Here is a 72,089-nt window from a genome sequence, read left to right on the forward strand (position 1 = left end):
ATAATACACATCACAAAGCTGCTCGTGACCTTTAGTCGCTGAACGAAACGCTGATTCTTAAAATTACAAGTCAGGTCATTACAAATTCGAACGCGCAAGTCTCATAAGCAAACTTCAAACACCCTGTCACAAAATCATATCAGGGATAAGCCTTTTTTTCTTTAAACACTTCACATATTGATAACTCACTAACAAGAACATGGTGTATTTGTGAGATGTATTTTTTTGTTTTTGTTTTGTTTTGTTTCTTTTCCTTTTCTTTTTCTTATACTCTCCACATTTTTGCCTTTTCCGCTAGTGATTCTTTTCTTACACAGGTGTACCCTTCTTCTTTTTTCGTAGTTCACTCAAACGCTATCAAATTTTAATTTTAAAACCTTTTTAGTGCTTAATCTTGTGACTTAAGTGCTTTCTTAGGTAAAAATTCAACGAAGAATTAATTATGAACAAAAGGAGTATCAACTTGTAATGTGGGTGTTAAAAAAAAAAATTTCATGCTAAAAAGGATTGACTATAGACAATATTGACAAGTAGGCAAACAAGGCTCAATGGGCTAATTAAAGAAACGCTCAATCATCTTTTATACTCAACAAGACTCAATTATTTTACTTCGATCCACACACATTATAAGTTCTAGGCTAGCACGGGATGCCACATAATAAAACTTCAAATCTCTCATTACACCATGCACATAACTCATTAATGATGGTTTTATTTCAACTCTCAAGTTAAAAAAAGTAGCTACACAACCAATAAATATTAAGCATCAAGCACTAAAATGAACACACGAGTCAAGAAACTAAGAGTATGCATCACAAAATAGGTTATTCAATTTTTTTAAGGCATTAACTTTTTAAAACTCACAGGGAAGGTAATCCACATACCAAAGCCTAACTATGATGGTATCAAACAAGTCAAAAGGCATTTAGGAGTCAACATAGTCTTTTTCTCGACTCTATCCTAAACTACTCTATAAAAAAAATAAAAATACCCGATTCAAGTTATATCTCTTGAAAAAGAACTGATGCCTAAAGAAAAATTAAGGTGGATTATTATCTACTAATTAAACTAAGTACTAACTACTTAAAGCAAAACTAACATATTTTTGACGTTTTTCTTCGGACTTTAATCCCTCAAAAAAACTGTCCAAAATATCTTTTGTCAAGAAAGATCTAATTTGGGGTCATGGAGGAGGAAAAGCTAAAGTTTCGGTGCTCCCTATGAATCCTTTAGTGCTGTAATGTCTATCAGTTCCTTAGGAGCTGGTATAATATCACCAATCCCTTTACAATTAAGCACATCTCAAGACAACATGTACTTGGTTGATAAATTACCAAAGAAGAACCTCTTAGCCTTGTTCTAAAACCTGGTGTGATACATCTCATCTAGCATAAACCTGGTGTGATACATCTCATCTAGCATGAGTTGCCTAATATTGAGAGGTTTCCCTGTCACCACAAAATAGATCCAGCACACACATGCTCGCGTACATATTGAGTTATGCTCGGCTATCATAATGCAGGCTTGGACAAAGTTTTACCAAACTCGGGTTGTCCTATGAAAGTCAACTCTGTACATCTCCAGATGAGTCTCTGATGTAGTCAAATGAGTCTATTCTATAGTAGAGTTTATCCCACATAGTGCATGATATATGGCTATGTATGTGGGACTGTAGAACAACTTGGTGAAAATGCTTGGATCACGGTTTGGAATCCCAAGGTATCTGTATAAGAGCTCTCGTGATAAAGTATACTCTCTTTCCCCGTACATCTGCATGCCCATGATTGAGATCCAAACTTGCGTACAATTCCCAAACCATGCTCAGACTGGCATGTCCAGGTGATTCTAACAAATGGTCTAGCTTTAATGCCTTCAGTTGTGCTAGCACCTCAGGATAGTTCTTCTATAATGCTGTCTCATGATGCCCAGTTCCAAAATATACCGCTCATATGGCACAAAACAGTTGTACCAACCTTCAGCTTTAACACTACAAAATCGATCTTCCGGACGAGACCTCTTTGTTGGTCTCGCAAAAATCTATACCACTTGCTTGCCCTTGGCTTGCTTACTCGATATAGCCTCGTTTTGAGTTTGTTTCTTAGTAGGGCGGGCAGAAGCAGAAGGCTTTGCAATAGCCTTGGTTTTGATTTGATTTTCATGCACCATTATACCTAAACCTCCAAAATATATACAACACACTAGATGGATCTCATAAAGACAAACAAAACCAAAAGTGTGGGCCAGAATGACCCCACACTTAAAACTTAAGCATGTACGCAGTTTATTACTAGCAATCTAATGAACACCATTTTCGAGGTAATAGAAACTACTGCCAAGGCTCTGTTACTCAATACTTCCCCTTTTTCAACATAAGATATAATTCCCAAGTAGCACAAAACATTGTAATACTTGAAATATGCACTTGAATTTGACACAAGTCATAACAAAGTGATCATAACATGCTCGGGACCTTCATCGACATTAACCTATCTAATCAAACACTATGACTCAATAAAATCCCAACACAATGCAAAAAGAAACACTACAATACAATCACAGGCAAATGGACAATCATGCACACCCCTCACGCACGACATCTACTTGCGCACAATATTCGCTTGTCCACAATAGTCGTTCACGCATGACACTAGTTCAATATTGCACAAGATAGTCTGGCGTACTACCAAACCTTCCCTATCACCTCACTCGCTCCTAATCATCCCCTAATAATGCTCGGCTACTCATACTTCACTAGTGAGTGAATTCATCTCACAATCAATTCATCGAACATATAGTATGCATAAACTTTGTTTAAGTTTTTCAAGGTTCATATGAAATCAAGCTTCAAGCAAAAAGACTAAAGGGTGTAAGGGATGGGGTTATGGCAGTGACAGAAGATAGAAGAGAGATAATAAGGCAAGAAGAAGAGAAAGAAAAGAGGACTTACCTTGTCACCGAATGGGAAGGCAGTGGTGGACGGTGGTGTTGTAGTAAAACAGGGGAGATGAGCGGGGACTTGGGTTAAAGGGCCCATGTGTGTAACGATCCGACCAGTCGTTTTGAGCATTTTCATTCCGGTTGGTTATTTAAAGTCTTGAGTAGCGATATATTATCACTAGCGTGTATGATCGGTTTTAGTTTTTGAGTGGTTCAGATAGATTTGGAAGAATGATTCTCGACTATGAGATTTTAAGTTGGAAGAGTTACCCAAGTTTGACTTTTATTTATTTGATCTCGGATCGGAGTTTTTATGGTTCCGTTAGGTCCGGAGGGTTATTTTGGATTGGAGCGTATGCCCAGATATGCATTTAAATATTTCTAGAAGGTTTTGGCTCTAATTGGCAAAGGTTGGCAATTTGAAGGTGTGGAAAGTTCATAGGTGTGATCGGGAGTTTACTTTGAAGTTATCAGATTCAAATTACTGTTCCGGAAGTTGAAATAGGTTCATTTTTTCATTTGGAACTTGTGTGCAAAATTTGAGGTGATTATGTGTTGTTTAGACGTGTTTGACGTAAGTTTGAAATTTTAAAATTTGAAATAGTTCATTAAGCTTGAATTGATGTGCAATTCGTAGTTTTGATATTGGTATACGTTATTGAGACCTTGAAGAGGTCCATACTATATTTTGGGACTTGTTGGTATGTTCGGACGGGGTTCCGAGGGGCTCGGGTGAGTTTCAGGGTGGTTTCAGACCATTTCTCTCATATTTGCATTGCTGGTTTTCTGGTGCTCCAGTTGAGCTTCGCGATCGCGGAAGCTGAGTCGCGACCCCGTAGAGTATTTGGTCAGTGGTGTATGTAGTTCATCATCTTCAAGAAGGATACACTGTGTTCGCAGAGAAGGAAATTGGATTGGAAGAGATTGCTCCTCGCATTCGCGTGGAGCCAGTCACATTCCTGAAGGGGAGCTGGGGGCTGGTGTTGTTGCTTTCGCGTTCGCATGGTCTAAACCGGGATTGCGGAGGCTTGGCTTAGTTTTTCATCGTGATCGCGAGCCTGGGGCCGCGAACTCATAGTGTATTTCTGGGCAATGTTCATTTAGTGCTTCGCGATCGCGAAGTGGGTCGTGCGACCGCGAAGGGTACACCTGAAGTAGAGATATATGATATTATTTTCGGACTTTGGGCTCACTTTTATCACATTTTGAGTTTGGGAGCTCGGATTCAAGCGAGTTTGAGGGGGATTTTCAGCACATATATTGGGGTAAGCATTTTTTACTTGGATTTGATTTATTTTTTTTTACGATTCCATCTTTGATTTTGTATTTGAGTGATGAATCTAAAAGAGAAATTGAGGGTTTTGTCTAAACTTTTCTAAAGCGAATATTTGGGTTTTGAGCATCGACTCGGAATCGGATTTGAATGAAACTAGTGTAGTTGGACTTGTATTCGAATGGGTTGTCATAATTTGTGAGTTTTGTCGTGTTTCGGGGTGCGGGCCTAGATTGACGTTTTGGGTTGACTTTGAGTATTTGATTAAATATTCGACTTTTATTATTTGAGTTTGTTTCCTATGTATTATTTGATGTTCTTGAGTTGCTTTTGTCTAGTTTCGAGCCGTTCAGAGGTCGATTCGTGCGGGATGGCACTTTTTGATTATCGTTTTGGCTTGCTTGAGGCAAGTATCTCACCTAAACTTAGTTGAGGCACTAGTTGCCTGAGATATTTATGATAGCTATGTGCTATGGGTCGCACACATGTGTGGAGATAAGCCCATGTGCGTGCGCCGAGGTATTATTCATGCTCAGGATAGTGCTTAGGCTGTGATACATCTTCAATTAATTGCTAAGCTACATGTTATGACGTTTCTCTTATTTGTACCATTATTGTGAGCTATTTGAGTCATGTCGGAGGTTACATAGAGGTTAATCTCTTGGTTGAACCTAATAATTTCTATGTTGTAAAGTATTTACCTGGTTTGTGCTATGATAGCACATTTTGCACATGCATACACCTTAGCATGTCACTTATACCAGTCCAGGAGTATATAATTTGATGTTCTTTGATCGTGTACATGTATTCTTGCATATCTGCTTCATGTGTGATATGGATGGGACTGGATAGCTTGTAACCACGTCGGGCGGATTGTGATATTGGTACGTGAGTTGTCCGTGCGGATCCAGATATTGATATTATTGGCACATGAGTTATGTGTGTAGCATGTGAGTTATCTGTGCATTTAATATTATTAGAACGTGAGTTGTCTGTGCAGCACGTGAATTATCAATGCCGATCCAAATATTGATATTATTGGGATGTGAGTTATCCATGCAGCACGTGAGTTGTCCGTGCGGTTGATATTATTAGCACATGAGTTGTCCGTGCAGCACATGAGTTATCCGTGCAGGGTGTGGATATGGATCCATCCCCCTAGGGTCACCCTCTCATGTTCCTTCTTCATGGTGTACACGCGGCTTGTGAGAAACAGAGGGGTTTCTGGTTGATGTGGGCTTTGGGAAGGCTAATCAGATGTTTGGTTTGGTTATTGAGATTCTGATATGGGCCTTAGAGCTGTATTGTGATTTCTATTTGGATCGGGTTGCGCCACAATCGATTTATAATTAGTTTTTGCATTTCATCTTTACTTGTAATTTCCTTGGATGTTTACCTGATTTATTTGCATAGCTTCCTTATATGCTGAATTGTCAACTGAGCAGAGTACATTAAGAAAATTGTGTGCACTAAGGTAGTTTTCTCTGTGATTTCAAGATTTGACCATATTACTGTTATGTACTTGTTGAAATTATGAACTCTACAGGTGATTAGCGAGTATTATTTATAATTCTTGCTTCTATTACCTTATCGAGGTTAGTTATGATACTTGCTGAGTACATGGGGTCGGATATACTCATACTACACTTCTGCACCTTGCGTGCAGATCTTGGAGCTGAGATGTTGTGGATGATGGGAGCTGGCATTGAAGATGTACATGCCTTTCAGATATAGATACCACATGTCCTTGGTGGTTCTAGATTCGAATTCTATTTATGTATTTTCCAAATAGATGTTGTATTTATTTCATACCAGCTTTGTGAATCTAAGTCTTAGTGACTCATGACTTGTACTACCAATCCTTGGGTTATTGTATGGAATTAAGTTATTTCACTTACTGATTCTTATTATTCTTATTTGAGTTGTGTGGATTGTTATTTGGCTTATCTAGCGGATTGGGTTAGGTTCCATCATGATTAGGTAAATTTTGGATCGTGACAAGTTAGTATCAGAGCCTAGGTTCATAGGTTATAGGAGTCATGAGCAGGTGTCTAGTAGAGTCTTGCGGATCGATATGATGACATCCATACGTTTCTCTGAGAGGCTACAGGGCATCTAGGAAACTTCCCATCTTATTCGGCTTTATCGTACAGCATCGATTCAGCTTGATGCGTATATCCTGATTTTCTTCCATCCACTCGTGTTTTATGTTGAACATCCAGTATCAGATGTGCATCGACGAATTATGATATTATGAATGAGGTGTGAGATGTGTTCTCTGTGTTGTGGAGATAGGCCAGTCTAGGGGACTTTAGGCCGGGTTCAGACCACAGGTTGGGCTCGGTGGTTTCGTTTGTGTGAGTATATGCTTCTGGACTTATATGTCCCGTAGTGTCTCTAGGAGTGGGACTGATGGCTCAGAGAGTGGTCAGATAGTTATGTGATGAGTATTGTGTGACTACGGTATATGCTTAGATGACTTGAATGTGATGAGAAGAAATTTTCCTGGGATGTGAAAGGACTATAGATGCTTGATTTTTGTCTTAATGTGTTATACTGTCTTGTGTTATGAGTGCGTTAGGGGATCCTTTAGTTGTACATTTGTAGAATAAAGTAAATTTTTATGTCTTGTTGACAAGTTTAGACTCGGTAAGATTTAGCGATTGTATAGTAGTTGTGACCATGATAGGGTGTAGTGAGATGCGAGTTTGAGGCTAGCAGGTGGGTTATCTCCTATGGGATTCTCTTAGGTTGTGTTATCCCTTTGCATTTATGTGAAGAGTTCTTTCTATTAGTGGGATGTGTATGTGCCGCAATTTTATCCCTTTGCATTTATGTGAAGAGTTCTTTCTATCAGTGGGATGTGTATGTGCCGCAATTTGAGTTCGGGTCATTTGAGGAAGTTTGCACGACAGTCACAGGGATAGATATGCGCTTAGCAGAAGATTTGAGATATTCTATGGCTAGTGCTATGTGAGCGTATGAAGGGTTTAGTTGAATTAAAGTGTAAGATTATGAAAGTTGTGGAGTAAGGGTATTGTGGGTTATTAGATGTTATGTTCTATGGCTTCAAGCCAAGTGGGGGAGTCTGCTATCGACGATCAGATTACATGGTTATGTGTTATATTGGTTTCGAGTTAAGGCATATTTGAGGATCAGCTCTGACTTGAACAAGTGGGCTTTGAGGATGACTTGAGCAAGGGAATTGATGGATGCGTGATGTGCTATGCCTTTTGGGAGTACTAGAAATCTTAGAATAATTCGGGTTTGTTCCTTGGTTGCGGACGGTGAAGGTATGTTAAGAGGTTGACGGTTGATTATATATGCTTATGGATAGGTTATTGTGGACTATTCAGAGGTTATCTACCTATTTCGGAAGGATCAAAATTGATTTGGAGGTCACTAGTAGGCCTAATAATAATGTGTATTCTACATTGGGTCAGATTTGCTTACCCAGCTCGGCTATCATTGAGGGGTGTGTCTCGGGTAGAGTTGATCTTATTTTATGTTCTGATATGTTCCAAGCGCTACTCTCCTACGCTACAATGGGTTGTGAGACTGTTGACTATTTACACACATGATGCAGTTATGTTTGGGATTTATGGCAAAAATTTGATCGAGATGGCTCTTGGGGTGTTGAATGGTTGATTGCGCCTTGGTTATGGTCTTCTTGTTTGTGGTATATGGCAAAATCCATCTCTCCATAGTTATGGTCATGCACTTCGCATGTTTGTTGTTCATATGTATATGGTTGTTGATTGTGAGCATTATAGCTCGAGGTATTCCATGTGGACCGGTGTGTTTGGATTGGGTCACGCATCGCAACAGAGTTACGTTAGAAAAAGATTCTTTGTGCTTATTTCGTGTGTTTTGTTTCTCCTTTGTGTGGTGGGTTCGTAGCATTGTGCCTTTCTATGGTATTTGTTGAGATTGTGGGATAGTTCTCTCATTTGATTCTCTTTACACTATTGAGTTCATTCGAGTTGTTACTTGTTTGGTACATGAATTGCACGGTATTTGGCTCGAAGTTGTGCTGGTGTGGCACGTCTGTCAAGCAGCTTGTATGGGGTGAGATGAGGTTATTGGACCTGGAATGAGTGGTATCGGGTTTGATTAAGATATGTTTTTAGGAATAAGGTCACTAGTTAGCTTAGATTTTTGCTTGAGAGCTCCACGACTTGTTGATCTGATGAGCGGATATGAGTATCTGCGTGTTTCTTTCATCATTGGCAGTGTACGAAGGTCCAGAACAAGGTTTTAGTTGATTTGAGGTATGTCGCCGGTATCAGGTTTGTTATTGAGCAGTTATGTCATGCCCCAAACTTAGGGAGGTATGGCCGGCACCCGTTTCCATATTTGGCCCGAGCGTACCACTTTGTAACTGTGAACTCTACAGGGTAACCCTCAACTTAGGCCGATAAGGCCATACCTTACAAATCAAGGCCAACGAGGCCACCATGAATGTTTACAACCAACAATACCAAACTAACATGTTCACACGGCTGGCAAGGCCACAATACTGATATATACACAGGGTTGTCAAGGCCACAATATTGATATATACAGAGGGTTGGCAAGGCCACAATATTGATATACAAAATATACAGGACTCGTCTACAACCTCTAGAGATAACTGAACTGTATCATGGTCGAGACAGGGCCTCGACCTACCCATCAAACCTGTATATATAAAATGAATTCCAAGGTCTAGACCTGGTAACTCCGGGGAAGTGGAGCTTACCAACCAAGCTGATGTTTGGCTCTGTCTACTGGGAAGGTCTATCCAGCTGTCTATCAGGACCTGCAGCCATGAAATGCAACGTCCCCAGAAATAATGTACTGAGTATGTAAATAAAGTACCGAGTATGTAAGGCAACATAATAACTGAAAGATGAAACTGAACTGATAATATAATAACTGTAAGTAACTGGGAGTCAAAGATAATCTGAAGATATGCTTACCTGCTGATACTGACTCAACTCTCTCAATATAGTAAGTAAAATAGCTGTCCGGCCTTATAAGGCTCAGTATATGTAACTGCTTTGCTGTAGTATGCTCGGTCATAGGCGCTCGGCCATACTAGGCTCTATATCTCGGCCATTCTCGGCTCGCTTATAGGTGCTCGGCCACAGTAGGCTCGGTATATAACTTACCATCTGATCAGAGGTTGCCCAATAGGAGCCTGCCCACCAATTATAGCTCGATGGTGGTGAAAATACTGTAATACTGTATACATATTTAGACCCTCTACTCTCTTGACTGGAAGAAGACAATACTTAACTGAATATAAAGTCCCGATAAGGGTGAATATGATAACTTATGGGCTAGGGTAATGTACATAAATTCAGGAATATGAACTCCTCTTTATGTCTCGTTATCAAACAGATGTAGTTACGAGATCATGCCAAAATGAAGGAAAGGTTTAGCCTTAACATACGTTAACTCCGTTTAGTCCTTCAAACCTTCCTAGCAATTCTTCAAACAATCAACTAAATCTACCATAACATAAGGAGATTGAAAATCAGTGCTGAGTAAAGGCTAAGTCCGCAACTTAAACTAGTAGCTCGTTTATGTAAATTTGGGCAGCATCTCCTCTGTAACAAGGGCCTCCTCCAATTCCATATACCAACAACAACAACCATAGTAATACAATAAGAAAAACATCAACAATAGGGTACACAATATTTCATTAACAAGTCATCAATATATCACGACGAGCGGCAAGCTCAGATTGAATCCCTTTACCAACCTTCAACCCCATTATCATTCATTCTTGAAATTAGTAATATATACAATATAATAGCCAATAACTTTTAAAGTATTTCCAACCTTGTACTCAATTTTAATGTTAACCGAAATAGCCCAACACAAGATAATATCAGTGTCGGCAACTTCTAAGTGCTTTATAGCCATTTCCTTTTCTAGTTACCAACTTCCTCAACAAGATTGACATGTAAACCAACATAATCATACTAACAATATCATAGCCAACTTAATTTCCATAATTTCCAGCCACTTAAAGTTTATAAGAGAAACTTTCATATAATCAATCAATCAAGAGAAACAACATCTCAAGCTAATCCAAGTATTATCTTATAGTTTATCATCCTAACAACTTAACCAACATACAAGCAAGCTTAAGAACAATTAGTAGGCTGTTATACTCACCTTATACAGTAGCAACAACTTGAAATTTCAGCCAAACACAACCATCCTCAATGACACCACAACACTATAGGTGTTGTATTCTCTTCATGAATCAACTTTTGGTGTTCAAGTTGGTGTGTAAAGACATGCAATACACCTTGAAAATCTAATATATATGAAGGAGGGACTGATTATTACCTTAATCAACAAGAACAACACAAAACCTGAGGTTACTTGTGACGAGCGCAAAATACCACTTTAATTATGCTCGCTAGTCAAAGATAGTATATTATAATATCGTATCCACAAGATTAGAGTTAAACAGTATTTTCATAGAGTCTAGCTTGATCGCTATCCAGGAGAATCAATAATCGAGGTTTATGTGATTAATAACTAAAATTAACTAAGAATCTAAAGCTATTGACTAATGACAATCGCAACAAAAGTAAGTAAGGAAGTTATCAGTGGGAGAAAATTGGGGATGATAGGATAGGTGCAAGATAATTGTCTGGGATCTAACTCTGGATAATTCACTTCTAATGTTTAAATGAGTCTCTCAAATTCACTCAATTATTAGTTCAAAGGTTTAGTAGAAACTCCTCTATCGATTAAGTCTCAAGCTCACAAGATGAACCAATTTAAGCACGTGAAGATATGCAAGAATGCATAGTGGATTGGTCTTTAAGAGAACCTCTCTCGATTATCCTCCTAACTAGGTTTAATAAACAATTCAACTAGCCTCTTTTGATTGCTAAGAAGAATTAATGAACTCAACCGACAATATAATGCAAAGATATCACAAGTTATGCCTCTCTCGATTACATGAACATGTGAATATATATGCAACAATTAAATCATCCAAAACGATTCAATACATAAAACTAGAGTTATAATCCATAAACAAAGATCAATACACCAAATCCATCAAACCCTAAAGGGAACTACTCCATAGATATGGAGAATTCATCACAAATATGTTTAAAGTAAAGGAAAACATAAAACGATCCAAACTCGGGTCTTGAGTGAGGATTGAATGATGAAATCCTTGTGCTTTTGCTTCTCCAACTCCTTCTTAGCCTCCCTAGGTCTCCAATGTGTCAAAAGTCCTAACAATGACATTTTCCATGTATTTATACTAAGTAGGGCCGGGCCCAGACGAAATCACCTTCTCCTAGCCGAAATAGGAAAATTACTCTGTAAGAATTGCACAGGCGCTCCGCATGGGGCGACTCGCCATGCGGGGCGTTAGTGGGGAAATCCAGAGAGTTAAAATTTGTCAGGCACCAAAAAAATACACACGCGCGGCGCCCCACGTGCCGCGGCTGTGGGGTTTCTCAAAGTATGGATCTTCCTCGCTTTTTGATATCCAAATATGGTCTTCGATCTACGAACGCGATCCCGGCTTAATCCCTTGGGCTTTTACTCAGACTTCAAAGCTCGAAATAGCTTGAATTCATTCCATACATTTACATAGCTTGGAATCACTCCTACAAGGCATTAAACACACGATAAATACAAAACACTAGCGATTAAAGTTTAAACACAATAAAAGTACAATAAATTAGAGTGCAATAAGCGACTAAAACACGAGATTATAACCTACCATCAACACCCCACACTTAAACCATTACTCGTCCTCAAGAATGCAAACTACGCTTCACATAGACATGACCTTTTTAAACAACTCTCATAATTCATCATACCAAGAATATTTAAAATAGATTAAACACTCTAATGTGACATCCTCACCTCAAGATTTGACACATAAGTGTCACACCCCAAAATCGAGGAGCGCAATCAGCGGTCAACCATGTGAACCTGGCCGAGCAAGCCTATTTAGATTTCCTTCTACCCAAACTCATTCATGAATAGTGAGAATATATATGTTTTCGTTAATCTGAAGTGGAAATAGTAATTCAAGAACAACACACGAGTTTGACTTACCCAACACCATTATACAACTCACACTATGTCTACAGAGCCTCTATTGATAAAGATGAGTACAATGATAATGCCGGCAACAAGGCCCCGGCTATACCTCAAACATAATACACAAAGAACAAAAGATGCATGACCCCGGGATAAAGTGGGGCTCACCAAGTCAGCTGGGAAGAAGGTGTACTGCTATCACTGATCAATATCTCCTGCTGTTGAACCACCTGCATCCATTAAAAGATGCAGCGCCCCCGAAAAAAGAGACATTAGTACCGTCGAATAGTACTAGTATGAAAACTAAACACCAATTTAAGAATTCAGTAATACAAGATGAATCTAGTGAACCAGTGCAACAATAGAATAATATAGATAACCGTTTAAACCAGAGAAAGCTTATTAAGTGCTATCAATAACATTTATTGGATTTAAGATGAGATCCTCTGTAACCATCTTCACACAAAGAGGCCCCGCCGCCTCACCCGATGTATGCAGGTGGAGGTGTATGTACAATACCACAACTCTAATCAAGTGGTCCTGCCACCTCACCTCAATGTATGCGGGTGGATGTATAACCACTGTACCAAGAACCTACATAAAGCAGCTATGCCGCCTCACCCCAATGTATGTGGGTAGAAATGCATCAACGATACCAATACCAACACAAAGCGGCTATGCCGTCTCACCCCAATGTATGCGGGTGGTGGTTCCACAACAATACCAAAAATATACACAAAGCGGTCGTACCGCCTCACCCCAATGTATGCGGGTGGAGGTGCAGTCCCACAATACCATAATCCCTACACAAAGCGGTCATGCCGCCTCACCCCAATATATGCGGGTGGAGGTGTATCACAATCCCAATCTCTACACAACTTGGCATACAAAGCGGTCATGCCACCTCACCCCAATATATACGGGTGGAGGTGTATCACAATCACAATCTCTACACAACTTGGTATAATAACTTTCACATAAATCACGACTAGAAATTATAACATGTGGATACATAATCCATAGTTTGGGACACATCCTCAATTTATAATGCAATATGATAAGAGAATTTGAAACACAAATTGAACATATATCTTCATCACAAAACTTATCGGAATACTCCATTTATAATCAACATCTCGGAACTTACAAGGATATTGGGAATTCCAATTCTTAAAGAAGAGTTTAGCCAACATACCTCAATTGAGCTTCCTTAAACTCTAAAACATTCCGGAATTTTTAGCAACTTCAATCTATTTTAGAAATATAACAAATTAAATCAAAATTAGGAAGATGATAATGGTTCTAGCTCATTTGAGCATTTTATCAAACACTAGGTGTGCACAAGGTTTCAAGGTCCTTTTATGGAGGATTCTATCATCCCACAACCCAATCTTTACCATGCTGAGTTCAACAATCTTCCTACACCCCTTGATATCATATGCATGTAAAATAATCAACTCTCATGCCCAAAGATTATCTTGCTAATTATCTATTTTCAGATGATTTCGAAATTAGGGTTTATGGTGTAGAATCTTACCTCTAGGATGGAGACCTAGTAAGCTTGCCTTCTTAATCTTCCAAAACTTAAGCAAGAATTGAAGAACAATTATTGAAGAACACCTTCTCACTCTAGGGAACTCTCTCTCACTCTAAAATGTCAGATTATATCTCAAAAATGGCCCAAAACCTGTATTTAACAAAATAGGGTCGGGTTTTAAAAACTCAAAAATAAAGCTCAGGAACAGGTTATGCGGACCGCATATCGATCGCATAATTGGTGTCCAAAATGACCAAATATCTGCCTGAGTATACGGTCACTATGTGGTCCGCATAACTGTTCTGCGGTCGCATAGTACACCGCATAAAATTTACGCGGTTGCATAGTCGACCGCATAATTGCTTCCAACTGACCCAATTAACTGCCTCACTCTACGGCCATTATGCGGTCCGCAAAGTGATTCTGCGGTCGCATAGTGGACCGCAGAAATGCACTTTTCCGCCAAACAATTTTCCTTTACTTTCCGGTGCATTGTTCAACCCTAAAAGTCCGTGCCGCAGCGAGCAAGCTCGCCGCGAAGAATTTCTATAATACTCAACACGTAAAACCAATTCGGCACCACGAAACATTATTTTGTTTTGTGCAAAATTATATAGGGCCTTACAATAAGCACCATGCATTATTTATAACCTGCTCACTTACTCTAATACTGAGGTCAACGACATTACTTTTCTCTCATGAATTAAGTGCCCTCACACCATAATAGAGAGTAGTTCCACACACATGAAAAATTAGGAATTCAAGATAGAAAGAATTTGCTCACTCTCAGAAATAACATTCATATGCCACAAAAGATGCGCCATAGGCTTGCTCGTAGTGTACTACTCTACTAATTGAGCTTATTCAGTGAAGGATCAAGTAGGACTTTCACTGGTTGTAATGTAGGCTGCGGGATGGGTAGGATATATTTAGATATAAGAGTGACTATACCTTTCTAAGCACTTTAATACATACATTTCATTGTTCAAAACCCCACACTTATGTCAAACCATAAGTCCACCTTCACATAAATATACATTAACTCCCTACTTCTTTAAGCACAATTACATCAAGAGTTACCACTATCAAAGAATATTTTGCACAACAATACACTTATTTGTTTTTCTTTCTTTTTCAATTCAAGTGGCTCTTACTTTTTCAAAACAGTGCACCTTTCTCCTTTTTTCAATAGTTTCACTCAAAAGCCAAACCAACCACCCCACACTTCAACTTTTACAAAGTTCATAACAAATTCAAGTGCTCACGAGAGGTACAAGGTTCAAATAGATGGTCAATTCAAACAAATGGGTAAGGCTTGTAATGTGGTTGCCAAAGAAACATGATTACATGCTCAAAGGGGTTAACTAAGATACATAACAATTAGATAGGTAAAAGCATATAACTGGCTCAACAAAGAAATGCCTAACTCACTTCCAAGACTGAATAAAACTACTATTTCGCTTTGCAAATACACGGGGCAAGTTCTAGACATCAAATGTAAGGCACAAAATAACATAAAACCTCACACAAACATGGCACATAATTCACTCAGGATCGGACTCATCAAGACACTCTAGTCAAAGTAGTTAAGCAAAGTTAAGATCATATACTTTAAGGTACTTACACAAGAGTCAAAAAATAAGCCTAAGTGTCACACTAAAGCACTTACTATTCTCAAGGTATAATAGGGTTAAAAGATATTTCCTTCAATTCAAACCATAGTACAAGGTTTTCCACTACTCTACAAAACAAAAACTAACTACACCCGGTTCAAACAAAACCTTTGGAAAAGAACAACGGCACAAAGAATAACCAAGGGGGACTTGTGACACTACCTAACTAAAGAAAATCTTTTTGTGTTTTCTTTCAAATTTAATCCCTCAAGAAACCTGTCGAATGATATCCATCGTTGGAAAAAATTAATTATTTTTCAATTTTTATGGTTTTATCAATTATTTTCTATCTCTAACTACTACACTAACAAAAGGAAAACTAAAATACATGCATACAACATATCCCCCACACCACACTTTAAGTTGTGGCATGTCCCCATGACACACAATTAAAAAGCATAAGGTAAAGGAAACTTTTATGAACATCTAGTCGGGGTCTGAGTCGAAGTCGGGATCCATTCCTTGCCTTCGAACTAATGTGCACATCCATGCAGGCAACTTATTCTCCGCCTTCTTGGGGTGCACCCCACACTTATCTTTCTCACTCACTGCAGCCTTCTCTTTTGAGCCCTTCACTTTCCACTCAACACTTGCAGTTGGCTTCTCCTTTTTTGCCCCCCTTTCTATATTCATCTCGAAAGTTACAGTCTCCTCACCCACTCTAAGCATGAGCTTTCTCTCGTGTATGTCTAATATTTCTCTACCTGTTGCTAAGAATAGTCTTCCTAAGATAAGGGGGACCTCTTTGTTCTCCTCCATATTCACTACTATAAAATCTGCAGGAAATAAGAACTTATCTACCCGAACTAAGATATCTTCCACTATCCCCTCAGGTACCAGAGTTGTTTGGTCTGCCAAATACAAAGATATTGGCACTGACCTTATCTCTCTAATCTCCTTCTCCAATTTTCTGTAAATAGATAGCGACATTAAGTTAATTGAGGCACCAAAATCACATAAAGATTTATCAAAATTAATAGAGCCTAAAGAGCAAGGTATCGTAAAACTTCCTGGATCTCCACACTTTTGTGGGAGTTTGTTTTGCAATATCGCACTGCAATGCTCTGTAAGCTTGACCACTGATATCTCTTCTACCTTCCTCTTCTTTGTAAGGATCTCCTTCAAGAAGTTGGCATAAGATGGCATTTGGGAGAGCACTTATGTGAATGGCAAATTTACATTAACCTGTTTCAGCATATTCAGAAATCTCTCAAATTGCTTGTCCAGCTTTTATCTATATAGATTTTGAGGAAAAGGTAGAGCAAGCATATGCTCTCTCTCATTAGATTCATCCCTTCTCGAAGTTTCCTCCTTCTTCTTTTTGTCAGCTCCCTTCTTTCCTTTCTTCTTCTTATCAATATCATTCTTCAGCTACTCCCTACTTTCTTTTTCAAGTATCATATCTTTTTGGATCGGGGTGGGATCTTTCAACACTTGCTCACTTCTAAGAGTTACAACATTCACTATTTCCTTGGGATTTCTCTCAGTATCAGCTGGCAGAGTGCCTGGGACCATCTCAGATAATATTGTTGCAATCTGTCCCACTTGTCTCTCCAAGTTCCGAAAACTAGTGCCCAATTCTTTCATATATTCCCCGTGCGCGTCCAACCTCTCATCTGTCTTGGCAATGAAGGCCTTCATTAGATCTTCTAGATCAGGCTGATTTGACTGTTGAGGCTGAAACTGCTGCTTCTGCTGATTCTGGAAGACTGGAGCTCCTTGTCCCTGATGTCTAGACTTATTTTGTTGCCACGTATTTGTAGTACCTCCAGGTGAACTCAATAAAAAACCTCGGTGTCTCTGACCTATTGTATTATAATTTCCCACAACATTCACTTCTTCAGTTGAGGCTTGACATTCATGAGTAGGATGTCCTCTTCCATATATATCACAAGCTGCATAAGGCTCACTTTGTATCGAGGCCAAGGTCAGCTTCCTTATATCTTTGGCCATAGCATCAAGTTGTACCTGCACCGATGTCGTAGCTTCAACTTGGTGAACACCGGTTGATCTTCTTCTTTCAGCACTCTCAGAGGGCCACTAATTTGCATCTTCAGATAACTCGTCAAGAATTATGACTATCTCCTCTGGAGTCTTCTTCATCAATGGACCACCGGCTGCATTGCTCAATGTTTTACGTGAGGCCAGTGTCAATCCATCCCAAAAGTTCAATTCCGCTATGTTGATACTTTCGAACAATCTTCTTAAACCTCTCCCATGCTTCAAAAACAATTTCAATATCTTTCTAGCAGAAGTTATGGATTTCTCTTCTAAACTTGCCCGTTTTAGCTGATGAGAAATATTTATCAAGAAATTTTCTGGTCATATCCTCCCAAGTTCTAATTGATCCCGTGGGTAAGCTTTGAAGCCACTACTTTGCATCATCTTTAAGAGAAAAGGGGAATGCCCTTAAATACACCGCATCTTGTGACACACTATTGTATTGAAAGGTGTTCATAATCTCCTCGAAGTCCATTAGATGTGTGTTTGGATCTTCGTTTGGCTTCCTTCTGAAGACACAACAATTCTGAAGGGTCTGAAGCAACCCTTGCTTTAACTCGAAATTGTTTTCTACAATTGGAGGTGGTCTAACACTTGATAAACCTTGATTGTAGATCAGTCTAGCATAATCGCCAAGTGGTCTCCCAGGAAAGAGAGCTATACATCCGAACTGGTCTACACCCAAGGGTTGATTTTGATCAATTCTACGGCCCCTCTCTTCTTCGTAGATAATATGTGCATCTCTAATAGCTACTTCCTTAGCATCCCTTGCAACTTGTTCTCTTTGTTGGGTTGCCTCTCTTGCAGCGAATCCATATTATCATCATCGATTCCAGCCATATCTTTGGTTGAGGATTGTTCAACCTTTTTTGATGTTTCGGTGCAACTTATTTCCTTCCTCAGCTGTCGTAGTTGTTTTTCAATTTCTGGCTCCTATGGTAGCACTTCCTTTGCAGAAATTCTAGTCATGCACCACTCTAAGCCTGTAACCTGCGCGCAGTCAAAGAACACCAATCGTAAAAAGGAAAAAATAAAATAAAATAAAAAGAAAAATTCCTTAATTAGCACTATAAACTATTTCAAACACTATTGATTGCCAATCCCCGGCAATGACGCCATAATTTGACGAGCACAAAACACCACTTTAATTATGCTCGCTAGTCAAAGATAGTATAGTATAATATCATATCCACAGGGATTGGAGTTAAATAGTATTTTCGTAGTTTCTAGCTTGATCGCTATCCAGGAGAATCAATAATCGAGGTTTATGTGATTAATAACTAAAATTAACTAAGAATCTAAATCTATTGACTAATGATAATCGCAACAAAAGTAAGCAAGGAAGCTATCAGTGGGAGAAAATAGGGGATGATTGGATAGGTGCAAGATAATTATCTCGAATCTAACTTTAGATAATTCACTTCTAATGTTTAAGTGAGTCTCTCGAATTCACTCAATTATTAGTTCAAACGTTTAGTAGAAACTCCTCTCTCGATTAAGTCACAATCTCACAAGATGAACCAATTTAAGCACGTGAAGATATGCAAGAATGCGTAGTGGATTGGTCTTTAAGAGGACCTCTCTCGATTATCCTCTTAACTAGGTTTAATCAACAATTCAACTAGCCTCTTTAGATTACTAAGAAGAATTAATGAACTCAACCAACAATATAATGCAAAAGATATCACAAGTTTTGCCTCTCTCGATTACATGAACATGAGAATATAGATACAAAAATTAAATCATTCAAAAAGATTTAATACATAAAACTAGAGTTATAATCCACAAACAAAGATCAATACACCAAATCCATCAAACCCTAAAGGGACCTACTCCATAGATATGGAGCAATTCATCACAAATATGTTTAAAGTAAAGGGAAACATAAAACGATCCACACTCGGGTCTTGAGTGAGGATTGAATGATGAAATCCCTGTGCTTTTGCTTCTTCAAATCTTCCTTAGCCTCCGTAGGTCTCCAATGTGTCAAAAGTCCCAAAAACAACATTTTTCCTTGTATTTATACTAAGTAGGGTCGGGCTCAAACGAAATCACCTTCTCCTTGCCGAAATAGGAAAATTACTTTGTAAAGATTGCACAGGCGCGCCGCATGGGGCGACACGCCATGCGGGGAATTAGTGGGGAAATCCTGAAAGTTGAAATCTGTCAGGCAACAAAAAAATATATATGCACGGCGCCCTACACGCCTCCCATGCGCCGCGGCTGTGGGGTTGTCTCAGAGTACGACTTTTCCTTGCTTTTTCATATTCAGATGTGGTTTTCGACCCCCGAACGTGATTCCGGCTTAATCGCTTGGGATTTTACTCATACTTCAAAGCTCCAAATGGCTCGAATTTATTCCATACATCTACATAGCTCGGAATCACTCGTACAAGTTTTTAAACATACGATACGTACAAAACACTAGCGATTAAATCTCAAACACAATAAAAGTGTAATAAATTAGAGTGCAATAAGAGACAAAAACAAAAGATTATAGCCTACCATCAAATTCACTTTGAAGAACCCTCCAAAACAGTCACAAGATGAAGAACTACGATGTAGCAAGCACCACAGGATTTCTAGCGTTACATTCACATTTTTATCTTAGGTTTTCACCCTAGAATCTTGGAGGAACCTTTGGAGAGAATTTAGGAGGGTTTAGGAACTGTTTTGGACCATAAAAATGATTGAAAATTATTTAGAATTGAATTAAATACAACTTGGAGTTTTATACCGACTTTGTGGGTCCCATGGGAGCTGCTTGCGCAGTCTCGCGAAAATGCGAATATCTCTCTGCTCAAATGTCGTATCGAGAAGCGATTAAATGAGTTATAATCTAGACTCGTAGATCTTCAATGAGGTAGGTATATTACCCTATAATTCAGAGTAAATTGGGACAAAAGCTCATCTACAATTTACCTAAGTTTGAACAAATTTATGAATGTAACTTGTGATGACCTTTGCCAACTTTTGTTCCACAACTCGCTTCAAAACATAACACACGACTATGATACAGCTAAAATAACTCATAACATTACCTCCTTAGCATGTTAAGCATCCTAGTGTCACCCCAAAAGCGCATTTTATAATATTCCTAACTTATCGACTTCCGACGAGACTTATTTTCTTCAATTTGTTTAGCTTCTAAGCCTTCCAACCCTCTTGGTAATTTTTAATCCATGATCTTAAGTATTTATAACTTCCAAGGTAACATTATTAACTTACTTTATGAACTTTCAGAGACAATCTCATTTCTAGTCTTACATTAACTGGCTTACGACATACTCTCACGTACGAAAACATGGGGTGTAACATCATTCCCCCTTTGGAACATTCGTCGTCGAATGTTGACTGATGTGCTTATCGAATACTGTCTTTTCCATCTAAGTAACTGTTCTATGAATAAATCCAATGCCAGGGCATTCCCCCCCTTTAGGCCTGTTTCTCATACCACGACTTGTTGTCAGAATTCTTCCAATCTCGTAACTGTTGCTACCTCCTATCATGCATCCTGTATGACTTTGTCCTTGTATGTGCGCCTATGCGACTCTTCTCTCTTTTTTCCTCTAATTATTAGCCAATATCTAGGCCTCACTTTGGTAATATATACAAAACTTTGACAAGTTGTTCCTCTGGGTATCTATAGGTGTACTGAAGTTCTTCGCTCTGTACTTGTCGAACTTACGACTATTGCTATATCTTGTTTCATAGCCTCAATTATCTATGCTTATGGCTTTACTACATCTAGGTAGCTTATACTATATCATAACACTCACTTAGGTTTATTATTACCAAGGTCTGCTACCTAAATCCAGGTTACTCTCTTGCTGCTTATCCTATATGTATAAGTCTAAGTCCCTTAATGCTTTCTCATTACTGTTTATCTTAAGAATGATAGCCTAATCTTATCTCATACTTTGGAACTTTCATCCATCTATTGTTGATTCACCTTAATGTTGATCTATAATCTACCACTGATAACTTGAAACCTCTTATGTAATATATTGTTACTAGGGCTCACGTCTCATCGGGGAACATCTGGAGTTATTTTCCTGATCCACTTAGGGACAATATTATACTTCAGTAACCGTATTTCATAGCATCCCAACGTTATTCACCTTATGGAGGTATTCTAATCCCGTGCAATTCATGAAATCTATTTTCTTTAAATTATTACTAAATCAAAGGCCTAAACGTCATTCTATTATCATTTATCACAATTACACTCTCATTCTACTACCAGGGCAACATTCCATCTTTTCTAAATTCTCCTAGTCTTAGACTCCTCTGATTTCATTCAGGATATATTGAGCTTTCTATAACTTACATAAATCAGCAGCTCTCTTATTTGATGGGCTTAGTCCCGATTACCTACCTATTCTTGTCACCTTCTACTCACCTTTCTCTTGTTTACCTAAAACCTTGCCACTCTACCATACTTTAGCTTGCGACCTACAAATATCTATTTATACTACTTGTAACCTTCCTTTAATTTTCTAGCACCATAGATTTCCTTATGTTATTCTGGAACCTGAAGCGAGACATCATGTCGTCTCTAACTCTTCTTTACTCTCTTAACTAGACCTCTCGGTACTTGCAAATCATAGGATGGAAGATATAATACTGATGACACCACTATCATTTCTGGATACTAAATCACGACGCTTCTAGCCCTCTATCTAAAGTCTGGATTATTCACAACCTTCTGCACTTTAGTATCTCTCACCTTCTTTACCTTTACCTTACTTACCTTTAAATCTTACATTGTATCTTCTATCTCTTTCTTAACCTCCCTTCCACCTAAGTAGGATTCACATCCACAACTTGAAGCTCTAATATAATACGTGTACCTCTGTTATCAATGGTTAATCTGCAATGTTCTGAGTCACGATTTGTATAATCATATAGGTCTAATAATTGGACTCCTAATTTACTTATCTATTGTAACTCTCAAACTTCCTCTTCTCTCTCAGCCTTTGTGTAGGGTTAAGCTATCTTCCTATCTGTAGCTCGGGGTATTAGTTATTACTTTAGCCTTTCATTGACGCTATGGAACATCCATGATATAACCTTCTAAAATTTCAAGCCTTTATCTGTGACGTGGACTCAATTATTTCTTTTAACTTATACTAGAGCCTCCTATAGCAATATGAATGTCAACATACATTCTACATGGATAACACTCTGAAATCTTAAGTGCGTTCATAATGTAACTAACTCTGGATCATTGATCGAATAATTCCTTTCGTGCCTTCTTAGCTTTCTTTAAAAGTAAGCAATTACTTTTCCTGGTCGTTCTGCCACTTGTTGTATGAATACTTGGCTTATCTTAGTGCCTACATATATTGGAATTTCGTGCAACTCATATGATCTCAAATGTTACTTTTGATTTTACTTCTCGTTCATTAGTCACGATAAGTAACACTTTCTTGTGGAGTGCATACAATGTTGTTACAAGACCATTTCTTCTTCAAATTACTATGCTTAGGTTAAAGCCTCTTTCTTTATTTCCTCAGCTAGTCTTTCATTGTAGTACTTAGGGGAGGCCTTCTGACTCTTATAAAGCTGCGAGCTTATTACCTCGTATACCCTATAGAATTTTTGATGTTCTTACTTGCCTATAATTATCCATAGTTACTTACCTTTGCGCCCTAATACTCGTAAGGCTGCTTCTAAACTGAAATATTGATTGTCTCCCTAGTGGCACTCTCTTTTATTTCTGTAACACTTATATGGTACCTTTAACTACTCATACGCCTATCTGAATATTTCTCAAGGATTACGATGTTATATCTGCGAGACTGAATTCCCTATATTGGGGTTCACTACCTTTACCTTGCATGATCTACTAATTGTTTTGTATCCTCTCGTCTAGCCATAACTAGGCTCTTCCTTAATCAGCTACTAACTACTCATTGGTCTATTCTCATATCTATATTCCGCGTAATCACTCTTTGGTTATGTCCTTTGTCTTAACTTACCCCTCGCACTGGCTTCTTAGGTATGAATTGTCCATATACACTTATTTATCAATAACATCTTGGCCAGGAACCCTTACTGCCTCTTCCTGGCATCGTGGTTGCATAATGTTCTGTAGTAGTAACATATATGTAGGATATAAACAAATGAAATCTCATTCTTTTCGCCTTTTTTACCGCATTCTTCCTTTACTACTCTATAATTACCTGAAAAAGTTAACTTTGACTTAATACCATATCACACCATCTTTCCCCCATTTAGGGGAGTACTAACATTTAATGCTATGAAGATTTACCAATAAATATTTTACCTCTTGATCTTCGACGTCTTTTCACGCCTTCATTGACTCTTACTTGCCTTGTAGTAACCTTTCTATACCAGGGATAACTGAATTTCTTACGCATGAGGGTGGCACCTAGTGTAACTGGTACACTTAGTCCCTTAAGCTTAACTCTGCTCACAGTGCTTGCTTTAGGGAAGCATCTTCCTAAATGACCTTTAAAGGTTATTCTTCTGTTGTCCATTCTATTATTGCCGGAACACGATCTCTAAAATTTCCACGTTGTCGACTATTATCAAATCCTCCAGTCCCTAATTCACCTTTGGTTTTATCTTATTTACTAGCCCATACTAATTTCTATTACTCCGGAGGTCTAACTTAGCCTTCTAGTAATCATGTTGAAGTCACCAACTCATTTCATGAAATACGGATATGAGCTTATGGCATATACTCTTTTATAGTCTCAAAGCCTGTCTCCTCTTGTCTTTTCCTTCACTTGGCTATAGACTCTTTCATCCTATCATATTTTGATTTACTGTTATCACCTATTTGTAACATCTTACTCATAATGCTTCATTTACTCTCTTGTTATTCTCCTGCTAATATTTTGTCTATCACTTTATTCTGAAAACTTCAACAAAACATTCTTTCACTTTTAGCTCCCCTTGCCCCATCTCACTGGTTCTTCGGGTCACCCAATATTCTTTATTTACTAGGGGCGAGAGTCATACTAAGGTAAATATTTATTCCTTTTAGGATCACACTGCATATCTTCTGAAATTCCTGAACATTGTAGTATTCATATCTTATTGTACTATTCAAGAGTGCACCACCTGGGTGTCTCCCAAGGAGAATTATTACCATGCTTGCAATATCCTTCGAAAATGTCATCTAATTCTAACAATCCATCCATCATTTTGGTTTACGCTAACCCCAGCTGGATCCTGATATCCCATCCTTCTCGTAAACTATATCTGTTAGCTCCCATTGGGCATAACTGAGATGGGTGTGGCCAATTGTAAATACCTCTGTTATTGTTGAAGGTAACTCAGAATGATTATATTTCTCTGCCTGAATTACTGATAATCTTTACTAATTTGGTACCTCGTACCCTCCTTAACCTTGCTTTTGTTACATATTAAAACTTATTCTTTTACCTTCTGATACTCCCATGACCTGCTATTCACGGGGTGTGTTTGATATTCCTATATTAGGGTCTTAAGATGGAAATTTGTACATCGGGTATGCACGATCTGATCGGGCCTCAAATAGGGCCACATCGTCAAGAACTCTCTCTCTATTAGTGCCCTTACCTAATTTTGTATTTGCCATCTGGCTAGCTATAATATTGCTAATTGGAAACATCTCTGTATCATTAGCTAACATAAGTCCTGACTCACACTCTTATGACTCATGTCTATAGCACAATTTGGATTTGAAAGAAGGGTAACATACTCCTAAATGCCTTGTAGCTTCCTGTTTATATAATGTGGTGCGCAACACTGTATCATGGTCGGGACAGGCCCTCGACCTATCCATGAAACCTGTATATATAAAATGGACTTCAAGATCTAGACCTAGTAACTTCGGGGAAGTAGAGCTTACCAGCCAAGCTGATGTTTGGCTCTGTCTACTAGGAAGATCTATCCAGCTGTCTATCAAGACCTACAGGCATAAAATGCAGCGTCCCCAGCAAAAGGGACGTCGGTAGAAAATAATGTACCGAGTATGTAAGGAAACATAATAACTGAAAGCTGAAACTGAACTGATAATATAATAACTGAAAGTAACTGGGAGTCAAGGATAATCTGAAGATATGCTTACGTGCTGATACTGACTCAACTCTCTCAATATAGTAAGTAAAATAGCTGTTCGGCCTTATAAGGCTCGGTATGTGTAACTGCTCTGCCGTAGTAGGCTCGCTCATAGGCGCTCGACCATACTAGGCTATGTATCTTGGCCATTCTGGGCTTGATCATAGGTGCTCGCCCATAGTAGGCTCGGTATATAACTTACCATCTGATCAGAGGTTACCCAATAGGGGCCTGCCCACCCATTATAGCTCGATGGTGGTGAAAATACTATATTACTGTATACATATATAGATCCTCTGCTCTCTTGACTGGAAGAAGACAATATTTAACTAAATATAAAGTCCCGATAAGGGTGAATATGATAACTTATGAGACTAGCATAATGTACATAAATTCAAGAATATGAACTTCTCTTTATGTCTCGTTATCAAACAGATGTAGTTACGGGATCATGCCAAAATGAAGGGAAGGTTTAGCCTTAACATACCTTAACTTCCTTGAGTCCTTAATACCTTCCTAGCAATTCTTCAAACAACTCAACTCAATCTACCATAGCATAAGGAGATTGAAAATCACTGCTGAGTAAAGGCTAAGTCCTCAACTTAAACTAATAGCTCGTTTATGTAAATTTGGGTTGCATCTCCCCTGTAACAAGGGCCTCTCCTGTACCATATACCAACAACAACAATCAGAGCAATACAATAAGAACAACATCAACAATAAAGTACAAAATATTTCATTAACAAGTCATCAACATATCACGACGAGCGGCAAACTCGGATTGAATCCCTTTACCACCCTTCAACCCCATTATCATTCATTCTTGAAATTAGTAATATATCCAGTATAATAAGTCAATATCATTTAAAGGATTTCCAATCATTTGCTCAATTTTAATGTTACCCGAAATAACCCAACACAAGATAATATCAGTGTCGGCAACTTCCAAGTGATTTATAGACATTTCCTTTTCTAGTTACCAATTTCCTCAACAATATTGACATGTAAACCAACATAATCATACTAACAATATCATATCCAACTTATTTCTATAATTTCTAGCCACTTAAAGTCCATAAGAGCAACTTTCAAATCAATCCATCAAGAGCAACAACATCTCATGCTAATCCAAGTATTATCTTGTAGTTTATCATGCTAAATACTTATCCAACATACAAGAAATCTTAAGAACAATTAGTAGGCTGTTATACTCACCTTATAAAGTAGCAACAACTTGAAAGCCCGCAATTATCCTCAATGACACCACAATACTATAGGTGTTATATTCTCTTCTTGAATCAACTTTTGGTGTTCAAGTTGGTGTGTAACGACATGTAGTTCGCCTTGAAAATCTAATATATATGAAGGAGGGATGACTTATTACCTTAATCAACAATAACAATATGAAACCTGAGGTTACTTCACTTTGAAGAGCCCTCCAAAACAACCACAAGATCAAGAAATACGATCTAGCAAGCACCACGGGATTTCTAGCGTTGGATTCATGTTTTTATCTTAGGTTTTCTCCCTATAATCTTGGAGGAACCCCTGGAGAGAATTTAGGAACTGAAACCGATTTACAATTGACTTAAATACAACCTGGAGTTTTACATCGACTTTGTGGGTCATATGGGAGCTGCTTGCGCAGTCTCGCGAAAATGCGAATATCTCTCTACTCAAATGTTGTATCGATAAACGGTTAAATGAGTTATAATTTGGACTCATAGATATTCAATGTGGTAGGTATATCACCCTATAATTCAAAGTATATTGGGAGAAAATCTCAGCTACATTTGACCTAAGTTTGAACACATTTATCAATGTAACTTGTGATGACCTTTGCCAACTTTTGTTACAAAACTTGCTTGACTTCAAAACATAACACGCGACTATGATACAACTAAAATAACTCATAACATGACCTATTTATCATGTTAATCACCCTAGTCTCACCCCAAAAGTTCATTTTATAATATTTCCAGCTTATCGACTTCCGACGAAACTTATTTTCTTCAATTTGTTTAGCTTCTAAGTCTTCCAAACCTCTTGGTAATTTTTATCCATGATCTTAAGTATTTTTAAACTCCAAGGTAACATTATTAACTTACTTGATGTACTTTCAGAGACGATCTCATTTATGGGATTACATTAATTGGCTTACGACGTACTCTCATGTATGAAAATATGGGGTGTAATAAGTTATTGTGGTCGGGAAGTTATTGCTATGAGTATATGAGTTATGTGTTATATCATGTGATTATGTCTTGGGTTATGGTTATGACTTAGTACAGCTTGGTCAGACCTACATAGTGCATATATGCGAGAATCGGGTTTTATAATGAGTTATTAAAGATTGGGTTCTAAGTTTTATGGGCTAAGGTTGAAGTAACAATCTTCAGTTGGGTTGTGTTGTCGGGCTTATGCGTATTGGGGTGACATGGGATCACCTGTGGGTAGGTTCATTGTGGGTTTGTACAATTATTTAATATATGTGGAATGACTCTTGGCATATTCGAGCACGAACGTATGTTTAAGTTGGGGAGAATGTAATGACCCAATCGGTCGTTTTGAACATTTACACTCCATTCGGTGGTTGAAGTCTTGAGTAGCTTCATATGATATATTATGACTTGCGTGTATGATCGTTTTGGTTTTCGAGTGGTTCAGATTGATTTGGAAGAATGATTCTCAACTAAGACTTTAAGTTGGAAGAGTTGACCAAGTTTGACTTTTGTGTATTTGACCTCGAATCAGAGTTGTTAAGGTTTTGTTAGGTCCGGATGGTAATTTTGAACTTGGGCGTATGCCCGGATTTGCATTTAGACATTTCTAGAAGGTTTTGGCTCTAATTGGTGAAGGTTGGCAATTTGAAGGTTTGAAAAGTTCATAGGTTTGACCGAGAGTGGACTTCAATGTTATCGAGTTCGGATTATTGTTCCGGCAGTTGGAATAGGTTAGTTTGTCAATTGGAACTTGTGTGAAAATTTTGAGGCGAAAAATTTAGACGTGTTCGGCGTACGTTTTGAATCTGGAAATTTGAAATAGTACTTCATTAAGCTTGAATTGATGCGCGATTAGTAGTTTTGATGTTGTTATGCATGATTTGAGACCCCTTGAGTAGGTCTGTGTTATATTTTGGGACTTTTTGGTATGTTCGGATGGGGTTCTGAGGGGCTCGGGTAAGTTTCAGTGTGGTTTCAGACCATTTCTCTCATGTTTGCATTGCTGGTTTCTGGTGCTCATTTGAGCTTCATGATCGCGTAGAGTATTTGGTCAGTGGTGTTTGTAGTTCATTGCATTTGCAAATGATACACTGCATTCACGGAGAAGGAAATTGGACTGGAGGAGAAGATCCTCGCGTTCGCGTGGAGCCAGCCGCGTTCACGAAGGGGAGCTGAGAGTTGGCGTTGTTGCTTTCACGTTCGCGTGTTCTCTACCGCGATCTCGGAGGCTTGACTGGGTTGTTCATCGCGATCGTGAGCCTGGGGCCATGAACGCATAGTATATTTCTGGGCAGTATTCATTTAGTGCTTTGCGATCGTGAAGTGGGTCCCTCTATCATGAAGGATACACCTGAAGGAGAGATATATGATATTATTTTCGGACGTTGGGCTCATTTTATCATATTTTGAGTTTGGGAGCTCGGATTTGGGCAATTTTGGAGGGGATTTTCACCTCCTGGATTGGGGTAAGTATTTTTGACTTGGATTTTATTATTTTTTTCATGATTCCATCTTTGATTTTGGTATTTGAGTGATGAATCTAAAAGAGAAATTGAGGAGTTTTGTCTAAACTTTTCTAAAGTGAATATTTGGGTTTCGAACATCGATTCAGAGTTGGATTTGAGTGAAACTAGTATGGTTGGACTTGTATTCGAATGGGTTGTCAGAATTTATGAGTTTTGTCGGGTTTCGAGGTGCGGGCCCAGGTTGACCTTTTGGGTTGACTTTGAGTATTTGATTAATGATTCAACCTTTATTGTTTGAGTTTGTTTCCTATGGCATTATTTGATGTTCTTGAGTTGCTTTTGGCTAGTTTTGAGTTGTTCGAAGGTTGATTCGTGCGGGATGAGGCTTTTTGAGTATTGATTTGGCTTGCTTGAGATAAGTATCTCACCTAAACTTGGTTGAGGCACTAACTGCACCAGCTACCACACCGCCCGACCGACCGGCTAGAGGCGGAGGGTAGATGGATAGTGTTGACGACCAGTTTTGACCCTCCCTTTTAAAATTAATTTATTTATAATTAACAATTTGCAATGAATGTTTTGAAAAAAATTTCAATCAATAATACCTATTTTTACAAAATTAATTTAGTATTAGTAATTTTGAAATTGATAATTCAATGTTATAATTATAATTATAAATAAACCATGCTTACTATTTTTAGATCATTATAATAAGTTTTATATACGTCACATAGGCTTTATAATCGATTTAGTGAATTACTCCTTAATTTCTAATTGATTAGATTGCTATGTTAATTATTTGAAATTAGTGTTACAATTTAGAAAAACTAAGTATTTTATAAATGATTAATTATAATAATTAGTAGTATATTTTATAATTATAATCTTACTGCATTTTATTGAAAATAATTAAGTTTTTTAAATTTAATTTCAAAAGGGGTTAAAAGGCTAAAGGCTATAATTGCAGATCTTAATTAAATATGGATTGACTATCTTTTAAATTAATTTTGGACCAATGCAAGAGCCCAGTCCGAAAATACCCAACCCAAACAACCCCTTCAATCCCTGTTGGCAATCCTTGCCTTTCCTTTTCAACCAATCACGACCTGCCATGTCACCCGTCTCCTACACTCACAAAACAAACACAAATCATATAGGCCTTCCATTTCTTAGATCAACGATCCACATTTTATAACTTTATTTCTCTTTTGAATCTTAAACACCTAGAGATTTAATCTTAACCGTTGGATCATAAGGATCCAACAATCACCAAAATTCCCCACAAAAAGGATTTAGTCCATAAAAATCAGGACCGTTGATCTTTTAGATCAACAGACCAAATCCGATCTCTCAACCTTAACTCATAGACGACCAGCCCCCATCTCCCAAAACCCTAATCACTTCCTACAATCCCTGCCCCCCTTTCCCTTTCCCCTCTTTACTCTCTCAACCTGCCATGGACGAATCAGTCACAGACCTTGCACAAATCAACAAAGAATCATCCTCTTTGCCTTCTTTATCCGCAAATCTCGCCGAAACATCCCCATTTCATCACATGAATTTGAAATCTCGAGTTCGTTGAACGTAGACACAAATATGAAACTTCCAGTCCTCAAATCCTTCGATGCTTCAACAAAGATCCCTCTTGCATGAGCATTTCATGATGATTATTCGAAGCCAGAGGTCAAATGCAATGACCTCTAGACCTAGGGGTATGCATAATTTGGTAAATACCGAATTACTATACCGAAATCGAAAATTTTGGTATTTGGTATTCGACATTTTGGTATTTGGTTTAAGTTTTTAAATTTTTTTGTTATTATGTATGGTATTTGGTAATTAAAAAAATAGTACTGAAATACCGTACCGTAACATACCGAAATATATAATACGTTACACAATACACATATTATTAACTATAACATACTAAGTTGCATAATAATACTTTTCTTTGGGGCTAGTAGTAATGACTATGTACTTCTTTAGGAAAATTGAGGAACAATGTAGGCTACAGATTTTGACTCTTATTCTTTGGGATACCAAGCAGCTTAGCGTAATACTTTTATGATTTTGGGGTATTTATTCTCGTATATTAAATCGTATTTATTGGATTAGTCCTTGTTTTATTCTTTAAGTTCAAGAATTAGCTCTAAGCAAGTAATAAGACATTTTCAATGAATAAATTTATTCCTTTATGTACTTTTTTTCTCTCGATGGGTTGATATTTGCTGGTTTTGAACAAATTTTTTATAAACAGTGCTTAGAACATTTTTTTTAATATATTTGTGAGAACTTTAATTAAGAATATTACAGTCTATGACTCTATACACTAGTTAATATTTAAGCCAAAAAAACTGAAGTTACCGTACCGAATAAACCGAAACCGAAAGGAGATAATCTGAACTATACCGAATTTAATTAGGTATGGTATTGGTATAGCATTTTAGAAAATCGAATACCGAAAATATCGAACCGAAATGTCTAAATACTGTACCGCACTGACCAATGAACACCCCTATCTGGACGTCCGGTCTTTGTCCGATGGTTTCTCACCTGTAACGATTGTCATCAACTCACGTAAAACCCTCACTAGTTTTTCCCCTCTGCTTATTCTGATTTCACTCGATTGTGCTGGTATCACCACTCCTCCTTCACTCTCCACTATCGATTAGAATCTGTGAAACCCTAGGGATTCAACAGCTACTATAAATTGGGACTTTTAATATTTTCACCTAACACATACAATAAGATATACACACCAACTACACCTAACATCTGAGAAATTAATACAGTATAATGCTTTGGAATTTTCTATTGCAATTCAAGTTTCTTTACTCAATCTATGCTTCTCCTTTTCTTTGTGGTTCTGAGTTTGTTACTGATTAAGAGCGTGAGCTTTGGTTTCCTAAATGGCTAAATTAAACATTCGTTTGGTTTGCTGCCCCAAAGGAGGCCAGTAAAACCTTGACTTTATTCTTCCTTTACTAGTCTAAATTCCTGAACATGATCTGCTTTATTACTTTTTGTTAAATGATGTTATTAACAATATGTTCATGTTTTTAACTATTTTATGTGTTATTAATGGATGTTAAGTAGATTCTGCGATCATGAACTTCTTTAAATTATTGAAATTAGAATTATAAGTTGATATTGATATGCATCTGATGATTCATGTCTACCATTAACTTTGAAAGTGACTAAAAAACTTCTTAATGTTCCTAATACCTAGTTTCAGGCCCCTTTAATGTTCTATTAGCACTATTCTGATTGTTGTGCTAATCTTCTTTGAATGTTACTTTTATAGTTCACTCAATAGCCCAGACTTAAACAAAGAATGAATCTATTTAGTGTTGAGAACCAGATATTTACCATAGTTTAGATATATTAGCTCATGACTTTTAAACCTATTTTTATCTCTTTAACATGCCTCTGTGATTCTGTTAACTACCTGATTAAATTTATGACTGTTTATATAAGCATGTCCTAAGCTAGTTAGATCTTTGTACTACTTTTGTGTATCTTCTGAGATTGTTCTACACTTAGTTTAAGCCATGAAGTATGGATAAGATGTATTTAAGTTATATTAACATATTTGTTTAGCTAAAGTACTGGTTCTAAGTTCCATTATATCGGAAACCCCATCCCAGACATGCTTAACAAATTTTCCCAACATGATGATACCTCTACCCCTTTCAGAAACTCATACAGTGACGCTGCCAGCCTGATCCTATGATGATAACACTTTCATTTTGAAATAATATGATCCCTGTTAAGTCTCCCCATGTGTGTCTGTGTGATTCTGCATTCATTTTGATTCCTCAATCTTCTGTTTGCCTTCCATAACCATGTAGTCCTTAGAGTTTCACTAAACTTACATGAATGAACATGACTCAGTTTTTGAACTTTGAATAAATCTTCTGTGCTACAATTTGAGTATAATAGCATGTTTGATCTCTATTAAGGTTAGTATGAAGCTGAGTGTTTCTGTAAGGAAGTAATCATGCCATTGATTTTAAAGTAAGCATGATCGATAGCTTAGGATTCAGTTAATACTCTTAGAAGTCCTAATTGAAGTTGTGAATCTGTGACTTTACTAATGTCTTTTAGAAGTTCTAATTGCAGTTTGTTGATTTGCAATCCTGTTAATACTTCTAGAAGTTCTAATTAAGGTTGTGAATCTTTGACCCTGTTAATACTTTTAGAAACTCTAATTGTAGTTTGGTATCTCTGATAGTTACTGTAGAAATTCTAACTATGGTTACTGTTTTGAATCTCTGTTAAACTCTTTGAATGTTCTAATTGAAGCCATCAACCTTTGCCTCTTAATTGAGGTTACCGATCTGTATCTCTAATTGAAGTTGCTGACCTGTATTTATATTAGAACTCTTTAGAAAGCATCAGTTGTAGTGTTTAACCTATAATGCTGCTAATACTCTTTAGAAGCTCTAACTGTAGTTGTTAATCTGCCCTCTCCTAATGCTCCTCAGAAGTTTAATTGAAACTGTTAGTCCATATCTTTGTTAACACTCTTAGAAGTTTCAATTAGGACTGTTAACCTATGTGTGTGCTAGAAGACAAGACCTAAGTTAAAATCAATCTTTGATTAGTATAATTGAAGGCTGTTAAGGCAGATGTATCTGTGCTCATAAATTGTTGTAGTCTTGGACCATATACTCTCTCTATCCTTAAAATATATGATCTCAGGTATTTGGTTCTTTAACAGTAATCTGATATTATCCCTACCTCTATGTATGCTTGATGTCGATTTCTTTTGAGCCTACTTAATATGTCATTCATAGTGAATCATACACTTAGTTTGTGAAATTTGGTTATAACACTATGAATAGGTTGCCTTGTAGTCCTATAGTATTCTGCATTAACTATCATGGGAAATGTATATATACTTCTGTGGTATGGTATCATTGTGATGCTGGGATTTACATTGAAGGTGCCTCATTGACACTTAAACTTGTATGGAAGAATGAGTGTGAGTGATTAGGGGTATTTGGGAGTAGAGACCCTTGGGAACATTGAAGTGTCAGGGATCCAAAGAGCGCATTGACCTTGAATGGAATTCTACCCATAGCCCTTAATCTATTGACATTCATTACTCCCTTTAGGTTTAGTGTTTAATGATAACAAAAGGTTTTCAATGTGAACACTTTACCATATGTGACCCCACATTAGTATAATTTCCATAATTCATATCACTATTGGTTGTTATATTTTTGCTTTAGTCATTTACCAATTTATTCCATGTATGACTATATACATAGAGTAGCATATCTAATGACTTTCTCTTTTTTTTTAACATGTATAATCATTGGGCCTTTTTTTTAACATGTATAATCATTGGGCCTGCCGAGTTCTCAAAAGAGCTCAGGCCCAAATCTTGTACCTGCGCATTTGGAAGTCTGAAGCCCACTATTGACCGTTCCTATTGTTTGCTGGGCCTACCTCTTTTAGGCCTAAACTAGAGTCATTCCTTACTCCTTACTACTTTATTATATTCTGTTATTCATATTTCTCACATGCATATGATATTACACTTATCATATCTGATTAAATGTTTTACTTTACCCTTTGAATCATGTAAGCAACTTAGGCATGTGTAACGACCAGGCCAGTCGTTTTGAGGATTTAAGTCCCGTTCGGTGGTGTAAGGTCCCGAGCATCTTTGTATTATGAGTATTGACTTACGTGCATGGTCGAATTCAGTTACCGGATGATTCAGATTCAAATCGGAAGAAGGATTCATGATTTGGAAGCTTAAGCAGTAAGAGTTGACCGAAATTTGACTTTTGTGTAAACGGAACTGGAATGGCTTTTGGATAATTTCAACAGCTTCGTAGGGTGATTTTGGACTTAGGCGTGCGTCCGGATTTGGATTTGGAGGTCCATAGGGTAATTTGGAGCATTTCAGCGAAAGTTGAAAAAGGTAAAGTTTAGAAGGTTGAGAGGTTTGACCAAGAGTTGACTTTGGCGATATTGTGATTGGGATGCGATTCTGAGAGATGGAAAATCTCTGTTATGTTATTTGACACTTGACTGCAAAATTTTACGTCATTCCGGGTTGATTTGATATGGTTCGGACGCTTGGTTGTGATTCTAGAAGTTCTTGAAGTTTATTGTGATTTTCATGTGTTTTGTCATCCGATTCGTAGTTTTAGAGGTTATTTCGGTATTTTAATCACGCGAGCGAGTTTTTGTTATGTTGTTAGACTTGTGTGGGTGTTTGGTTTGGAGCCTCGGGGACTCGGGTGAGTTTCAGATTAGCTTCAGAGTGTTTTGTTAGGAATTTTGAGTGTTGTTCTGGTTTCATCGCATTTGCAATGTTTTGGTCGCAAATCAGACTACCGCATTTGCGAAGCAGCCTCGCATTTGTGAACCTGGGATGCTGGGGAAGAGTTCGCTTTTGCAAAGAATTCCCTTGTATTTGCGATGTGTGTCTGTCCGCTTTTGCGAAGACAGTGTTCGCTTTTGCGGCAACTGTTATTTCAAATTTGCGAATGTTTGATCACAAATGCGATCTTCATCTAGTCTGTCAAGAGTCGCATCTGCGATGTTTCATTCGCATTTGCGAACCCCCTATCGCAAATGCAACATCTGCAGCCTGCTAAATGCTGGGCATTTCGAGTTTTAGCTTCATTTTGTCATATTTTGAACCCTAGGTCCGAGAGTGGGCGATTTGGAGAGAGGAATTTCATCTACAACCATTGGGTAAGCACCTCTAATCAATTTTCAATTATATTTTGTGATTATACCATAGATTTAACATCACATTAATGAGTATCTAAAGGAAAATTTGGGGAAAATTGTAAAAACTTTCAAAAATAAAAAAGGATGATTTGAAGGACCAAATGGTATCAGAATTTGATAATTTTAGTACGGTTGAACTCGTATTGAAATGGGTGTTCCTTTTGTGTAAAATTTGTCGGGTTCCGAGGTACGGGCTCGGGGGTCGACTTTTGGGTTGATTTTTGGATGTTGATAAAGATTGAGGCTTTATGATCCGGAATAGTTTCTTATGAGTTTTATTTGTGCGTTGAAGTTATTTTGGCTAGATTTGAGCCGTCCGGAGGTCATTCCACCTGAGAAGTTCATTTTAGAGTATCGCTCTGTCTGCTTTGAGGTAAGTATCTTACCTAACCTTGTGTGGGGGAATTACCCCTTAGGTTTTGGGTCTTCTATGCTAATTATAGTCAGTGTACGTGAAGTGACGAGCACGTGCTCGGACTAATTTGTGGAAAATTGGCCTTTTTAGGGTTCTTAGGTCCTTGTATTCACTGATTATGCAGTTGTTATGTTATGAATGCTTCTCTTAATTACTAGTTTCACCTCTACCTGCTTTATTTAGAATTAATTGTTTCATGATTCACTTTTGTTGCTTATTTGATTCATCCATGCCTTAACTGAAATTGTTCTCTCTTCTATTGCCATGTTATCCTTTCCTAACTGCTTATCTTTGTTTGAAGTTATAATTATCTCTTCTATAATTGTTCACCCTTAATTGAGGTTATGATTATCTTTCTACTGCTTATCCTTATTGAACTTGTTGTATCTATTTCCTAATTTCCCAACCTTAAAAGAAGTTAGATATCCTATAATTTAGTTGACCTGTCCTTATTTGGAATTATTTGACTTGTGTTAGCTCCCTCGTTGTCGAACTGTATATTGTGGACCGTTGTTACATAGTAATTCCTTTCTTGTAGAGCTATTCTTATTATGACTAGCATTCTATATTATGGCTACTCCTTGTGAATTAGTTCCTCCGTTTCTTTGAGTTCTGGAATTTCTGAGTTGACTTATTTGTCGCACCCTTGTATTGTTGTCATTGTTGCTGTAGTTCTTGTTATGGTGATGCATGAGGTTTCTGCCTTGCAGTTGTTGTTGTTGTTGTTATGTACGGGGTTTCTGCCGTGCGGTCGTTGTTATGGGGTTGCACGAGGTTTCTGCCGTGCTATTGTTACTATTGATATTTGCACATATGGCGTGACAAGGTGATATATATATATATATATATATATATATATATATATATATATATATATATATATATATATGTATGTATGTATATATATGTATTGCGCATGTGGCAAGACAAGGTGGGAACATTGTTATGCACATGTGGCGAGACAAGGCGGGTACGTACTATATTATTGCACACATGGCGAGACAAGGTGGGCTATGTCAGGGATTGATTTGTGATGACTTGTGATGGCCTGGGGGAACTCTTGTTGTTGATATTTGTGTAATGGTACACTTACTTGTGTGAGCTTTATCTTGTGAAAAGTTGTGAGAAAACATCCTATGTGTTGTCCATTTCTTTTCCTATACTTACTAGCTGGCATGAACTATGTTAGGACACTTGCATAAGTATACACTTAGTTAAGTACTCTTATCGGTTAAGAGGTTTCTTGATATTGTTGAGTATAGATGCACACCCTTGTTTACTTTCCTTCTATGTGAGAATGACTTTATTTGGCACATGAGTCGTCAGTGCGGTTATAAAGTGTAATGAAGGCACAAGATGCCAAGTGTTAGGGTTCAGGTATTGGCACCCGTGAGTTGTGAGTAGTCTAAGGTTCGGTACCTCATGGAGTCTATTGACTAAAATATAGTGTGAAAGTGGTCGTTTTGTCGAGTTGTTACTTGTCCTTTCTTTATTTGTGAGTATCGGATTTAGGCTGTGTTCCCGTTCATACTTCTATGTCATTATTATGGTGTTCCGCTGATAGTTGTTGTTTTCCTTCCTTATTGAAATTTCCGTATTATTTGCCACTTCGCGTAGTCTTTATGTAGAATTATACTCTGTTGTTCCTATACTTATACTTGTTCAGGTTATTTAGTCCAGTACGTGTCTTGACTGTTTCTCGTCACTACTCCACTGAGATTAGTCTTAATACTTGCTGGGTACCGCTGTGGTGTACTCATACTACATTTCTGCATATTTTTGTGCAGATCCAGGTATTTCAAAGCCAGTTGATCATTAGCTAGCTGTGCGGACTGTTGCTGTGGAGACTCAAGGTAAACCTGTTGCTGCGTTCGCAGGCTTCGGAGTCACCTTCTGAATTGTATTCACACTGTTTACTTTATTTCAAACAGTTGTATTTAGAAAATTGTGGCAAACTCTGTAGAGCTTATGACTTGTACTACCGGTTTTGGAAATTATACATTTTATAGAGATTTTTATTTCAAAAATTGTTAGATGTTATTTAATTATTGTTGTTATTCAGTAAATGTTAGGCTTACCTAGTCCCTAAGATTAGGTGCCATCACGATACCCAACAAAGGAAAAATTAGGTCGTGACAAGTTGGTATCAGAGCTCTAGGTTCATAGGTGCTACGAGTAATAAGCGAGTTTAGTAGAGTCTTGTGGATCGGTACAGAGATGTCTGTACTTATCTTCGAGAGACTACTGAACTATTAGGACAATTTCACTTCCTTCATTCCTATCGTGCAAGTTTATTCATCTCGAAGTTTGAAGCTTTTATCATTCCATTCTCTCACAGATGGTGAAGACACGAGCTGCAGTTACTGATGACGCTGCCCACAGAGCAGGTGTCACTAGGGGCAGAGGCAGAGACCAAAGAGGAGCACGTGCCGCAGCTAGAGCATCTACCCGAGCAATAGCTGAGGAGCTGCCAGTAGCTCCGGTTGGGGGACAGGTACCGGAAGCGCCTTCTGTTACCCCCAAACTTCAGGAGACCTTAGCACAGTTCCTGAACATATTTTGTACATTGGCTTAGGAGGGGTTGATTCTGGTTGTACCAGCTACTTCACAGACCGAGGGAGGAACCCAGACTCCCGTCGCCCACACTTCAGAGCAGTGAGTTCATGTTGATCAGGTTCTAGGTGTCATGACGACACAACCTCTGGTTCCAGTTCAGCCCGTGGTTAGGGCAGCAGCATCTGAGGAAGAACAACTTAAACTTGAGAGGTACAAGAAGTACCACCCTCCTATCTTCAGTGGATTGGCGACATATAATGTGTAGGGTTTTTTGGAGGAGTGTCACCGCATTCTCCGTACTATGGGTATTGTGGAGACGAGCGGGGTTGCTTTTAATACGTCCCAGCTCAGGGGAGCGGCTTATCAGTGGTGGAAGGCATATGAGTTGTGTAGCCCGGCCAAGACAGCTTCACTTACATGGGTTCAGTTTTCAGAGATGTTCCTGAGAGAGTTTGTACCTCAGTCCCTTCGGGATGCATGGCGTGCGGATTTCGAGTAGCTACACCAGGGCACTATGTCAGTATCAAAGTATGCCATTAGGTTCAGTGATATGGCCAGACATGCACCTGCTTTGGTCGCTACAGTTAGAGAGCGTGTCCGTAGATTCATTGAAGGGCTCAGGTATGATATTCGGTTCAGCATGGCTCGGGAGTTAGAGTCGGATGTTTCATTTCAGCAGGTGGTAGGGATCGCTCGCCGAGTACAGGGCATGAGGGATCAGGAGAGAGAGGACAGGCGGGGTCATGAGAGAGAGGCCAGGGAGGCGAGGAGGCCTCGTAGGTCGGAGAGATCTACTGGTCCTTATTTTTGAGGTAGGGTACGACATGGTTGAGGTTTTATGGGTCAGCTAGTTCAGTTTGCACTTTTGGTTTCGCACGGTGTTTCAGGTTCTCACGGGTCTCAGGGTACCTTTACTGCACAGTTTCCACAGCCACATCCGCAGAGAGGTTTCTTTGAGTGTGGAGATACCAGCCACATGGTGAGAGATTGTCCCAGACTCCAGACAGATGCCTCACAGCGGGGTATTCAAGCGAGTAGAGGGTGCCCAAGAGGGGGAGGCCAGACCCATTGATATGTTCACATAGTAGGTGGGAGATCGCTGCACCACATGATGTCATATATGTATGCTTTTGATTTGTTATAGAGGGGCACCATTCGTATTTTGATTCGGTTCTACTTATCAGGGCGAGTTCCCCTATTATTGTCCCACCTCTAGGTGAGTTTATGACTTAGTATTTTGTTTTTGTGTCTGCCCGTGTTGGGAGATTCTATGAGTGGTACCTATGTCTATCATTTGTTTTTATCCATTATTGAGAGTTACTAGACTAGAAGTGAATTCCTGTTGTCCATTATGGTAGGTTTGATGTGATTCCTGAATAATTTGGTTATGATTCGTGATTTAAAAATCTACCGGGGTGAGAGTTCAGTAAGTGTTGTGATTTAATTGGCAGAATTAAGTTAGTGGAAGATTTCAATTGGTATGACGTGTATTCTGCTTGTGATTCCATACGATTTGATATGTTTGAGCCGGGCTGTGTGCCGCGGTAGAAGTTATATCAGGGTGAGATCCTTGTGTGATTGTTCATATACCTTGATTCTTTCTTTTTAAATTGATTCTTAGCATGGTTCTGATAGAGAGTTGTGCCTATCGGGCTTGTTTGATATTTCTCTTATGTGTTTCTCTTTCACATTTATTCCTTTTCGTCTTGTGCTAATTTTAGCTTAGTTTACGGGGTGTGTGCCCGGTGGCGTTAGATGTGACTTGTTGATCCGGGTGTATAGTTATGAGGTCTTCGTGTTTCTTGCATCATTGTCAGCATTGTGGAGGTTTGAAAAGGGTTTCTAACGGATATGAGGCTAATTGTGATCAAGAATGTTATTATGGTCCCATGTATGGTGTGTCATGTTGGGTGGTCGTACCTTGTGGGGTAGGCATGAGTTGTTGCAGCTGGTTGAGACTGATACCGGGTGTGGATTTAGAATCGGGTCTTTTGGAGACGAACGAAAGGTGAGAATTTTGACTCTAAAGCTTATTGGTGTTGGTAGAAGGAATAGATTACAGTTGAGATTCTGTTGTCAGGCTTATGTGGATTGGGGTGACGTGGGGTCACTCGCGGGTGTATGTCAGAGGTGTGCATTCAGTGATTTGATGACTTCGAGGCGATTCTTGGCACGCTCGAAGAAGAACGTTTGTTTAAGAGGGGGAGGATGTAATGACCCGACCGGTCATTTTGAGGATTTAAGCCTCGTTCGGCAGCATAAGGTATTGATCAGCTTCGTATTATGACTATTGACTTGCGTGTGCGGTCGAATTCAGTTACCGGATGATTCAGAGTCAAATCGAAAGAAGGATTCAAGTTTTAGAAGCTTAAGTAATAAGAGTTGACCAGAATTTGACTTTTGTGTAAACGGTTCCGGAATGGGTTTTGGATTTGGAGGTCCGTAGGGTAATTTGGAGCATTTCGGCGAAAGTTGGAAAATGCGAAGTTTTGAAGGTTGAGAGGTTTGATCAAGAGTTGACTTTGGCGATATCATGGTCGGATGCGATTCCGAGAGTTGGACCAACTCTGTTATGTTATTTGGAACTTGGCTGCAAAATTTGACGTCATTCCGGGTTGATTTGATATGGTTCGGACGCTTGGTTGTGATTCTAGAAGTTCTTGAAGTTCATTGTGATTTTCATATGTTTTGGCATCCGATTTGTAGTTCTAGAGATTATTTTGGTGTTTTGATCGCGCGAATGAGTTCGTGTTATGTTTTTAGACTTGTGTGCGTGTTTGGTTTGGAGCCTCGGGGGCTCGGGTGAGTTTAAGATTAGCTTCCGAGTGTTTTGTTAGGAATTTTGAGTGTTGTTCTGGTTTTATCGCATTTGCGATGTTTTGGTCGCAAATGCGACTACCGCATTTGCGATGTTTTGGATGCAAATGCGACTACCGCATTTGTGAAGCAGCCTCACATTTGCGAACCTAGGCTGCTGGGGAAGAGTTCGGTTTTGCAAAGAATTCCCTCGCATTTGCGATGTGTGTCTGTCCACTTTTGCGAAGACAGTGTTCGCTTTTGCGGCAACTGTTGTTTCGCATTTGTGAATGTTTGATCGCAAATGCGATCTTCGTCTGATCTATCAGGAGTCGCATCTGTGATGTTTCGTTTGCATTTGCGGAGGTCGCATTTGCGAACCCCCTGTCGCAAATGCGACATTTGCAGCCTGCTAAATTCTGGGCATTCCGAGTTTTAGCTTCATTTTGTCATATTTTGAACCCTAGGTCCGAGAGTGGGCGATTTTGAGAGAGGAATTTCATCTACAATCATTGGGTAAGCACCTCTAATCAATTTTCAATTATGTTTTGTGATTATACCTTAGATTTAACATCACATTCATAAGAATCTAAAGGAAAATTTGGGGAAAATTGTAAAAACTTTCAAAAATGAAAAATGATGATTTGAAGGAACAAATGGTATCGGAATTTGATAATTTTAGTACGGTTGAGCTTGTATCGGAATGGGTGTTCGGATTTTGTAAAATTTGTCGGGTTCCAATGTGCGGGCCCGGGGGTCGACTTTTGGATTGATTTTTGGATGTTGATAAAGATTGAGGCTTTATGATCCGGAATAGTTTCTTATGAGTTTTATTTGTGCTTTGAAGTTATTTTGGCTAGATTTAAGCCGTCTGGAGGTCATTCCACACGAGAAGTTCATTTTAGAGTATCAGTCTGTCTGCTTTGAGGTAAGTATCTTGCCTAACCTTATGTGGGGGAACTACCCCTTAGGATTTGGGTCTTCAATGCTAATTATAGTTCGTGTACGTGAGGTGATTAGCACGTGCTCGGACTAATTTGTGGAAAATTGGCCTTTTAGGGTTCTTAGGTCCTTGTATTCACTGATTATGCAGTTGTTATGTTATGAATACTTCTCTTAATTACAAGTTTCACCTCTACCTGCTTTAATTAGAATTAATTGTTTCATGATCCACTCTTGTTGCTTATTTGATTCATCCGTGCCTTAACTGAAATTGTTATCTCTTCTATTACCATGTTATCCTTTCCTAACTACTTATCTTTATTTGAAGTTATAATTATCTCTTCTGTAATTGTTCACCCTTAATTGAGGCTATGATTATCTTTCTGCTGCTTATCCTTATTGAACTTGTTGTATCTCTTTCCTAATTGCCAAACCTTAAAAGAAGTTAGATATCCTATAATTTAGTTGACTTGTCCTTATTTGGAATTAATCGACTTGTGTTAGCTCCCTCGTTGTTGAACTGTATATTGTGGACCGTTGTTATATAGTATTTCCTTTCTTGTAGAGCTGTTCTTATTATGACTAGCATTCTCTATTGTGGCTACTCCTTATGAATTAGTTCCTCCGTTTCTTTGAGTTCTGGAATTTATGAGTTGACTTATTTGTCGTACCCTAGTATTGTTGTCATTGTTGTTGTTGTACTTGTTGCAGTGATGCACGAGGTTTCTGCCGTGCAGTTGTTGTTTTTGTGATGCACGAGGTTTCTGCCATCCGGTCATTGTTATGGGGTTGCACGAGGTTTCTGCCGTGCTATTGTTATTATTGATATTTGCACATGCGGCGTGACAATGCTGAATATATATATATATGGGTTGCGCATGTGGCGAGACAAGGTGGGAACATTGTTATGCATGTGTGGTAAGACAAGGCGGGCACTTACTATATTATTGCACACGTGGCGAGACAAGGTGGACTGTGTCAAGGATTGATTTGTGATGACTTGTGATGGCCTGGGGGCACTCTTGTTGTTGATATTTATGCAGTGGTATACTTACCTGTGTGAGCTTTATCTTGTGAAAAGTTGTGCGAAAACATCCTACGTGTTGTCCACTTCTTTTCCTATACTTACTAGCTGGCATGAACTATGTTAGGACACTTGCGCAATTATACACGTAGTTAAGTACTCTTAGGAGCCGTGAGTGGTAAGTAGTCTGAGGTTCGGTACCTCGTGGAGTCTATTGACTAAAGCCTGGTGTGAAAGCAGTCGTTTTGTTGAGTTGTTACTTGTCCTTTCTTTATCTGTGATTATCGGATTTAGGGTGTGTTCCCGTTCATTCTTTTATGTAATTATTATGGTGTTCCGCTTATAGTTGTTGTTTTCCTTCCTTACTGAAATTTCCGTATTATTTGCCACTTCGCGTAGTCTTTATGTAGAGCTATACTCTGTTGTTGCTGTACTTATACTTGTTCAGGTTATTTAGTCCACTAGGTGTCTTGACAGTTCCTTGTCACTACTCCATTGAGGTTAGTCTTGATACTTGCTGGGTACTATGATGTACTTATACTACACTTATGCACATTTTTGTGTAGATCCAGGTATTTCGAAGCCAGTTGATCATTAGATAGTTGTGCGGACTGTTGCTGTGGAGACTCAAGGCAAACCTGCTACTGCATTTGCAGGCTTCGGAGTCACCTTCTGATTTGTATTCACATTGTTTACTTTATTTCAAATAGTTGTATTTAGAAAATTTTGGCAAATTATGTAAAGCTTATGACGTGTACTACTGGTTTTGGGAATTGTAGATTTTATAGAGATTCATATTTCAAAAATTGTTAGATGTTATTTAATTATTGTTGTTATTCAGTAAATGTTAGGCTTACCTAGTCCCTAAGACTAGGTGCCATCACGATACCCGACAGAGGGGAAATTGGGCCATGATAGCAAGCCCCAAAAGACATAGGATTAAAAGCAACATTAGGCTTAATAGTAATTAGTTTTGATTCGTTAATTATACACTTCTCATGATATTAATCTCTTATACTTTACTAACATTTCATGAAGACTTTGAAGCCAAAATAGCTTAGCAAAGGACGACAATATCTCTTTTCAAAAACCAAAAAAAGAGAATCTGAAATCGGTCTTCTAAAAGAAAATCGAGTCTTTCTAAACAACGTGTTTCCGCCGAGCAAAAGGTTTTCTTAACGATTTTCGTCAAGTCTAAGAATTGAGATTTTGAAAGCCAAAGTACATCTTAGGCTCATTTTCTTACAACCTCCCTATTTTATTATAGTTACATGAATAGCTACATTCTTTAAATACAAAGTATTTTATAACTTAGCCCCTTTTTGAATGTTTCATAAACATAAACATCATGCACATATTTTAAATTATTTCAAATATATATACAAATATTATATTCAAATACTCTTTTATGAACTCATATCCTTCCAAACATACCCATTCTCTTTGTAAATATCATGTTCTAAATTAGATATATATAGTAAGTCGTACCCCTTTGATACTAGTTAAGCAGAATATAAATAACTAATCCTTTAAACCTAGTCTAGGTCCTATCGAGCTACCTCAGGTAGATTTTAAGGGGTGCCTAACACCTTCCCCTTAGAAGAACAAGAACCCTTACCCACAATCTCACCGGTTAACAGACTAATAAAGAAGTGACCTTAGTAATTAAATAGGTACCCTAGTACACCTTTAAATATTAGGTGGCGACTCTCTTTTATCATCAATAGGGATACTACAAGTTGAATCTTGTTTTGACTCATGCAAAATAGGGTGCAACACAAGCAACAGGGTATTATTCATGCTCGTGGTAATGTTTAGTCTGTGCTATGCCTTGAATTGATTTCTAAACTTCATGCTATGATGTTTCTCTTATTTGTACCCTATTGTGAGCTATTTGAGCCATGTCGGAGGTTACATTGAGGGTAATCTATTAAACCCGATAATTGCTATATTTGTGTAGTATTTGCCTGATTTGAGCTTTGACAGCACACTATGCACATGCGTAAGCATTAGTATGTCACTTATACCAGTCCAAGAGTATGAAATGTGGATCAGGTTGCGTGTCGCAAAGAATTTATATTTGGTTACTTGATTTATTTGCATATCTTCATTATATGCTGGATTGTTGATTGAGCAAAGTATGCTAAGAAAATGGTGTGCACCAAGGTAGTTTTATCTGTAATTTCATGATTTGATCATATTACTGTTCTGTACTTGTTAAAATTATGAATTGTACAGGTGATTAGCGAGTATCGTTTTTAATTCTTGCTTCTATTATCTCGCCGAGGTTATTTATGATACTTGCTGAGTACATGGGGTTGGTTGTACTCATACTGTACTTTTGTATCTTGCTTGCAGATCATGGAGCTGGGATGATGGGGATGATGAGAGCTGACATTGAAGATGTACCTGGCTTCCGGATATAGCTACCACTTCTCCTTGGTAGTTCTAGATTCGAATTCTATTTATATACTTTCCAAATAGATGTTGAATTAATTTCATACCAACTTTGTATATCTAAGTCTTAGTGGCTCATGACTTGTACTACTAATTCTTGGGTTATTGTATGGAATTTAGTTATTTCACTTGTTGATTCTTATTATTCTTATTTGAGTTGTATGGACTGTTATTTGGCTTACCTAGCGGGTTGGTTAGGTCATCAGGACTAGGTAAACTTTGGGTCGTGACAGGTTAGTATCAGAGCCCTAGGTTCATAGGTTCTATGAGTCATGAGCAAGTGTCTAGTAGAGCCTTGAAGATTGGTATGATGACGTTCATACTTATCTTCGAGAGGCTTTAGGGCATCTAGGAAACTTCCCATCTTATTCTTCTTTATTGTGTGGCAATGATTCAGCTTAAAGCGAATATCATGATTTTCTTCAATCCACTCATGTCTTATGTTGAGCATCTGGTATCACCTATGCATCGACGACTTGTGATGTCATGGATGAGGTGGGAGATGTGTTCTATGTGTTGTGGAGGTAGGCCGGATTCAGACCACAGCTTGGGCTCAGTGTTTTCAATTGTGGGAGTATGTGCTTTTAGACTTATATGTCCGGTAGTGTCCCTAGGAGTGGGATTGATGGCTCAATGAGTGGTCGGATAGCTATGTGATGAGTATTGTGTGACTGCGGAATGTGCTTAGATGGTTTGGATGTGATGAGAAGAGTTTTTCCTGGGATGTGAAATGACTATTGATGCTTGGTTTCTGTCTTGATGTGCTATATAGTCTTGGATTATGAGTGCGTTAGGGGATCTTTCAGTTGTATGTGGAATAAAGTATATTCTTATATCTATTTGACGAGTTTAGACTCTGGAAGATTTAGCGATTGCATAGTTGTTGTGACCATGATAGGGCATAGTGAGATACTAGTTTGAGGCTAGCAGGTGGGTTATCTCCTGTAAGATATTCTTAGGTTGTATGATCCCTATGATGTTTAGGTCATGCCATCTTTTAGTATACTCCATTTAGATCTTGACATTCTCATATGCGTGCAACTTGAAATTGTCTAGCTCATTCATTTATAACATCCTTTTTCATGCGTTGCTTCAATATTCATATTTAACTTTTTGACTGCTCAGTGGGCTTTGTGCCTAGGTCAACAGATAAGTGAAACGTTATCCTCTAGATAAACATGTACAATGAAGTATCAATTGGAAATTTGTAAGAAATGTTTTATGTCCACAGAGCGTCATCTAGTTTCGCAGCCCAATCTATTTTGTTCGTGCTCATAGTTTTCTCCAAAATTTGTTTCACTTCTTTGTTCGACACTTGAACTTGTCCACTCATCTGCGGGTGTTATGCAATTGCATGGCGGGCCCTATATTTTGATAAAAGGTTATACAACAACATGTTAGAAAAGTGGATCCCTTTGCCATTGATTAAAGCTCGTGGAGTTCTGAACCTTGAAAATATGTTCCTTCTCACAAATTTGGCCACCACCTTTTCATTATTAGCACGCAAGGCAACCTCTTCTTCTCACTTTGATAATTATTCGCCGCTAGCAGAATATATTCATTCCCTCGAGACAATGGAAATGGTTCCATGGAATTGATACCTTTAATATAAAAAATCTTAACTTCCAGAATATTTGACAGTGGCATCTCATGCCTCTTTGTAATTGTCCATGTCCTTTGACACTAATCACACTTCTTCACGAATGCCCCTATGCATTTCATTTTTTCCTTAAGGGAAAAAAAGTACCCCCATCATAGTGAACCTCTCTTTGTGATCGGGATGAGTCTAGCAAGCCTTCCTAGCCGCCTAGAGTGCAGCCTGCCTGCTGAAGACCGTAACGTAAGTAACTCAGTGCTTCATACTGGGGAAATGAAAGCAGAATTCGTTCTGATCTTCCCACATATTCAATCTTTTTTTAGCGGTTTCCCCAGAGATCTTTATCATTAATGCAACCTTCATTTTGCTCATTCATGGAGTTGTATTTAGTACCTCTAAGAAATATGATTATCCACCGTTAGTCAGTAATGTGGGTTGGCTTGGATTACTTAGTTTTGCGCGCCTAGGAGGGCAGCGCGCTTTGGGATGTGGAGGAGCTATTATCGTCCAGCTCCCTAACCTAAAGCGGCACCGGGTTTGGACTGTAGGGAACCATAGCATGGGGGGATGTCTAATCCTTTTGCCGCCGCAAGGCTGGCTAATTGTACGCAAATAAAGTTGGCCAATAAAACTTTGAATGCAACTCTTTAGTATCCATTCTATCTCCTCCATGATGGCCACCATAGGGTGAGGCATGGCAGCCAAACATAATTTATTCCACCTCTTTTTTCCAAAATGCATCTCCTTATCAGTTGATCGGCATACTTTCTATAAAAGAAGAGTTCATCCCAAAAGTAGAAGTTCATATTAAGTAGGAATCGCTTCTTTTCCTTAGAAGGCATCTTAGGATGGAGTACTCCGCTCACTATAAAGTTCACATAATTTGCATACTATGGAGATGGATCATGTGTGATGGAAATTTTTTTCTCATCTGGGAATATTTCATTAACTTTCTACCCTTCTTTCATGTGCTCATGGTTCTCCAACCTCGACAGGTTATTTGCCACTTGAATTTCTGTGCCATTTTGATCTTGTTCTTCAGGTCAAATTCTTGCAACAATAATACCCATCTTATTAATCTAGATTTAGATTCTTTCTTTGAAAATAAATACCTATTTTTTGCATGATCAATATGGACTATAATGTTAATTCCTAATAAATAGGCTCGAATTTTATCAAACTCCTAAACAATTGCCAATAACTCCTTTTCTGTGGTCGTGTAGTTCATTTGTGCATCGTGAAAGGTATTACTTGCTTCATAATATATGGAGTGAATTACTTTATCCTTTTTTTGGTCCACCACTGCTCTAACAAGACTATTTGCATCATACATTAGCTCAAACGATAAGGATCAATCTGATGCTATGATTATTGGTGCAACCACCAATCGCTTTTCAGCACTTTGAATGCTTTGGGACAAGCCTCGTCAAAATTGAACGCCAAATCTCTTTCCAGCAACTTGCACAATAGAGTAGAAATTTTGGAAAAATCTTTAATAAAATATATATAAAAACATGTATGTTCTAGAAATATATGAACACCTTTCATAGAGGTGGGAGGTGGAAGTCTCTCAACTACCTCCACCTTCATCTTGTCTACTTCTATCCCTTATTTTGAAACTCGATGACCCAAAACAATGTCCTCATGCACTATAAAATGATATTTTTCTTAATTTGATTTCTTCACACCATACTAGTACCATAGTTAATTTCCTCAGGCAGTCATCATTGACCCAAATACCAAAAAGTCATCCATGAATACATTTATAAATATTTTCACTATATCATTAAAAATAACCATCATTCACCTCTAAAATGTGATTGGTGCATTGCATAATCCGGACGATATCATTTTGAATGCAAAAGTACCATACATGGCTGTAATGATCAGACCAGTCATTTTGTGTATTCTAGCCCCGTTCCCTCATTTATTACTTATTTCATGTTCATTTTTGATTATGTGACTTGCCGGGGTAGTTGATTTGGTTCCGGGGATATTTCGGAATGAATTGGGACACTTAGTCCCAACATTTGAAGCCTAAGTCGAAAGAGTTGACCGGATATTGACTTATGTGTAAACAACTCCTGAATAGAGTTTTAATGGTTTCAATAGCTCCGTATGGTGATTTTGGACTTAAGAGTGTGTCGGGATATCGATTTGGAGGTCCGTAGGTAGTTTTGGCTTGAATTGGCAAAAGTTAGAAAATTTGAGGTTGGAGAGTTGAGAAGTTTGATCGAGATTTGACTTTGTCGATACCAGATTCGGATTTTGGTTCCAAAAGTTGGAATAGGTCCGTTGTGTCATTTATGACTTATGTGCAAAATTTGAGGTCAATCGAAGTTGGTTTCATAGGTTTCGACATTGATTGTAGAAGTTGGTAATCCGTTAGTTTCAATTGGCTTGAATTGGGGCGCAATTCGTGTTTTTGATATTATTTGATGTGACTTGAAGCCTCGACTAAGTTCGTATGATGTTTTAGGATGGGTTCGTTTGTTTGGATGAGGTCTCGAGGGCCTCGAGTGTGATTCAGATTGAAATCGAATTGAATTTTGGACTTCTGTAATTGCTGGTGTGATCAGTTCTGGTGCCACCGAACCTGCGTGAATTGGACCATAGGTGCGGAGCCACATAAGTGGCCAAGGGGTCGCAGAAGTGGCTTTGAGTTAGTTTGGGGAGGTGTGCAGGTGCGAGGGGGTTTCCGCACCTGCGGGCTCGCACATTCGGGATGGTGGTCGCAGATGCGATTAGGCAAAGGGCAGGAGCTTTCTACAGAAGCAGAGTGTTGGGCGCAGGTGCGCCTCTGCAGGAGCGGGGTCTGGTCCACGAAAGCAAAAGTGGGGGGCCTCTAGGTAAACCGCAGAAGCGGGATTGTGGCCGCACCCAGGGGACCACAAAAGCGGTTAAGTGAACCACAGGTCGAGATGCCTGGAAGAATACATATAAACTAGGGTTAGAGTACTTTCTTCATCTTTTGACTATGGGAGCTCGGATTGAGGTGATATTTGGAGAGGTTTTCACCTAGATTGAAGAGGTAAGTGATTTTTGATAAACTCTGTCCATGTATTTTGAATACCCATTGATTATTTCACCTATGTATCATGAATCTAAGTTAGAATTTGGGAATTTTTGAACCATTTATTGGAGAGTAAAATTTAAGAGTTTGAGGGTAGATTTGTGGTCGGAATTAGATGATTTTGGTATGGTTGGACTCGTTATTGAATGGATGTTCGGATTTTATAAACTTTGTTAAGTTTCGAGGCATGGGCCCGTGGTTGACCTTTTGGGTTGACTTTTTGATTTTGGTTAAATAACTTAGCTTTATCATATGAGATCGATTCCTATAGCTTGTATTGATTATATTAAGTTGTTTGTGGCTAGATTCGAGTCATTCGAAGGCCGATTCGCGAGGCAAGGGTTTGTTGGAGCATTGAGTTGCGCACTTTGAGGTAAGTAATACTTCTAAACTTGGTACTGAGGGTATGAATCCCTGGATTACATGTTATATGGTTGGTGTTGAGGTGACGCCCATGCTAGGTGACGAGCGTGTGGGCGTGCACCGTGGTGTTTATGAATCGGTTGATTCTGTGGTAATGTGTAGTTACCTAATCTTTTTCTATCCATGTAACTCCTACGTGTTAGAGTAATTGAGCTATGATTCATGTTAGAGATCCTATTTAGGTTATGTGCTTATTATGTTGGGACCCACTGAGGTCATTACTACAGTTGAGTTAATTACTTAAGTTGCCATTTTGTACTCAGTCATATTCATTTATTTGCATATCATATCTCAGTCTCTGTTATCATTCATTGTTACATCACACTATCATTGTTGGGGCTGAGTGACACGAGATATGCTAGCCCGTGATACTGAGAGATTGATGACTGAGTAGGGGCCTAAGAGATGTGTTGTGAGTGATGTTGTGGATCGTGTTGCATGCCATAGTAGGCCTTATTGGATTAATATATATTATTATTATGGAACAGGCTGCATGTCGCAGTAGGCCTTATAGGCTTTATCTATTATTATGGGATCGGGTTGCACGCCGCAACATGCCATATTGGCTTTAGAGTAGCACTTGGGCAGGATTCGCTCCTCCGGAGTCTAACATACCAGAAGTGAGCGCAGGTACTGTACAATGCTGATTGATTGAGTGTGTTGAGTGATTAAGCGTTCTGAGTGACTAAGACTGATGAGTGGGAGTGTGAGACAGTGAGATTGAGTACTCTGAGAGTGTGAGTACATGAGTCTATCACTGTGATGCATTACATGTGACATGCATATTTGACATATAGACATAGAGATGTAACATTCCTCGGGCTAGTTATACTTGGCATATTGTATCAGTATTGAGCTTAAATTGTTAAACTTGAAAGCATGTCTACATTTTTGTACTGTGTGCAAATTGATTATGGGATTTCTCTGAGTTGTTACTGTCATTTCCTTGATATATTTGTACTGCCATTATCTGGATTCAGGTTGTACCTTTCCGAGCTCGTCAATACTTTCAGCCCAAGGTTAGTCCTGTTACTTATTAAGTATATTGGGTCGGTTGTACTTATACTATACTCTGTACTTCGTGTGCAGATCCAGGTACATCTAGACCCGGTGGTTGCTAGATTTGGTGCAGTATTTTCTTGGAGACTTTTGAGGTAGCTACTATGACGCCTACAGACCTCGGCTCTCCTTCTTTGCAGTATTAGAGATTTAGATTGTATTGACACTTATACCTCATGTACTCGGTGATACCCAGATTTTTGGAATTTTGAAGTTTAGTTGTAGTTGTTCTTACCGGTTGTTAAACTTATTACATCATGCTTTTAATTTAAAATGAGTAGTTATTTTGTTATTGTCGGCTTGCCTAGTAGTGTGATAGGCACCATCACGACATGTTGAGATTTGGGTCGGGACAACTTGGTATCAGAGCACTAGGTTACTTGGGTCTCACAAGTCATGAGCAAGTTTAGCAGAGTCCTGCAGATCGGTATAGAGACGTCTATACTTATCTTCGAGAGGCTACCGTACCATTAGGAAACTTTACTTTCTTTTATTCTTGTCGTGCTGATTTGTTGATTTCGGAAACTAAACTTCTATTATTCTATTCTCTCAGAGATGGTGAGGATACGTGCGACTGGATCGGGAGGACGACCACCAGTACAACTAGCGAGTTTCGCGAGAGGCAGAGGCCGCAGTAGAGGCCGAGGTGTAGCTCGTACATCAGCTAGAGCAGCACCTATGGAGCCATGAGTTGCTCCTTCTTGGGAGCAGGTACCAGATGTGGTTTAGCCGGTTGATGGTAGGCTATAATTGTGTGTTTTAGTCGCTTATTGCACTATAATTTACTGCACTTTAATAGAGTTTGAGCTTTAATCGCTAGTGTTTCGCACTAATTGTGTATTTTATGCCTTGTAGGAGGATTCCGAGCTATGCAAATGTTATGGAGCTAATTCGAGTGATTTAGAGCTTTGAAGTCTGAGTAAAAGCCCAAGGGATTAAGCCAGGATCGCGTTCGGGGGTCAAGGACCGAGCCTGGATATCAAAAAGCGAGCGAAAAAGATTTAGTCTGCGAAACTTCCACAACCGCGGAGTGTGGGGCACCGTGGCTGCACATTTTTCTGCTCTTGTCAAATTAAAAGCTTTCTGGATATCCCCACAACCTCCCCGTCTGGCGAGTAGCCCCATGCGGCGCTCCTGTGTATATTTTACAGAGTATTTTCCAAATTGGAATAGGAAAAGGTGTTTTCGTCCGGGCCAGACCTTACTTAGTATAAATACATGGAAAAACATTATTTTTGGGACCTTTTGACACATCTAAGACCTAAGGAGGCTAGAGAGAAGGTGGAGAAGCAAAAGCACAAGGCATTCATCATTCAATCCTCACTCAAGACAAGAGTTTGTATAGCTTTATGTTTTTCTTTATATTTGTGATGAATTACTCCATATCTATGGAGTTGTTCTCTTTAGGGTTTGATAGATTTGGTATTTTGATATTGTTTGTGGATTATAACTCTAGTTTTTATGCACTGAATCATTTTGGGTGTTTTAATTGTTGCATATATATTCACATGTTCATGTAATCGAGAGAGGCATACTTGTGATATCTTTGCATTATCTTGTTGGTTGAATTCATTAATTCTTCTTAGTAATTGAAAGAGGCTAGTTGAATTATTGTTTAGACCTAGTTAGGAGGATAATCGAGAGAGGTTCTCCTAAAGACCAATCCTCTACGAATTCTTGTCTTTAGGAGACTTCGTAGTAATTGGTTCACATTGTGAGATTGAGACTTAATCGAGAGAGGAGTTTCTATTAAACGTTTTAACTAATAATTGAGTTAATTCGAGAGACTCACTTGAAAATTAGAAGTGAATTAACTAGAGTTAAATCCCAGACAATTATCTTGCACCTATCCAATCAACCCCTATTTTCTCCCATTGACATCTTCTTTGCTTACTTTTGTTTCGATTGTCATTCGTCAATTAGCTTTAAATTCTTAGTTAATTTTAGTTTTGAATCACATAATTCTCAATTGTTGATCATCTTGGATAGTAACCATGCTATAAACTATGATAATACTTTTTAATTCCAATCCAAACTCTTGTCTTGAGTGAGGATTGAATGATGAAATCCTTGAGCTTTTGCTTCTCCACCTCCTCCTTGGCTTCCTCCGGTCTAAGATGTGTCAAAAAGTCCCAAAATAACGTTTTGCATGTATTTATACTAAGTAGGGTCTGGCCCGGACGAAAACACCTTTTCCTACGTGAATTTTGAAAATACTCTGTAAAAAGTACACAGGCACGCCACATGGGGCGAAGCGCCAGACATGGCAATTGTGGGGAAATTCAGAGAGCTTTTAATTTGACAGGAGCAGAAAAATGTGCAGCTACGGCACCCCACGTGCCGCTCCACGCGCCGCGGCTGTGAAAGTTTCTCAGAGTAAATCATTTTTGCTCGCTTTTTGATAGCCAGGCTCAGTCCTTGACCACCGAACGTGATCTCGGCTTAATCCCTTGGGATTTTACTCAGACTTCAAAGCTCCAAATCACTAGAATTAGCTCCATAACATTTATATAGCTCGGATTCTTCCTACAAGGCATAAAATACACAATTAGTGTGAAACACTAGTGATTAAAGGTCAAACTCTATTAAAGTGCAGTAAATTAGAGTGCAATAAGCGACTAAAACATGCAATTATAGCCTACCATCAACATCCCACACTGAAACCATTGCTCGTTCTCGAGCAATCAAACCACACTTTATATAGACACGACCTTTTTAAACAACTCTCATAACTCATCACACCAATAATAATTAAAATATCTTAAGCACAACACCGTAACATCCTAGCCTCATGATTTGACTCGAAAGCACCACGCATTATTTATAACCCTCTCACTTACTCTAACACAGAGGTCAATGACATTACCTTTCCTTCATGAATCAAGTGCCCTTACCACAATAGAGAGTAGTTCCACACACCAACAAATTTAACAACAATCAGGAACTCAATATAGAAAAAATTCACTCACTCTCAGAAATAACATTCATATGCCACAAAAGATGCACCATAGGCTTGCCCGTAGTGTACTACTCTACTAATTGAGTTCATTCAGTCAAGGATCAACTAGGAATTTAACTGGTTGTAATGTAGGCTGCGGGACAAGTAGGATATATTTAGATATAAGAGTGACTACACCTCCCTAAGCACTTTAATACATACAATTTAACATTCAAAACCCCATACTTATGTCAAAACATGACTACACCTTCCTATCAATATACTTCTTTAAGAATAATTACATTTAAAGCTACCACTTCTCAATGAATATTTTTCACAACAATACAACTATTGTTTTTTCTTTCTTTTTCAATTCAAGTGGCTGTCATTTTGTTAAAATAGTGCACCTTTCTCCTTATTTCATTAGTTCTAATCCAAAGCCAAACCAATCACCCCACACTTCAACTTTTACAAAGTTCATAACAAATTCAAGTGCTCATGAGAGGTACAAGGTTCAAATAGATGATCAATTCATACAAATGGGTAAGGCTTGTAATGTGTTTGCTAAAGATATAGGATTACAGGCTCAAAGGGGTTAACTAAGATACATAATAATTAGGTGGGTAAAAGCATATAACTGGCTCAACAAAGGAATTCATATATCACTTCCTAGACTAAACAAAACTACTATTTCACTTTGCAAACACACGTGGAAAGTGCTAGACATCAAATGCAATTCACAGAATACGCAAAACCTCACACCCACATGGCACATAACTCACTCAATATTGGATCATCAAGACACTCTAGTCAAAGCAGTTAAGGAAAGTTAAGATCATACAATTTAAGGTACTTATACAAGAGTCAAAAACTGAGCCTGAGCATCACAACTAAAGAACTCACTATTCCCAATGCATAATAAAGTCAAGAGACATTGTTCCCAATTCAAACCATAGAACAATATTTCCTACTTCTAAAAACAAAAATATAACTACACCTGGTTCGAACAAAACCCTTGGAAAAGAACCGCGGACCAAAGAAAAACCAAGGGGAAGTTATTACACTACCTAACAAAATAAAATCTTTTTGTCTTTTTCTTTCGACTTTAATCCCTTAAGAATCCCGTCGAATGATATCTATCGTCGGGAAAAGTCGGAAATTTTAAATTTTTATGGTTTTTCTCATTTTTCTTATCTCTAACTACTAAAACAACAAAACTAAATTACTAACAAAGATACATACAACATACAATTTTCTCCACCCCACACTTTAAGTTTTGGCATGTCCCCATGGTACACAATTAAAAAGCATAAGGTAAAGGAAATTTCTCTGAATTTTCAATCGGGGTCTGAGTCGAAGTCGGGCTCCATTCCACGCGCCCGAACCAATGCAAACATCCATGAGGATAGCTTATTCTTAGACTTCTTGGGGTATACCCCACACTTATCCTTTCCACTCGTTGCAGCCTTTTCTTTCGAGCTCTTCAGTTTTCACTCAACACTTGCAGTTGGCTTTTCTTTCTTCACCCCCGTTTCTACATTAATATCAAAAGTGACAGTCTCCTCACCCACTCTAATCATGAGTCTTCTCTCGTGTATGTCTAAGATTTCTCTGCCCGTTGCTAAGAATGGTCTTCCTAAGATGAGAGGGACCTCCTTACTCTTCTCCATATTCACTACTATAAAATCTACACAAAAAACAATCTTATCTACCCGAACTAAGACATCCTCCACTATCCCCTTAGGTATGATAGTTATTTGTTCTGCCAGCTGCAAAGATATTGGTGCAGACTTTATCTCTCCAATCTCATTCTCCAACTTCCTGTAAATAGACAAAGGTATTAAATTAATTGAGGCACTCGAATCACATAAAGATTTGTCAAAACTAAGAGTGCCTAACAAGCAAGGTATAGTAAAACTCAATGGATCTCCACATTTTTGTGGGAGTTTGTTTTGAAAGATTGCGCTGCAATGCTCTGTGAGCTTGACCACTGAGATCTCTTCTATCTTCCTCTTCTTTGTAAGGATCTCCTTCAAGAATTTGGCATAAGCTGGAATTTGTGAGAGAACTTCTGTGAATGGGAAATTTACATTAACCTATCTCAGCATATCTAGAAATCTCTCAAACTGCTTATCCAGATTTTCTCTATACAACTTTTGGGGAAAAGGTAAAGCAGGCATGTGTTTTCTCTCTTCAGATTCATCCCTTCTTGAATTCTCTTCCTTCTTCTTTTTCTCAGTTCCTTTCTTGCCGTTCTTCTTCTTATCAACTTCATTTTTGAGCTGCTCCTTACTTTCTTTTTCACGTACCACCTCTTTTTGGATAGAGGCAGGATCTTTCAACACTTGCCCGCTTCTCAGAGTTGCAGCATTTACCGTTTTCTTGGGGTTTCCCTCAGTATCAGCTGGCAAAATACTTGGGATCCTTTCAGACAATATGGTGACAATTTTTTCCACTTGTTTCTCCATGTTTCTCATCCATGCGCCAAGTTCCTTGATAGCTGCACCATGAGCATCTAACCTCTCATCTGTCTTGAAAATAAAGGACTTCATCAGATATTCTAGCCCAGGCTGATTGGATTGTTGGGGTTGAAACCGCTGCCTTTGTTGATTTTGGAAGCCTGGAGCTCCTTGTCCCTGGAATCTGGAGTTGTTTTGTTTCCATACACTTGCAGTACCCCCAGGTGAACTCCATGAACAATCGTGGTGCTTCTGACCCATTGCATTGAAGTTATAATTCCCCACAGCATTTACTTCCTCAGTTGAGGCTTGACACTCATGAGTATGGTGTCCTCTTCCACATATATCACAAGCTGCGTGAGGTTCATTATCTATCGAAGCTAAGGTCAGCTTCCTCATTTCTCTTTCCATGGCATCAAGCTGTACTTGCACAGATATGTTGGCATCAACTTGGTGAACACTACTTGATCTTTTTATTTCATCAATTTCAGAGGGCCACTGATTTGCATCTTCAGACAACTCATCAAGAATAGTGACTATCTCCTCTAGAGTATTTTTCATCAACGGGCCTCCAGCTGCATTACTCAATGTTCTCTGTGAGGTTGGTGTCAATCCATCCCAAATGTCCTGGAGTTGCATCCAAAGTTCAATTCCGCAATGTTGACACTTTCGCACTATCTCCTTAAACCTCTCCCAAGTTTCAAACACAGTTTCATTCTCATTCTAAAATAAGTTATGGATTTCTCTTCTAAACTTGCCCGTTTTAGCTAAGGAGAAATATTTAGCAAGAAAGTTTCTGGTCATCTCCTCCCATGTTCTAATCGATCCTTGGGGCAAGCTTTGAAGCCAGTGCTTTGCATCATCTTTAAGTGTGAAGGGCAATGCCCTTAGGTAAACTGCATCTTGTGACACACCATTGTATTAAAAGGTGTTCATTATCTCCTCGAAGTCCATCAGATGATTGTTTGGAACTTCGTTTATCTTTTCTCTGAAGACACAACTATTTTGGAGGGTTTTTAGCAACCCTTGCTTCAATTCAAAATTGTTGGCTGCAACTGGAGGTGGTCTCACACTCGATAAGCCTTGATTGTAGACCGGTCTAGCATAATCACCTAGTGGTCTCCCTTGGCGATGTTGGAAAAGTACTAGGGTGTTTTGAATATGTGAATAAGTTTAGATAAGGTACTAGGGTTTGTTGGTATGGTTAGATTGGGCCTAGAGGCTCGGGTGTGTTTCGAAATAGTTATGGACCATTCTGGATGTGTTAGCAATGTTCTCGTATCTGGTGAGTCGCACCTGCAAGATTTTGTGCCCAAGTGCGAAGGGTGCACCTACAATGGATTTTGCATTTTTGTGAGGATCTAAATGGTTAACAGTGGTCGCAACTACTACAACAAGTATTCCAGATGCAATCTCACAGATGCAATGTCATAGGAGTAAGGAATCGGGTCACACCTGCGAGTCCGTAGATACAGTAGGTGCGTCATAGGTGCGAAGTGTAAGGCCCTGTAAAAGTTTTCCTAAAAAATCCTGGTTCAGACTTTTGGATTAAACAATGCGCTGGGAGTTGAAGGAAAATGTTGGACAGAAGTACGCATTTCTGCGGCCCATTCTGCGGCCGCAGAACCACTCTGCGGACCGCAAACTGGTCGCAGAGGGGGGCAGATTTCTGGGGCATCTTTGACGCCTAATTTCACGGCCATTATGCGACCGCATAACCGTTTTGCAGGCCGCATTAGTATCGCATATCCCGCATTGGTATTTTTCGGAGGGACGTTCTGCGGTGCACTATGCGATCGTAGAACCATTATGCGGTGCATTATGCGACCGCAGAACAGATCTGCGGGCTGCATAATAACCGCATACCAAGTCAGTTTCTTTCGAGCTTTGGCACCCATTTTCCCGGTCATTTCGCGGACCGCACAACCACTGTGCGGTCGGATATAGGATCGTAAAACCTGTTCCGAAACTTCATTTTGGGGTTTATAAACCCGACCCTATTCCGTTAAAACACATCCCATAGATCATTGTGATCATATTTTCTGATATTTTTAGAGTGAGAGAGAGGGTCCTAGAGGGAGAAGTGATCTTCATCAAGTTACTCTTAAATTCTTGCATAAACCCTTGAACATTATCAAGAGAAGCACCCTAGGTCTTCATCTTAAGAGGTAAGGTTCTATCACCAAACTCTTAATTTCGAAATGTAACTAGAATGGGCCATTAGTGAGGCAATTCATGGGGATGGGAGTGCTTACCTTGCATGTGTGTGTCCTTGTAGTATGTAGGAATATTGTGAGCTAAAAATGATAGAGAATGGGTTGGGGAATTATGGAATCTTCCACAAAAGGGCCTTAAAACATTGATGCACACCTAGCGTTTGATAATATGTTCAAATGATCTAGAATCATGACCGTTTTCATAATTTTGATTCAATTTGTTACATTTTCAAAATATATTGAAGTTGCTAAAATTTTCGGAACATTTTAGAGTGTAAGGAAGATCAAGTATGATTGGCTCAAGATTCTAACTTCTATATTCCGGGTTATTCCATATAAACTTGTTCATTCCGAAGGAGCCTTATGTCTAAAGATAGATGTTCAAAGTATGGTTTACGTATTAAAATGTTGTGGCTTTGAGTCCTATTTTAAATGAAAACTAGTATACTAATTGGGTGAGAAAAACTCGATGTGCCTAAGACTCATAATTGCTTATATGTGTACCTAAAGTCTTGAATGGAAGTGCCATGTTGTTGCTAATCTTTAATGGTGCTTGAAAATGAAATAAGCGAATTGAAGAAATAGATTGTGGCCAACGTGCCAAGAATTTAAGTTATGACTGTGGCTAGTAGTGCAAATGATTTGAGAGAATGCGATAAAGATATATGGAATGTGTCTCGACTCGATTGTTTAAAAACGAATTCGAAAATAGAATTACCTAAAGGCTTTTGTACTCAATGCATGCCCATAAGTGGCTGCTTTAACCAATGCTTTGCTTTATAAATATATCCAGTGTGATTCAAGTTCTTACATACTCAGGTGTTGAAATTGTATATTGTCATTTCTAGGAAGGAGTATTGCAAGAATAAATGGTGTATTGATTGCTTATGATTTTTATATGTGCTTGTATTGCTGGTCGGTATGCCCCATTATTTGGGAAGGAACCTTGTGTGTTTAAAGTTTCCATTACTAATAAATTCGAGGTATTTGATTGCTGAAATATTCCATATGTTGATATTTGATGGTGACCTTTGAAATTGAAAGAGGTAAAAGTGTGGAATATGAAATACGGCCACCGTGCCAGGAATAAAGAATCTTGTGAATGGCCAAATGAGCCAAGGAAATATTATTATTGTGAGTGACTGAAAATACTAATAAAAATTTATACAATGTGAAAGATGTCGAGGTGAGTACAATTGTAGTTATGTTACCTTTGTGTGCAAATCAAATAAAAAAAATATTTTTGGGAGCATCATTAGAAAAACCGAGGAAGGGTGGGTCATAAGGCCCATACCTGAAACTACACGTGGTAATTGGGATATTATTTGGGATGAAATTGAAATATTGGAGAAATTATGATATTATTCCCCTTAATTGGGATGAAACTGGTAACAATTGTGGATTGGAAAAGTCAACCCACATGGTATATGTGGGAAGGCGGCCTAGCTGATCGGGTGGAGATCGGACGCTATGTTGCGCACATGGTGGTACTACTCTTGGTAATAATTTTCTTTTGCATCACTTGTCAAACCACATTGTTCGTGGGGAGATGGCCTGGCCGATCAGGCGTGATCGAACTCTGTGCTAACAAAGACGGTAGTATATCAGTGCTAATGATCTCCCAACCAATAAAATGGTATATGAAGTTTGTATTTTAAAAATTATTATGTTTTAACTTGACATTTGGATATTGTTGATTATGACTTGCCATTTCTATGTGTTGTCTTTTCTTATATGGTCATTCTATTTTGAAAGAGGATTTTTAGCTATACATACTAGTACTATTCGACAGTACTAACGTCCCTTTTGCCGGGGGCGCTGCATCTTTAATGGATGCAGGTGGTTCTTCAGCAGGCGGCATTGATCAGTGATAGCAATACACTCTTTTCAGCTGACTTGGTGAGCCCCACTTCATTCCGGGGTCATGTATCTTTTGCTTCTCATGTACAATGTTTTGAGGTATAGCTGGGGCCTTGTTGCCGGCATTTCCATATTACTCTTCTATTGTACTTAGAGGCTCCGTAGACAGGTTGTGGGTTGTGGTTGATGTTGGGAATTCAACTAGAAATGTTGGTATTCGGAAATCATGTTTTACATTAATTCTATAAACTCGTAATATTTTAAAAATTATGATTGATGTTGCTAATGGAAATGATAAGGAAGTTGTTAAAAAAACAAAATCTTTTCAGTGTTTGAAAAATGGAGTACATCTCTTCTTTATCCATGGATGAGTTTGGGTAGAAGGAAATCTAACAGGCTTGCTCGACCGGGTTCTCTTGGTTGAGCGTCGGTCGCGCTCCCCGAGTTTGGGGCGTGAAACGAAGGTCGACTGTTTAAGTGAATCTCACAGATGCAAGTGTTTTGTCACAGAAGTGAAACTAGGTCCGCAGATTCGAGATGCCTGACAAGAGGGTATTAAGTCGAGTTTTAACCCATTTTTCACTATTTTGAGTTTTGGAGCTTGGTAAGAGGTGATTTTTGAAAGGATTCTCACTACTACATTGAGGATAAGTGATTTCAACTTGATTTTGATTATGTATCTTGTTTCCCATGGATTTATATACTTAGATTATGTAATTTGAAAGAGAAATTTGGGGGTTTTGTCTACATTTTAAAGAGTATACATTGGGGACTTTAGAGTTGATTGGACTCAGTTTTGGAATCCAATCACATATTTAGATTCGTTGGTTATGGGTAATTGGGATCTACCCCTTGACTCGGGTTTTAGCCATGTGGGCCTAGGTTGACTTTTGTTAATTTTTAGGGATTTGATTAAAGATTGAAGCTTTATTATTTTTAATTGATTCCTATGGATTTGTTTGACATTATTGAGTTGTAATTGACTGGATTCGAGTCGTTTGGAGGTTGATTTCAGAGGGAAGGCTATTTTGGAAGATTGAAGACAACCGGGTGGAGGTATGTCTCTTATCTATCCTTATAAGAGGGAATTCTCTCCATAGGTAATCTATTTTCTCCGTGTTGCTCGATTTAGAAGTCACGTATCGTATATGCGTAGCTAGGCTATGACCATATCTGGTAAAGTTTGGATTATGATTTTACCTTTATTTGGACTATGTGAACTTGTTATTCATGTTTCATGGTTCTATGGTGATTTGTAGTCGTGGCTTAGAAGAATGCTTAAGGTTATGACTTGTTGAATTGGACATAAATTATCATTTTTTCATATTGAGCTTCTTTGCTAAGTCGTAGTCATATACTTTTCTTATTCATTCATGATTTGAAGATTATATGGCTTAATCTATTCATGTTAAATGTTATGAAAAGATTGTTGAATATGAAATCCATCTATTAAAATATGGAGATGAATTGAATGATATGATTAGCCAAAGCCATCTTTTAACTATATGGGCTTTTATCCGTATTTCTATTATTATGATCTGGTGCCTTTAATTATATTGCCTTATACATATATTTAAGAGTTAGAGAGTTGAAGATTGTGAAAAGTTGAGAATTTTGGCACCAACAGACATTATGAGTGGATATTGATTATTGATGTTATTGCATGGATTGGGTTACATGCCGCAACGGTAATATGTATGGATGAGGTTACATGTCACAACGATATTATTACTATTAGTGGATCGGTTTACATGCTGCAATGGCACTTGGATATGCTAACGTCCCTCCGGAGTTAGGTGATTACCCATATTTGTTTGGGCCCTATGAGCGTAGATACTCAGATTGTTTTTAGTTTTGACACTTGGTAAGTGTAAGATATATGGAATTGTGTGGTCAGAATTGGTATTGGATTGTGAGCATGCATTGGTAAATTAGACTCATGTAGTGGCTCATGTACTTATATGACTATCGATTGACTCAATCATGATTGTGAAAGATTTGAGATATCTAATATTGTGTGTTATCATATGTTCATAAAATATGTTTATCTACCAGCTTTACTATGTTTCTACTGGTGGACTTGATTGGTGATATCATGCTTTTGTCCATATGTTGTATGTGATTCATATGATTATTGAGTTGATAGTAAGTATCACTATCGACCTCTTGCCACTACTTCTGCGAGGCTAGACTAGATACTTATAGAGTACCGTGATTTTGTACTCATACTATACTTCTTCATATTTTTGTGCAGGTTTTGAGCTTATTTTAGTGGCATTCACCCATCGGAGTAGGAGTGCTATTTTGAGGCATGGTGAGCTACTTATTTGATTCGATCTGCAGCAATGGAATCCCCTTTCCTTTCTCTTTTATATCGTTGTCTATGTAATTCCATTTCTAGGCAAACGTTGTAGTCATCTGAGAATGCATATACTCTTGTTAGATGCTCATTACTATGTTGTGACACTCAAGTTTTGGGAGAGCTTATGAGATAGTTGTGGTCCTGTATAGACCCTTAGATTCATGTACTCTTGATGTTGTGTTATGTCATATTCTGCTTTGCTCTTTATATTATGAATCGACTAATAGACTTAATAATTGAATTTTGTTGTTGATAGTTTTGGCTTGCCTAGCAAGCAGGTTAGGAACCATCACAGTCTTTGGTGGGAATTTGAGTCGAGACAAGTAGGTATCAGAGCTCTAGGTTCTAAGGGTCTCACAAGTCACGAGCAGGCCTAGCAGAGTCTTGTGGATCGGTACCAACAGGTCAGTATCTATCAACAAGAGGTTATTGGCTTTAGGAAAACTTCCCTTTTCTTTATTCTTTGCCGTGCATTGATTATTGTCGGAGCCAGAATTCTCTCTTCTTCTCTTTAACAAATTGTGAGAATGTCCGCTTCAATAGCAACAGTTCATAGAGAGGTAGTACCTCCAGTTGTAGCAGCGAGGGGTAGTGCCTAGGGTAGGGCCAAGGCTCCCACTAGGGGTTGCATAGTGGTGGCTAGGGGCAGAGCACCTGCAAGAGCCTAGGAGCGTGTTCGAATTATATTAGTGGATCCACCTACAGATCAGGTAGTAGATCGGTTTGATGATAATCATGTTGAGGCCCTAGTTCTTATTCATCGCCCATAGGTTTTTCTTGCCGCACTAGTATTCTTGGAGGTCATGGTCAAGATGGTCAGTTTTATTGATGCTTTACTAAGGCTGGAGTGGTTCCAGTGGCCCCAGCCACATCTGAGGCTGGATGGGGAGTTAAGACCTCAGCTACTCGTGCTTCAAAGCAGCCTATTGGAGCAGCTTGACCCGTGATTATGCATGTTATGTCTTCTAATGAGCATAAGAGGATGGAGAGATTTCAGAGATTGTTTCCTCCACACTTTAAGGGTGGTGCTTTAGAGGACTTTCTAGACATATGCCATCAAGTGCTTCAAAACATAGGCTTGGTAGAGTCCAACGCGGTGGACTTCACTACATTTTAGTTCAAAGTAGCTTCTAGGAGATGGTGGCAGACTTATGAGCTGGGAAGAGCAGTAGGGTCACCTCTTCTTAGTTGGGATCAGTTTTCGCAGTTGTTCCTTAAGAGGTACATCCCGCACACAATAAGGGATGAGTTAAGAAGTCAATTTTAGCATCTTCAGTAGGATTGCATTACTGTGACCGAGTACGAGGCAAAGTTCACAGATTTGTCTCGCCGTGCTACTGTCTTGATCCCCATCGAGGGTAAGAGAGTGAGGCAATTTATCAAAGTTTTGTATTATGGCATCCGAATTTATATGTCTTGAGAGTCAGAGATTAGGACTACTTTTCAATATGTTGTAGAGATAGCTCGAGGATCGAGCGTATTCGTATCCAAGGATGAGAGACTATGAGAAGAGATAAGAGACCTCGTCATTTTGGTAGTTTCAGTGATACCTCATCATGAGGTAGGGATCAGTTTGGTAGAGGCTATCATGATAGGCCAGCTTATTCTGTAGAGCTTTGGCCAGTGGAGTAGTGTCTCGACCATCTTTTAGCACCCTAGTTCGATTATCTTTTAATGCTCTCCCAGAGAGCTCATGCCGTACTTTTTCCATTCAAGGTTCTTCCAATGAGTATTCAAGCTATCATGGGCAGGTCGAGGTTTAGCAGCCTCAGTAGCTAAAGGTTGTTATAAGTGTGGAGAGCTTGGACACATAAGGAGGCATTGTCCCAGGTGTTTTAGGGGGCAGCTCCATAGGCTTTTTAGCTAGTGGTTTCCGTACCAGTTGCTCTACCCCCTGTCGGGACAGCTAGAGGAAGATGACATGCAGCTATAGTTCGCCCTAGAGGAGGGGCCCAGGTTGGTTGTGGTCAGACTAGTGGTGGTCAAGCTTGTTTTCATGCTTTTTAGGGTAGAATCGAGGCAGTAGCCTCAAATGGAGTGATCACAAGTATGATTCAGATCTTTCATAGAGATGCTTATGTATTGTTTGATTTGGGGTCTATTTATTCTTATGTATCATCATACTTTGCTCCTTATTTGGATATGCCTCATGGTTCTTTTGATATTCTTGTTCATGTATCTACAGTTGTTGGTGATTCTATCGTGATTGATCGTGTATATCAATTTTGTGTAGTTACCATTGGGGTTTATGAGACATGAGTTGATCTACTGTTGCTTCATATGATCGACGTTGGGGTAATTTTGGGTATGTATTGGTTGTCTCCGTACCATAATATTCTTAATTGTCACGCTACGATTGTGACGTCGGCGATGCCGGGATTGCCAAGGTTGGACTGGAGGGGTTCGGTTGGTCACATCCCTAGTAGAGTGATTTCATTTCTAAAGGATCAACAGATTGTTGAGAAGGGGTGTTTGGCATATTTGGCCTTTGTGAGAGATGTTAGTGCTAATACTCCTACTGCTGATTCAATCTCAGTAGTGAGGAAATTTTCAGATGTGTTTCCTACAGACCTAGTGGGCATTTGCCACCCGATAGACATATTGATTTTGTTGACGAGCACTCAGCCCATATCTATTCCACCGTATCACATGACTCCAACTGAGATAAAAGAGCTAAACGAGCAGTTATAGGAGTTGTTGGATAAGGGATTCATCAGGATGAGTGTTTTATCTTGGGGTGCGTCGGTGTTATTTGTGTAGAAAATAAATGGTTATACGAGGATGTGCATTGATTATAGGCAGTTGAACAAGGTCACTATAAAGAACAAGTATCCATTGCCTCACATTGATGATTTATTTGATCAGCTTCAGGGTTCTAGGATGTTCTCGAAGATTAACTTGAGATCATGTTATAATTAGTTGAAGATTAAGGCTTCTGACATCTCTAAGACGTCTTTCAGGACCCATTATGAGCATTATGAGTTCATGGTGATGTCTTTTGGTTTGACTAATGCCTTTGCAATTTTCATGCTTTTGATGTACAACGTGTTCTAGCCTTATGTGGATTCTTTTGTCATTGTGTTTATTGATGATATTTTAGTATATTCCCATAATGCTGAGGAGCACGCGTTGCATTTGAGGATCGTGCTTCATATTTTGAGGGAGAAGAAGTTGTATGCTAAGTTCTTCATGTGTGAGTTTTGGTTAGATTATAATGCATTCTTGGGATACATGGTGTCTAGTGATGGGATCAAGATTGATCCTGTTACAACCCATATTCGCATACATTAGATCACGCCATAAGTTAGTCGACGTAAATCCGAGAAGAGATTATATTTGAGATGAAAAGAAGTTAATCCTATTGGTCTTAAATGATACAAGGGTGTATAAGAGTGGTTAACAAGTATTACAAGTTAAACGAATCAAGGATGTTGTAACCCATATTTTCAAATAAACTAGAGGTGCTTAATATGCTAAGAAGGTCGTGTTTTAAGGTATTTGAATCATATAATATCTGTATCATAAGTCATGAAGTCAAACGAGTTATGAAACAAAAGTCGACAAAGTTGTCGCAACTTACGTTCATAATTTTACTTAAACTTTAGGTCAAATGTTACTAAGCTTTTATTCCAATTTAATTTGAATTACGGGGTGATATACCTACCACATTGAAGATCTATGAGTCTAGTTTCCAACGCATTAAACCGTTAGTCGATACGACGTCGGAGTAGGGAGATATTCGCGTTTTCATGATACTACGCAAGCAGCTCCAGTTGGGACCCACGTGAGATGGCTACGACCTTACTTCGTTTAAAAGATATGCTAGACAAATTTTCCAAAATCCTATCTAACATATCTCCAAGATCCAAGAACCAAACGCAAGGGAAATCAACGTAAATCATCATCAAAGGTGTTAAAGACTACAAAAGAATGCCTCTATGATGTTATGGTGTGATTGAGGGCTATTGTTGAGATGGGGTTTTGTGTTTTAGTTACTGTCTAAGGTATGTATAACATCTTATTGATTATTCCTAAGGTTAATCTTGTGTTGTTTGAGTGAGAAACCAAAAGATAGCACTTGAAAAACATGGGATATGGTTATCTTTTTGGTTGGACTGTTTTGTGACTAAATATATGTTTTGTGGTGGCTGGAAATTATGACAAATAATTTGATAATATTGTGGCTTCTGTTTTTAAGCTTTTCTAGGTGTTAATTAAGTTGATTGAAGAAGAAAACATGAAAAACAAGTGATTGACGATAAAGGTTAAGGTGTTAGGCGTATGGGGTTGTTTTGGAAGGCATGTTGTGGAATTTTTGAACTATGAATCATATAGTACATATATGTATGATTTTTTATGGTTGTAAACTAATTTATGAAATAATAGTTGGATCTAATTTATATTTTGTTATTAGTAAAAACGAGCTTGCCGCTCAATATGATTGTTAAGATAATCGGAGAAGCTCATATTGGAGTATATTGTTGTTGTTGTTGTTGTTGCTATTGTTGATGTTGTTTGGGATGTTTGGTGATTGTTGTAACTTGTGGGAAGTTTTATAAATAGGGGAGGTTCTGTCCATGTCATCATCAAATAGGTTGCGGTTGATATATACTAGTTATGACGCTTAAACGATAACGATAGTATCATTTCTCTTATTGTAGACTAAGGAGTCATGATATTTGCATAGCTTGAGGTTGGGCAGTATATACAAGGTATGTGAGGATATCACTTTGTTTCTTTTTCACGACTCTGATTTTACATAATGTAACGAATGAGCTTCCAAAGATAATCCACTCTTAGAAGCCAGCAGTACTCACATTGTTTCCCTCCTTATGGAACGATTGATGTTGATGTTGCTCCACTTATTCTTATGTATCAAATGTTGGTATTTCCTGATTCCTATAAGATTCATGATGAAGAATTTGCTCTAATAACATAAACATAGTTTACCGACCTTACGTCACTCTAGATGGTTTAGAACGTGATCCCATAAGTCCAACATGCATTATATATATGTATCTATTTTACACTATCGCGCCGCATTATAGTCGGCCGGGTACGGCACCTATTGTGCAACCACTGATCAGTTGGGTTTTAGCGAGCTCCACGTGGTCGGGTATGATTCTACCGAGCCTTATGATGGCCGGGTACGTTTTCACCGAGTCCTCTTCGAGGCCGGGTATGATATAATGATGATTTTGCCCATATAGGCATATGTTTTTAAAGTTATATATATATATATGTGTGTGTGTGTGTGTGTGTGTGTATCATGCATGTCATGTCAGTCGCCCTCAGAGGCACTCAGATGTTACAGGTTGTATATCCTCTATCCCTCATTACATTACTATTCTTATTTATGCTTCTTGCCTTACATTCTTAGTATTTTATTCCTACTGACATCCCTTTTATTTGTGGACATTGCATGTCGTGCTACAGGTCCTGATAGACAGGTAGACGAAGCTCCCTCACCATAGTAGGCTGCCCAGTTCAGCGGTTATTAGCGAGATCCATTCTCTGGACTTGCCGTGGTCTTGGTATGTTTTAATGTTATAGACATTATGGGTATGTTGGGGCCCTGCTCCAACAATGTTGCAGCACTTATGTTCCTTTAGAGGCCCATAGATATGTGTCGACTCATGTATAGTTTGGATAGCTTTGTCGGCTGATTTTTGTTGTATAGTCTCTCATGGGAGCTTGTCGGCTCGTACCTTATATATAGCTTCATGATAGCCTTGTCGGCCTATGTTATGTATGTTCATGCCATTATATGTCATTTTTGATTGTTCATGATTCATGTCTACCATTTATATTGATCTCTTTGGCCCTTATAGATAGTAAGAAAGGTTAGATAAAATGTACATTGGTGCTCAGCAGGTATGGCCCGGGTGCCAGTTATGGCCCTCTAGCTTGGGTCGTGACAAACTTGGCATCAAAGAAAGTCTGTCCTAGGGATTGTCTACGAGCCGTGTCTAGTAGTGTCTTAATTATGGATGTGTAGCACGCCACATTTATAATCAGGAGGCTACATGACATCTACAGTTGTTACCTTCTTTCTAAATCTTGATCGTGCGTAGAGTTGAGTCGTTTGTATTCATCTCTAATATTGACTTTGTTTTCTTTCAGCAATGCCTTCGACTAGGAAGCAACCAATTAGTAGACGGCTTGATACAAATGTGGGAGAGGGTACCAATCGGGTGTCTCCAGCTAGAGCAGGCCAAAGTGAGGCTCAGAGAGAGATGCCGTCTCATACCTTATCTACTCCGTCCCATCTAGTGGATATGAGGAGTGACCCAACACTTCCAGTTCTTCCGTATGGCACTACAGACCAGGATATGCGGAGTGTGGTGCATTTTTTTACTTGATTAGTAGCTGCTCAGGCTCAGATGCAGAATACCGGTGTTGCTAACATACCGGTTAGTGCAAGAGCTCGTGATTTTATTAATATAGACCCTCTAGTGTTTACTGGATCAGACCCCAAAGAGGATCGACAGACTGTTATTGATAAGATTCATCGTATACTACGGGTTATGCATGCTAGTGATACTGAGGCAGTAGAGTTTGCTTCTTATCGGTTATGGGATTTAGCGTTTTTATGGTATGATAGTTGGGAGAGATCCAGGGGTCTGAACGCTCCTCTAGCTGTGTGGAAGGAATTTTCTGAGGCGTTTCTTCGTCACTACTTTCTAGTTGAGATACAACATGCTAGAGCTGATAAGTTCTTGAACTTTCGACAAGGTAATATAAGTGTGCGAGAGTATAGTATGCAGTTTGATTCTTGAGCAAGGTATGCTCCCAATATGGTGGCCGAGATGAGCGATAGGGTGCACCTGTTCGTGAATGGGTTGGGACCACATCTGATAAATGAGTACACGACAACCTCCTTGGCAGAGGCCATTGATATTTCCTGTATTCAAGCTTATGCCCAGACACTAGAGGGTCATAAGCGCCAGCAAAGGGCAGATAGGGAGCAGGATAGGGGCCAACATAAGAGGGAGAGATTTGCAGGGTATTCTGGTGACTTCAGAGGTAGTATCAGGCCCCAGTCTTAGAGGAGTTCGGCGCCACTTGTAGCTAGTGCTCCTCCACAGTTTCAGAGTCCTCGGTATGACTGATCTATCTATTTTGGTCCAGGTCAGAGTTCGCGGGCATCAGGCTTGCAATATCATAGGGATACTAGTCAGACGAGACCTCCTAACACTCCGTTGTGATTAGTGTGGCAAGGCCCTCTTTGGACTGTGCCGTCGAGGTTCCGATGCATGCTATTCTTGCGAACAATCTGGTCATATGATACAGGATTGTCATAATAGAGGAGGTGGTGGTATGGCTCAGCTGGCTAGATCCGTGTCTGGTTCTTCCTCATCAATTCGACCTCCAGCACGGGGTTTTTAGCAGTCGACAAGTCGTGGTAGAGGTAGGGTGCAGTGCCAGTTTCGAGCGGTACTCATAATCGAACCTATGCTCTAGCAGGGCGACAGGATATCGAGTTGTTTCCATATGTTGTAACAGGTATATTGTCTGTGTTTTCTTTTGATGTATATACGCTGATTGATCCGGGCTCTACATTATCATATGTTACACCCTTTGTGGCTAATAAGTTTGGCATTGAACCTGAACTGATAATTAAACCACTTGCGGTATCCACTCTGATAGGAGATTCTGTGATTGCTAGAAGGGTATATAGAGGTTTCACAGTGATGATTTGTAGTCGTCAAAACTCGGCGAATCGATTTGAGTTAGATATGGTTGATTTCGATGCGATAATGGGAATGGACTAGTTGGCATCATGTTATGCAAACGTTGATTGTCTTACAAAGAAGGTTAGGTTTTAGTTTCCCCGTGAACTCATCATTGAATAGAAAGGGAACATTGCTACACCAAAAGATAGATTTATT

The sequence above is a fragment of the Nicotiana tabacum genome, chromosome 19, assembly GCF_000715075.1.
Source record: "Nicotiana tabacum cultivar K326 chromosome 19, ASM71507v2, whole genome shotgun sequence".
NCBI lineage: Eukaryota > Viridiplantae > Streptophyta > Magnoliopsida > Solanales > Solanaceae > Nicotiana > Nicotiana tabacum.